Source organism: Nicotiana tabacum, chromosome 13 (genome assembly GCF_000715075.1).
Source record: "Nicotiana tabacum cultivar K326 chromosome 13, ASM71507v2, whole genome shotgun sequence".
In the NCBI taxonomy this organism is placed as follows: Eukaryota; Viridiplantae; Streptophyta; class Magnoliopsida; order Solanales; family Solanaceae; genus Nicotiana; species Nicotiana tabacum.
In genome coordinates this window covers 97,718,855-97,790,943 of record NC_134092.1, presented here as the reverse complement: position 1 = coordinate 97,790,943, position 72,089 = coordinate 97,718,855, and the positions used below count along the sequence as shown (strand labels likewise).

At 38.6% G+C, this 72,089-nt stretch overlaps 2 long non-coding RNA genes across 2 annotated transcripts; one reads left to right on the top strand and one right to left on the bottom strand.

Annotated features, from left to right (window-relative positions):
- The first annotated feature begins 49,417 nt into the window (after positions 1-49,417).
- On the top strand, positions 49,418-56,295 carry LOC107759264 (uncharacterized). Its single transcript, XR_012698113.1, has 3 exons — positions 49,418-50,121; positions 50,631-50,699; positions 56,032-56,295. It is a non-coding gene; the product is annotated as an uncharacterized LOC107759264 (long non-coding RNA).
- LOC142167872 (uncharacterized) lies at positions 49,446-50,624 on the bottom strand. The gene is made up of 2 exons (XR_012698112.1): positions 50,296-50,624; positions 49,446-50,205 (listed from the first exon to the last, which is right to left on the bottom strand). It is a non-coding gene; the product is annotated as an uncharacterized LOC142167872 (long non-coding RNA).
- Positions 56,296-72,089: the final 15,794 nt, after the last annotated feature.

Sequence of the window (72,089 nt, the reverse complement as noted above, 5' to 3'; positions counted from 1 at the left end):
CTGGTACAATGAGCTTATCCTTTTTAGTACTCCGTTATGGATAAATATTACCCCTGATAGAAGATTATCTATATCTGGTACAATAGCAGCTTACACAACATGTTGCAGTAGCAGCTTACGCAACAACTTACACAACAGCTTGCCGTAGCAGCTTGCAGTAGCAGTTTACACAACAACTTCCTTTCTTCTATAAATAGAGGAGTTTTCAGTTCATTATGTGCATCAGTTTGAAGTTGAATAATATATCAGTTTCTCTCTATACTTGTCTTTACTTTACAATCTTTATTTTATAACACATTATCAGCACGAGACTCTGCCATCTCGAGCAAATACTTTGAAAGTATCAGAGAATATGGATAATCCTCAAATTATGTTTGGATCAAAGTCCAATCATGAAGATATTTATGTAATTGATAGTGGAACAACTCATGCCATATTCAAATATCAGAAATACTTTTCTTATTTGCATAAGGAAAAAGCAAATGTTTCAACAATTTCTAGTAATATAAGTTTGATTGAAGGCTCCGGAAGAGCCACTATATTTTTGTCTAAGGGAACAAAACTTATTATAGACAATGCATTGTTCTCCTCCAAGTCCCGAAGAAACTTATTGAGTTTTATACATATCCGTCGAAATGGGTATCATGTTGAGACGATAGATAAAATGAATGTGGAATATCTTTGTATTACAAAGAATGTTTCTGGCCAGAAATGCATTGTAGAAAAGTTACTAACTTTATCTTCTGGCTTATACTATTCAAAGATTAGTACAGTTGAAGTACACTCTATCGTAAACTAAAAGTTTACTGATTCAAATACTTTTGAGATTTGGCATGGCTGTTTAGGCCATCCTGGATCAATAATGATGAGACGAATTACTGAAAATTCGAGTGGGCATCCATTAAAGAACCTAAAGATTCTTATAAATGATGAATTTTCTTGTGATGATATATGTGGACCTATTCACCCACCAAGCGGGTTGTTTAGATATTTTATGGTCCTAATAGATGCATCTTCAAGATAGTCTCATGTGTGCCTACTATCATCTCGCAACCTGGCATTTGCAAAGTTATTAGCCCAAATAATTCTATTAAGGGCACAATTCACAGATTATCCTATAAAGGCTATTCGCCTTGATAATGCTAGAGAATTCTCATCTCAAGCTTTTGATGATTATTGTCTATCAGTTGGGATAAAATTTGAACATCCTGTAGCTTATGTTCATACTCAAAATGACCTTGCAGAGTCATTTATTAAACGACTGCAATGATTGCAAGACCACTACTTATGAAAATAAAATTTCCCACTACTGCTTGGGGTCACGCTATCTTGCATGCAACATCACTTATCCGTCTCAGACCGACACAATATAATAAATATTCTTCGTCACAATTAATTTTTGGTCATGAACCAAATATTGTCCATCTATAAATTTTTGGATGTGCTGTATATGTGCTAGTAGCACCACCACAGCGCAGTAAGATGGGCCAACAGAGAAGGTTAGAAATATATGTTGGGTTTGAATCACCATATATTATTCGCTATCTTGAACCATTGACAGGAGAATTATTTACTTCTCGATTTGCATATTGTCTGTTTGATGAAACAAATTTTCCACAATTATGGGGAGAGAAAAAGGAAATCAAAAAAGAAATTATGTGAAAAGTTTCATCATTATCTCATTTTGATCCACACACCCCTATATGTAATCATGAGGTCCAGAAGATCATCCATTTACAAAATATAGCAATTCAAATTCCAGACGCATTTACTGATTTGAAAAGAAAAACTAAGTCACATATCCCTACAGAGAATGTGCCTATCCGAATTGATGTCCCAGCAGGACCATCTACTAATATGAGAGCTAGTGAACCTAAAGCATGCCTGAAGCATGGTCGGCCTTTGGGTTCTAAGGATCGAGATCCTCGAAAAAAAAATTGACAAATGATCAAAACGATACTATAAAGGGATCTCTTGAAGAGGCCCAAGATCTGATTAGTTTTGAGATTCCCGAAGAAATCAATGAACCCGAGACTCAAGTGAGCGAGAAACTTTTAATAAGTTCTACTAGTGATGGGATTAATTTAAATCGATTTAAAATAGTGGTGGATAATATTTTTGCATATGATATTGCACTTAACATTATGCAAGATAGTGAGGATTTTGAACCTCGATATGTCGAAGAATGTCGACAAAGATCTGATTGGCCAGAGTGGAAATGGGCAATTCAATCAGAATTAAACGCACTTGCTAAAAGAGAGGTCTTTAGACCAGTAGTCCAAACATATGCTGGTATAAAACCAATTGGTCATAAATGGGTTTTTGTGCGAAAAAGGAATGACAATAATAAAGTTGAAAGATACAAGGCTCGCCTTGTCGCATAAGGATTCTCACAACGACCTGGAGTCGATTATAAAGAAATATATTCACCTGTTATGGATGCCATAACATTTCGATATCTCATCAGTTTAGCCTTACGTGAAAGGCTTGAAATATATCTGATGGATGTGGTTACAGCTTATCTGTACGGGTCACTTGATAATGAGATTTACATGAAAATCCCTGAAGCAAAGTCAAAATCTCGAGAAATGTATTCAATCAGATTACAAAGATCGTTGTATGGTTTAAAGCAATCTGGACGTATGTGGTATAATCGCATTAGTGAATATTTGTTGAAAGAGGGTTACATAAATGATGTTATTTATCCATGTATTTTTATAAAGAAATGGCATCAGAATTTATTATAATTGTTATTTATGTTGATGACATAAATCTTGTTGGAGCTCTAGAAGAGCTCCAAAAAACAATTGAATATCTTAAGAAAGAATTTGAGATGAAAGATCTTGGAAAGACAAAACTTTGTCTTGGTCTGCAAATTGAACATTTAGCAGACGGAATCTTTATACATCAATTTGCCTATATAGAAAGGGTCTTAAAACGCTTTTACATGGACAAAGCGCACCCATTGAGTACACCAATGGTTGTTCGATCACTTGAAGTGAATAAGGACCCGTTCCGACCTCCAAAAGAGGATGAGGAACTCCTTGGTCCTGAAATACCCTATCTCAGTGCAATTGGTGCACTTATGTATCTTGCTAATGCTATAAGGCCTGACATAGCATGTTCTGTTAATTTACTAGAAAGATATAGCTCTTCTCCTACACAAAGACATTGGAATGAGATTAAGCATATTTTGCGATATTTAAAGGGAACTATTGATATGGGTTTATTTTATGCTAACAAAGGTAGTGCAAATCTTATTGGTTATACAGATGCAGGTTATTTATCTGATCCCCATAAAGCTCGATCTCAAATCGGGTACGTGTTTACATGTGGAGGTACTGTCGTATCATGGTGCTCCACAAAGCAAACTATTATTGCTACTTCTTCAAATCATGCTGAGATAATAGCTATTCATGAAGCCAGTAGGGAATGCGAATGGTTGAGATTAGTGATTCATTTTATTTAAGAAAAATGTGGTTTGGAATGTGATAAAAGATCCACAATTTTATACGAAGACAATGTTGCATGCATAGCCCAATTAAAGGGAGGATTTATAATAGGAGATAGAACGAAGCACATTTCACCAAAATTATTCTACACATGTTCTTTAGAAAAATGGTGATATTGATGTGCAACAAATCCGTTCAAGTGATAATCTTGCAGATTTATTCACTAAATCTTTGCCAACTTCAACTTTTGAGAAGATGGTATACAAGATTGGAATGCGGAGACTCAAATATTTGAAACAAGATTTTTATTAGGGGGAGTAAAATATGCATTATACTCTTTTTCTCTTATTAAGATTTTTCCCACAAGGTTTTTCTTATAAGGTTTTAATGAGATAACTAGTTATGCGTATCACTAAATATGTGTACTCTTTTTCCTTCACTAGGATTTTTTTCCTTGGGATTTTTCCTAGTAAGGTTTTAACGAGGTACATTATCTTTTAATGAACATCCAAGGAGGAGTGTTATGAATATATTATATTATGGATGTTCATTTAGTACTTCGTTATAAAGAAGCTTTCTGAAGAAATTTATTCATATGAGACTCCGCCGTAAATATGTTTATTTATTTAGTACTCTATTGAAAATAAACCTCCTGAAGAAGCTTATCCTTTCGGTCGTCCGTTATGGATAAATATTACCCTCGGTAAAAGATTATCTATATCTGGTACAATAACAGCTTACAAGCAGCTTACACAGCAGCTTGCAGTAAAGCTTATACATTAGTTTCCTTTCTTCTATAAACAGAGAAGTTTTCAGTTCATTATATACATTAGTTTAAAGTTGAATAATATGTCAGTTTCTCTCTATATTTATTTTTATTTTACGGTCTTTATTTTATAACTTAATTCGCAATTTTCTTTGGTAAAGACTTATAAAGGTCGAGAATTACAAGGATAAAGGACTACAATTGGATTATCAGTTGCATGCCGCGTGTCATGATATCCACCTGCATAATCATTGCTTTTACACTTGTAACTTTCTCCAACTATAAATTGGCCTATTTTAGGAAAATGAATCTTACGCAGTACTCCTGGTGTTTGCCTTTTTTGGAAAACTCGTAACATTTCCCTCCATATAGGGCAAAACCTTACCTTTCTCATAAAAACAAAGCAAACCCTAAAAACATAAGCAGGAAATAAAAAAAGGAAGCACGAAAATATAAGCTTAAACCCATATGGCGGAATCTGTAGACACAAACAATTCTCCAATTAGCAAGAAATCAACAGTAGGGCGTTCAAGAAAAGGGTGTATGAGAGGGAAAGGAGGACCAGAAAATGCGTTGTGTACATTCAGAGGAGTAAGACAAAGGACATGGGGCAAATGTGTTGCTGAAATAAGAGAACCAAATCGCGGAGTGTTGACCTGAGCGGTTTTGATTTTGATGATTGACAAAGAAACACATGCATAAACCAGGTCCATTGACAGTGTACACAGGTGACGGGCAGAATCAAGCAAAAGGCATGCCGAACAACCTTCTAATGAGAATTTCAATTCTGGGGAAAATTGCATAATTGGCAGCGGGAATGGGAATGAAAGTAGTGGTGAGTGTTCTGTACTAGAGGAAGCATCGATATTTAAAGATGGGAATGGGAAGTATTTGGTGTGGGAGAATCCGGCGCCGAGTTTGTTGGATGAACAATTGTCCACTGGTTTCAATTGGAGTACTAATGAAGCAGAAGATAATACTAATTTTAGTTTTGAGGAAAAGGAGTTCTACGATGATTATTTTAGTCCCAAGGATTTTCTTTTCCATGTGTAATGGTGTGTAATAATGCTAGTTCCTAGCTTTTTTCTACTATTTCTTCTTATTCCTCTTTTTTGTTTTTTGTAGAGACGGAAAATTGATGCAGTTTTGTGTATTACTGCCTACTATGGTAGTTAGTAGGTTTGTTAGCTGTTTCTTTCTTTAAAACAGTAAGATTGGTCAACTGGTATTGTATATCGATCTAATGTTTGCAGTGTAAGATGTGACGTTAATTCACGGTTATAGCCTCTGATCTTGTTTTATTGTGTATGGTAATTCGATTTTGGAAATATATAAATAGTGGTATAAAGAAAAAGATTGACTATTCTCTGAACAATAGTGTCTTGGTTTCTTTTAAGTATTACTTTACTTTTTCCTTTCCTCTAACTAATAAAGGAGAGTTTGAGAAGCTTGGGGTCGTCAGGGGTAGTTTTGGAAAAATTATAACTGCTTTAGCCTAACACACGTGGTATCGTTATTTTATCCAGTTTTGACACGTACAGCCGTCAAAAGGAACGCACAGTGTATACGCTGGTTCTTCTTCCAGATTCTCACAATTGCTCAAATCCTCTTCTAGTTTCGCTTGGAAAATGGGCGTTAATTTTGCCTCTGTTTTTTGACCTTATTCTCCAACGATTTCACTTCTCTCCTTGGATCTATACTCTATGCTATGACCAGATAACAGATCTCTTGTTCAACTTTAAAGGTAATACATATTTCTTGCTTACAGTAAAGAAATGATTTTTTTAAAGTGAATTTGTTTGGGTTCTAGGTATTTTTCTGATTGTTGTTGTGCAGAAATTGTTTATATTGGGTAAATTATTAGTCCATCATTCTCCGCACTGCGACAGCTTGTGAACTCTGTTGCTTAACCAAAAGTCCTAAATTGAGGGAAATGCTAACGATACTCTTTTCTCCTGAGAAGAAAGCCGCGTATTGATGAAGATACAAAGGAGAATGGGAAATGTGATTTTCCCAATTGAAGCACATTTACAGAAGTGCAAGTCATACACTCTGTACTAATAGACTTGATTGTTTTCTTTTTTTCCTGTGTAGAAAAGGTTTTAATTTTTATTTTAACTGTAAGAATCCAATTAGTCAGGAATCGAACATCACTCAAAAATGTATTTTATGATCATCTTATCCACACTAAAATACTCAAAAGGTAGATGTGTCAATTAGTAGGATTATCTCAACAACATTTTCAGTCCCATAAAAAATTCTATATCCCCAATTTATAGAATCATGAATTATTTATTAGCTCATTAAATAATTTAAAATTCCAAAATTCCAAGAAATTCTTGATATATTTAATCAGCTATCCTGCCATGTCCTAAAAGATATAAATCCATGATCCGAAGTACAAATGAAATCTGTACTTCATGCTTTGTTGTTGTTCTCTAGCGAGCAGAGTAAGACCGTCCAATGGGACGGGCAGTCCCGGTCCAGTCCCACCCCGTTCGGGCCCACTTAAATCTAAACGGGATGGGCCCATGTTAAACGGTACACGGGATGGGACGGGATGCCCATTTCGTCCCGTTTATCCCGTCTCTGTCCTGTCCCGTCCCGTCTGTCCCGCGTGTTTTTTTAATATTATGGTATATTTGTGGAATTTATATTGTATTTGGTAAGTATGAAACAAATCCAACCTATCAGTAGCATCGGAGAGCGCTTTTAGCGTGATGATTTCAAATTGGAGGTCATATACATTCATTAGTGGAGGATATCCTAGAGATTTTCGTTTTATTCAGAGATTGGATTAATTCAGAAAGAGGAAATCTTGGTTTTGAAATATTAACCACCGGGGAAGAAGAATACAATGAGATACTTAGCACTGGGAGCGATGACGACATGGAACTCATTGAACATCAATCAACATTGCCAATTCCAGAACAATGTTCGAGAGAAATTATAGATAAGTTACAACGAAGCTATATAAGAGCTTACAAATATTAGTATGATAATTTGTAGTTGGCTACTAAGAGGCATAGGTCAAACAGAACCCTTCCTAGAAGGTGGCTACGTATATTAGGTGCTTTTCAAAGAATTATATTTGTATGAGAAATTTGAAAGTTCTATTATTAATAAAAGAAAAGGCTCTAAGCCTTGAATTTTTTATGAATTGTCTTACACTATTACTAAGTTACTTAATGGCTTGACATTATATTAAATAAATTATAACTCTATTATAATTACTAAAATATTTCATTACAAGTCTTTTGTTTTAATATTTTATAATTCTTTACTTAGTTTCCTAATTTCCTTATAATTTATTAAGTTTAAGTTTATTAAATAAGTCAAAAAATTAGTTTTTAAAAATTTTAAAAACTTAATCATTGTCAAAAAATAAGCCGTTGTCAAACTTAATGCTTAAATAATTAATTATTTTAAAAAAAGCGGCCCCCTTAAGGCCCGCAAAATCGTCCCGTCTCGTCCCATCCCATTTGTTAGCGGGATGAGATGAGCCTACCGTTTTGTCCCGTTTAGGCTAGTTCGCCACCGTCCCGGCTAAATGTCATCCCGTCCCGTCCTATCCCATTGGACAGCCTTAGAGCAGAGTATGTTCATAGGTGATGTGTGGCCAAAATGCTATATTTTAAGTACATTACCCGCCTTACTTGTTGTTAGTTTAGTGGTTAATTGTACGACGTTTGAGCTTAATTATGTTGTTTTATGTGTAGGAGTATCGCAAGACAAAGATAAATGAAAGTTGCACAAAAAGAGGACAACAATGCAAGAAAAGAGAGAGCACAAAAGTATCAAGACCCCAAACCGTGCTACAGACCAAGTGAAGCCATCTCTATAGCCATCTTGACTGCTCTATAGACTAGGCTTCACGAGGTCTATAGCCAACTTGACCGCGCTACAGATCAGGTTTCACGAGGTCTATAGCCAGGTTGACCGCGATATAAGACTGGTTTCGCGAGGTTTATAACCCGGTAATTAAAAGTCATGAATTAAAAGACTGGCCCATATTTGGACCCAAGGACTTAAACCCTAGCTTATAAATACTCCCTAAACAGGTTTTTGGAGGAGGAGGACATTTTTAGAGAAAATTCGGCCTAAAGAAGACGCTTTTGGAGAGAGGATTCGACTTAAGGAGGCAAAACACGCTAAGAGCAAGGCGAAGAATTTTTCTACGAGTTTTTCATTTCCTTCTTCCTATTTTCATTATTGGTTATGAATTCTATTATTGTACTTTTGCATACTATTATGAATAGCTAATTTGTTATCTACGGTTTTGATGGAACCTTTTGTAGGATGAATTCTTATTACGTTTTTATATAATTTAGTCGTTGGATTTCTCTACTTGTTCAACTACATGTTTATTGTTGTTTATTGAATGACCATCAATTGACTGTGCCTATTTAGTGTGTATATTGCTCGAGAGAGAGTACACATTTAGGTAGTTGTTGAACAACATCACTCATAACGTATGTGAGAGATCAATAAGGAGGGTTTAAAGGCGAGATTAGAGATCACGAAACCTTGGTGGGATCGTAGTAACATATGTGAGAGATCAATAAGGAGGGTTTAAAGGCGAGATTAGAGATAACGAAACCTTGGTGAGATCGTAGTGAGCGGTGAATTAGTGCTAGCTAGCGTAGTTAGAGAGAATACGTCTAGAAAATTGTGGTTGCTGCTTGAGAGAGCTACGACACCCAAAGTACTCACGATCGGTAGAGAATACTTAGGCGAAATTATAGAAGACGTAGCGAGAAGGATACCGGCAATTGAAAAAATCATAACTCTAGACCTCCTTAATCTTTTCTCCAACCCTTAGTATCTTTAGTTGTTAATTCACTCCTTTAATTTGTTAGTTAATTAGTTTAACATAAGAATCTTTATATTTATAACTTAGTAATTGTTCGAGCTTTTCTTCTTAGTGATAATCAACAGTTGTAGCTAAACCTTATTTCTCTGTGGGATTCGACTACGGACTCTTAGACCGGATTATATTTGCAGCGACCGCTTATCCTTTTTAAGACTAGAATTGGGCGTGATCAAATTTTGGTGTAATTGCCGGGAAACTAATAGTGCAACTGTAGGTGTACATATTTCTAGGTTTCAAGTTTGAACTATATTTTGTTTTGTTTTGTTTTGTTTTTTTTATTTTATTTTATTCTACTTGTTGATTTGAGAAAATGACATCGTGGAATTATGGGAGTTTAGGTGTCGGTAATTCTAGTATTGATCCTCATATATATTGTGAAGGAAATCACCCGTGGTAAAATTATCAAAATATTCCGAAGAGCGAGTTATGTGCACTAACTCAATCTTATGTGTGGAATATATGTGATGCTTGTGGTGGTCAAGATGGTCACTTTTATGATTGTGCTTGTATTTATTATCCTCCCCCAACCCCTTATTATGATGGTTCTACATTTTCAAGTGAAGTTAATAGGAACAAAGAACCTGGGGAAACTGACCTGAAAGAGATCAAAGATAAGTTGAAGTGCCTTGTAGAACAATATGATGAAAAACACTGCAGATACAAAGGCAAGAGGCAACTATTCACAACTTGGAGGCTCAAGAGAATAAATTAATTGAACCTTGTAAAGCGCAACAAGCTTACATTGTGGATAGTAGCCAAGAAGAGCCTGAATTGGCTGCAGAAATTATCATTATAATGGAAGAGTTGAGAGTAGAATATGACAAAACCAACCAACTAGAATTTGATGATGTCGATGTTGAAGATGTGGTACTGGAGTCAACTAAGGACCTAACAGATACAATTTTAATTGATTCTAGTTTGTGGCAAGAAGAGGAGGTCGATAACAAGTTGCATTTTCAGTTTGAGTGCATTTGTGCTCACTCCAATCGTTTTTCGACATTGTGTTCGGAAGGAGTTATGAAAATTGATCTGTATGAGCCAATGCAAGAGTCAAAGGAAGAGGTGGATGAGCCATATATTCTGAAATTTTCAAGGCCGTCTATGCAAGGTGACACTCCTCGGTTGATCCAAAAGTGCATAAAGAATCACTTAATTTTTTGCTCGCAACAATTTGTATTTCCCAAAGAAGATGATCATAGAGCAGAATCAAAACTTGGGGTCCAATTCATAAGTTCGAAGTGGAGGCAAAAAGTGATTCGCATCGTGTCGCGACGTTAAATCAAGCGTTTGTTGGGAGGCAACCCAGCTTTACTTTTTTTAATTTTTTTTTTAATTCTTGTAGTGTTGTTTTTGATTTCTCTAGGAGCATGGGAATCAAGGACATTGGAAGAAAGCAAAAACAAGTGAGATGGTTACAACTAAGTGTGGGGTACCCGCACAAAGAACCAAGTGTGAGAGAAGTCTGAGTACCCCATGAGCTGCTAATGCTTCGGCCTTTGGCCTACCAGGGAGTTTCTTTTACCCTCTTGTATTTATGGGTATGCATTGGAGACAATTCACAATTTGGAGTGTGAGGTGAGGAGATTGTCTGGTAACTTTCTATGCTATTTTAGTTGTGTTAATTTAATTAAATAATATTATTTTTTTAGAAAAATAAAAAAGATTGGAGTTTTCCCGACGATGGATATATTAGATAGTTTTCTTGAAGGTTTAAAGTCTAACAAAAAACACACACACAAAATAAAAAAAATAAACAAATCCAAAATTATTTCTTTTAATTTTGTAGGTAGTAACAATCCCCTGTGATTTTTCTTTGTGCCTCAGTTCTTTTCCATGGGAAGTAATTTAGATCGGGTCATAGTTTTTTATTTTTAGAGTAGAATAAGATTTAGGGAATAAAAGAAGGAAAATGAAATTTCTAGGCGCCCTTTTGACTTGTTTGATAGTAGCATATTTAGGCTCTAGCATGTGTATTATCTTCCCTATGGTTTGAAGTTGCTTATGATGCCTTGTTGAGTTAGATAGCATGTCTATTGACGCATATGTCTCGTTTTCTTAGCTCGTGTTCACTTTGTGATTGATGCTTAATATTTTGTGACTTCGTGAATACTTGCAATTGTTTGAGAATCGGAATGAAACCGTCCTTAGTGAATCATGTACCATGTGTGGTGAGATCTTCTTGTGTAGTCCATGTCATTGTAACTGAGTCTAGAACTTGCCCGACATGTGAGTTGAAGTGAAATCGTGGCCGTACTTGGTTTGAAAAATGATTTTAGGCTTTCTTTGATCTTTTTGAACTTAATGTCTACCATAAATAAAATCTATCCCTAGTAAACCCTTTTGAGCTTATAGACTTTTATTTGACACCCACATTATGAGCCTATACCCTTTTGTTCTTATTTGACATTATTTTGATCCTTTTACCTCTTAAAGAATTTTAATTGTGAAATGAGCGTTAGAAGAAGTAAGAACTAAGTGTGTGGTGGCTTTCAAGTGGAACCAATGAAATAAAAAAGGGTGCACTTGTTTTGTAAAATAATACACCACTAGCGAAAAGTGAAAAAGAAAAAACAATAGTAGAAAAAAAAAGAGAGAAGAAAAGAAAGCAAAGTATAGATGAATAAATTATTGTCTTGTTCTTGCTAGTGGGGTATAAAGTAAAGTAGTGCTTAAAGAAATAGGGAATATGTTTGGGGTGATCTTGTTTGTGAAATTGAAGTGTATTGAAGAATTTGCGATTGAAGTTTATTATGTGATGTGTTAAAGTGCTTGGGAGGATGAGCCACTATTCCAAAATATATCTTACCATTTCCTTGGCCTGCTACTGACGGTTTAATTTCATGGTTATATGTTAGATTTTAGTATTGGTTTGAGACATACTTGTGGATCAGTTATGACTGCAGAGGTTGCGATCGAGGATGACTCGAGCAAGTAAATTCCTGAATACGGGTCACATTACACTTTATGAAAATATGAAAATCATGGAATGATTAAGTTGTTACTTGAAGGATGTAGTGCGCACGTAGTATGGATTTGATTGGTGGTGCTAAAGCAGGGTTACTTCTCTGGGTGTTGTTATGCTAATGGGGCATGTGTCTTTCGGCCCGTTTGGGCGGTGCAATTTAGATTTGAGCAAATGGGTGACTCTCGAGAAGGTTCTAATGGATTCAAAAATATTTAAGTGGCAATTGAAAAATTTTCGAATTAGCATATCGCTAGAATCGGTTATTTACATTGGATGGTGTTGGGACTTGCAGAAATTTTATATGACTATGGATTCTACATTTCAGTATAAAAAAGGAAAGAGGAACAATTTTAAATTCACATAAGGTCTTTTAGAGTTGGTGTCTCGGTTGTGGTACTTATGGGATGTTTAATAAGAATACAATGACTTATGAGCCTTAGGGAGGTGTGGTTTTATGTTAGAGTGTCTTATAGTGAGCTTTGGGTAAGGATCGTAGTGTTCTGACAAGGAGAAGTCTCAACTTGAGGGTAATTCAGAAGAAACTCGGAGAGAAATAGGACAACAATGTAGTAGGCTAGACCGGTTTGGTAATGGTATGCTCGGTTCTTTTGTGTGATTATGATGTGGTGAGGCTCTACAGATATTTTGGTGGCAATACTCTCGGATTTGGCAACTTGTGTGGCTTGGTCGAGTTAGAGGAGTTCAGTTCTAATAGCTTGGTTATGTGAGAATGGATTTCGAGGAGTTCTCGATGGTTTCTATCACGGTTTAAGATGGATATGTCCTACCGGCGTGAGGAACATGTTGTGTATTGTGATTTCCTCCTGTATGGGAATAAATGGAAGGTTTCTAACTAATCGGGTATGTATTTTTGCTGGTGACTCAGAGTGTTAATGAGGATCTCGTGGTTTCATAGGATGGCCTAATCGAGAGGGCGAGTTGAGTGAGATAGGGATTGCATGTGCAAGTATACGATTTTAGATATTTGGCACTAGTGGTATTACCTGAGAAGAGTGTACATTCAAAATGGCACATTGTGTTTTGACTTAAGGATGTTTCGTCGGTATTGTGGTATTCGCCTAGTTGATCGACTGCTGATATTCAGATTTTTCCATGCGACATGGAAGAATTATAGAAGTATTCCCCGTGGGAGGATCGTGTATGAAAGGTGTGTTAGACACTCGGGCGGTAGAGTTGGGATCAAATATGGTGATTCGTGTGTTCTACGGATTTGGAGACCAGGAGTTTTCACGAGCAGATTTTTTCGTGGTTGTGGACTGTGAAGAGGTGGCCAAGCTTTCTAGATGGTAGTATGTGTTAGGGTTCAATCATTGCGGACCTTCAGAGGGTTATGTATCTATATTTGGATGACCAGAGTGGATTTGGGATCTATTGGCAGGCCCAATGAAGATGTGTATTCTACACCGGGTCAGATTGGTATACTCAGTACTGCTATTGTTGGGGGATGTGCCATTTAGTTAGAGTGGATCTTATTCGTGCTCTGATATGATCTATGTATTACTCCTCTATGCTACGAAGGGTTGTGATTTGTTGGTTATAAGCACACATGGTGCGGTTTTGTTTGGGCCTTATAGCATAATTTGAGCGAGAGAGATATTAGGGTGTTGAATGATTGATTGCGCATTTGGTTATATTCTCTCCGGACCGTGGTATATTGTGCTATCTACTTTTTTGTGGTTATGGTCATGCATCTTGGGTACTTGATGTCAAATTGCGTACGGTTGTTGGTTTTGAGCATGGTAGCTGGAGGTATTTCATATGGACCATTGTTTGGATGAGGTCACGCATTGCAGCGAGGATACATCGGGATTTGATCGTTTGTTTTAGATTCGTGTGTTTTGGTTCTACTATGTATAATGAGCTCATAGCATTGCGATTATAGGGGTGCTTGTTGAACTTGTGAAACTGTTCTCTTCTTCGAGACATTTATTATTTCGGGTACACGGATTATGCAGTTTGTGGCTTGAGTTATATCGGCGTGGTATATATGTGGAATAGTTGTGTTTGATAATATAAGGTCATTATCTAATGGATACTATCAGGTTTGATAATAGTATATTTTGGGAGAATAATATCGAAAGTCGGCTTAGAAAGTGATTATAGTTCTGGTTGGGGTGAGAGAGCTCCATGACTTGTTGATCTGATAAGTTGTTATGAGATTCCGCGTGTTTCTTTCATTTTCGGTAGTGTACGAAGATTTTGGAACGAGGTTTTGTTTGATATGGGGTTTAATACTAGTACCATGTTGGTTTTGAATAGTTACTATGATCGAGAATGGTACTGCGAGTATGCGACTTGTGTGGTATATCATGTGATTACATCTTGGGTTATGGCTATGGATTGATACAATTTGTTCAAATTTATACAGGGTGTAAATGTGAGATTTGGGTCTTGAAAAGAAATTCTGAATGTTGGAAGTTGAATTCCAAGGTTCACGGGCCAAGGTTAAATTAATGATCTTCATTTATGTTGTGTGGTCAGACCTATATGGAATAGGGTGACTAGGGATCACTCCCGGGTATGTGCATGGTAGGGTGGAACAGTAATTTAAAGGCATAGGAAAAACTCTTGGCACGTTCGGGGACGAACATATGTTTAAGTGGGGTAGAATGTAATTACCCGGTCGGTTATTGAGTATTACAACCCCATTCCCCCATTCACTGCTTATCATGTGTTCAATTATAATTTTGTGACTCGTCTAAGAGGTTTCAGAATGAATTGGAACACTTAGTTCCAAGATTTAAAACTTAAGTTAAAATAGTTGACTGGATACCGACTTATGTGTAAACGACCCCGGATAGAGTTTTGATGATTCTAATAGCTCTGTATGGTGATTTTGGACTTAGGAGTGATTTCAGAAAATTATTTGGAAGCCCATAGTTAAATTAGGCTTGATATGGCGAAAATATGAAGTTTAAGTTTGGAAGTTTGACCGGGGAGTTGACTTTTTGATATCAGGAATGACTTGTGTGCAAAATTTGAGGTCAATCAGACTTGATTTGATATGTTTCGGCATCGAATGTAGAAGTTGAAATTTCTTAGTTTCATTAAGTTTGAATTGGGGTATGATTCGTGGTTTTAGTGTTGTTTGATGTGATTTGAGGCCTCGACTAAGTTCGTATGATGTTTTAAGACTTGTTGGTATATTTGGTTGACGTCCCGGGGCCTCAGGTGAGTTTTTGATAGTTAACGGACCAAATTTGGACTTACAACAACTGAAACTTCCTGCTGCCTACTGATGGAATCGCACCTGCAGAAATTGGCTCGCAGGTGCGAGCTTGGCATCGCAGAAATGTGAAGTCCGCGGAAGCGAACTATGCCTTGCAGAAGCGCGACCGCAGAAGCGGCACATGCATTGCAGAAACGGAAAGGGGGAAGGGGCAGTCTCGTCGCAGAAGCGAGTCCGCGGAAGCGGACTCCTTGTCCGCAGAAGAGAAGTAAGTCGCAGAAGTGGAAAATTCACCGCAAAAGCGGGGCCGCAAATGCGACTAAAATTTCCGCAAATGCGAAACCTCTGGTTAGTGTACAAAAACAGAGAGGGTCCGAGATTTTCTCATTTTTGGACCTTCCAAACACGGGTTGAGGCTATGTTTCAGAGAGAATTCACAGGAAATCTTGAGATAAGTCACTTATGATCATTGTTAGTCAATAATATTGAATTATCATCGATTATTCCGGCTAGATTACGTGTTTTTGAGGTGTAATTAGAGGATTTGGGCCTAGGTATATTAAAATAAGATTTGAGGATTTGAAGGTCGAGTTGATGTCGGAATTTGATAAATTTGGTATGGTTGGACTTTGTGGTTGAACGGGCGTTCATATTTTGTAACTTTTGTTGTGTTCCGAGACATGGGCCCCACAAGCGATTTTTGAGTGTAATTTTGGATTTTGTGGGAAAATTAGTATTTTCATATGGAATTAATTCTTATAATTTGCGTTGACTCAATCTAATTAATTGCTACTAGATTAGAGTTGTTCGGAAGTTGATACGCGCAAAATATAATTTCTGGAGCATTGTTTAGCTTGCTCGATATTGGACTCGGCTTATTCGAGGTAAGTAACACTTCTAAACTTAGCGTTGAGGGCATGAAACCCCGAATTTCGTGTTATGTGTTTGCTGTTGAGGTGACGCACATGCTAGGTGACGGGCGTTTGGGCGTACACAGTGTGAATTGTAACTCTGTTATTTCTGTGGTGTTGTGTAGTTACCTGAACTTTTTTGTAATCATGAACCATGTAAAGTCTTTAGCTAACTTAGCTAACTGTGTAGTTACACGTTAATATTGCTACAATACCAGAAAAATTCGTAGCAATAAATATTAGTCCTTAGCCACAAACCATGTAAAGTTTGTAGCTAACTTTTAGTTACGCTACTTCTTGCTATGAATGCTACGAAAAAAAAATATTGTAGCTAAAGTGTTTAGCCATAGAAGTTTTCATATTTAGCTACAATATATTTTGTAGTTGTAAATGCATAATGTTGTAGTGGACCCACTGAGGTCATTACTGTTGTTAAGTTATTTGCTTACATTGCAATTTCATACTCAGTCATGTTCATTCATTTCATATCATATCTCAGTCTCTGTTGTTATATATTAACACATCATATTATCATTTTTGGGCTAGTTTCATGACATTGTGGGCCCGAGAGACTGGAGAGATTGATGACTGAGTGAGGTCGTAGGCCTGATTGTAAGGTTATTGATACTATAGAACGTGAGTTGTCCGTGTAGCACGCAAGTTGTCCGTACGGATCCAGATATGGATACTATAGTACGTGAGTTGTCCGTGCGGATCCAGATATTGATACTATAGCACGTGAGTTGTCCGTGCACCAAGTGAGTTGTCAATTTAATATTCTTTTATGTTTCACAACTACTAACTCTTGATATTATGGCACGTGAGTTGTCCGTGCAGCACGTGAGTTGTCCGTGCTTAGCGCTTGGACTTTGGGAGCCCCTCCGGAGTCTGTACACACCCCAGTGAGCGCAGGTACTTATTGAGTGTTGAGTGTTGAGTACTGAGTGCGAGTTTCGAGAGCCGAGTACTGAGTGATGAAGTGACATTGTTGTGAGGATTCATTGCTTTTGTTGTTGCTGCATTTTACCCGTTAATTTCTTTGTAGCATTTATTGAGTTGATGGAATTTACCTGTTTATTTATGTTTATTTTAAAATTATGATAAAGAAATAATTGAATTGTTATACTTAGCTCGTCACTACTACTTAGTTCCTTAGTTATTTCTGTTACTATTGAGTTGGTTGTACTCATACTATACCCTGCACTTTATGTGCAGATCCAGGTGAGTTAGAGCACGGCGATCGTTGAGTTCAGGCCGACTATCGTTGGAGACTGCAAGGTAGCTGCTAGCATCTGCAGGACCTTGTTACTCATTTTATTATTTCTTCGTTTGGACTGTATTGACAGTTAGACAATTTTATTTCTTAGTTCATAGATTTAGATGCTCATGACTTAGTGACAGCCCAATGTTTGGGGCTCGTTTCCGTATTTTCTATGATTATATTTAGAGTTGATTTAGTTTATGAAAAATTCAAATGTTGGAAATGTTTTATTAAATTCTTATAATCGATTTAGTAGTAAAATTTGGGAAATAGGCTTGCCTTGCAACACGATAGGCTCCATCACAACCATGGTTAGATTTTTTGTCGTGACAAGTTGGTATCAGAGCTTAGGTTACATAGGTCTCACGAGTCATGAGCGGGTTTAGTAGAGTCTTGCAGATCGGTATGGAGACGTCTGTACTTATCTTCGAGAGGCTGCAGAACCCTTAGGAAATTTCACATCTTTGGATTCTTATCGTGCGGTATTGATTCAACTTGAGGTGTAACTCTTTGAATTCCTTCCACACATTCGTATGCACACATGAGCGCTCAGTATCATTTGTGCCTCGACGGCTTGTGATTCCCTGGATGAGGTGCGAGATGTGATTTCTGTGTGTTGATATTGGGCCAGTCTGGAGGACTTGAGGCCGGGGTTTGACTATATCTTGAGCACTGAGGTGTTGATTGTGTGTGCGCATGCTTGTGGTACTTTTGGGGATATTTAAGAGAGTATTCAGCGGCTTATGAGCCTTAGGGTGGTGCGGTTTTATGCTTGGGTATCGTGTGGTGAGTCTGGGTTAAGGATTGTGGTATTATGGCGAGGCGAAGTATCAATTTGAAGGTAATTCAGAAGGGACTCGGATAGATAGGACATCTTGGTAGTAGGTTGGATCGGCATGGTAATGGGTATTATTAGTTCTTTGGGTGTGCATGAGGTAATGAGTTCTATAGGTGTTTTGTGGCAATGTCCTTGGATTTTTGGTGGCCTGCGTAGCTTGGCTGAGTTAGAAGGATTCAGTCCTAACGGATTGGTTTTGTGCCATTGGGGTTCAGAGAGAGTTTTTGATGGTTTCTACCACGATTAGAGATGTGTATTTTCTAATGGTGTGAGGAGCATGTGATTTCATCTTGGGTTATGGCTATGACTGGAGATAACTTGTTCAGACTTATACAGTGTGTAGGTTGCATGATTCAGTTTTTATAAGAAATTTCAGATGGGTAAAAAAACAAAATTGATTCCAAGGCTTGTGGGTTTGGTTGAATTGAGAAAATTCACTTATGTTGTGTTATCGGACCTACATTGGATAGGGGTGGCATGGGATCACCCCCGGGTATGTGCAAGGTAAGGTTATGCGGTGGTTTGATGGATTTGAGAACAACTCTTGGCTCGTTCGAGGATGGACCTTTGTTTAAGAGGGGGAGGATGTAACGACCCGGCCTGTCGTTCTGAGAGTTATAGCCCCATTTTCCCCATTTCTGCTTATTTATGTGTTGTTCAGTTGCGTTGAGTTGTTAGGTTTGGGTCCGGAGTAGTTTTGGAGTGAAATGAACACTTAGTCTCTTAGTTAGAAAGTTAAGTTAGAAAAGTCAACCGGAAGTTGACCTATGAGCAAACAAATTTGGATGTGGATTTTTATGATTCGGTTAGCTTCGCTGGGTGATTTTAGACTTAGGAGTTTGTCCGGAATGTAATTTGGAGGTCTGTGGTAGAATTAGGCTTCAATTGGCGAAAGTTAGAAATTTGGCGATTTTGGTCGGCAGTGGGAAATTAGGTATTGGGGTCGGAATGGAATTTCGGAAGTTGGAGTAGGTAGTAGCGTCATGTGTGCAAAATTTAAGGTCATTCGGACGTGGTTTGATAGGTTTCGGCATCGTTGGCGAATTTTGGAAGTTTAGAAGTTCTTAGGCTTGAATCCGATGTTGAATTGTTGTTTTGGTGTTGTTTTGGGCGTTCCGAATGTTTGACTAAGTTCGGGTAGTGGTATATGACTTATTTGAATTATTGGTTGAGGTCCCAAGGGGCTCGGGATAATTTCGTATGGGTATCGGGGAGTTTGAAAGTTTGAAAATGCAGTTGGAGCTGTTGTTCTGGTGTGTCCGCACCTGCGGAATGGGAACCGCAGGTGCGAGCTTTGCAGGTGCGGGCTTGAGGTGCAGGTGCACAGAGGAACCGCAGGTGCAGCTTGGTCTCCACATCTGCAATGACCGCAGATGCGGTAAGGTGACCGCAGAAGCGAAGCCTGGCGAGTTAATGAAAATCCGCAGAAGCGGAAATTATCTGTAGATGCGGAAGCGCAGATGCGCATATGGGATCGCAGGTGTGGAAACCCTGGGCAAAACCTATATATATCACACTTCGCGAATTTTTGCCCTTTTCCTCAATTGTTGAACGGGGTTTTGAGCTAAGGCAGTATTTTTCAAGGGAGAATTACGAGGCATCAGTGAGGTAAGATGCTTGGGTTTATTTATACGCGTTTATGATGTTTTTGCACTGATTAGCCATGAAATTAGTAGGGGTTTAGGGTGAAATTGAGGGAGTTAGGGTTTGAGTTTTGGAGAGTTTTAAGTGAGGTTTTGAGGGACCAAACGAAGTCCGATTTTGACAAATTTTATATGGTTAGACTCGGATGAGGACGAGGTTTGTTATTCTGCCATTTTTGACTGGTTTTGATACGTGGGCCGGGGCCGGGTTTTGGCCGATTTCAGATTTTTGGCTTATTGTGAAATTCGATTCTTTAGCCTACGTTGACAGTATTATTCTAATTTTGGTTAGATTCAGAGCTTTTGGAGATCGAGTCCAGAGACGAGGGCATCCCGGAGTAGGATTTTATGCTGTTAAGGTAAGTAACTGTTTTAATTCTGGCTTTGAGGGTATAAACCTTGAGATTTGACATCACGTGATTCTTTGGAAGTGATACCCACGCTAGGTGACGGGCGTGTGGGTGTACACCGCGCGGGATTGAAACTTTGTCCGTCCCGTGAGGCTGTGAGGCCTAATGGCTATTATCTGTGGTTATGTGTTTATTTGTTGTTGAACTTGTTTGCCTTCATGTCAGAGATCATGCTTAGTCTTTATTCATGCTCACATTATTTGCACTCAGTCAAAGATATTATTGTACATGTTTACCTCAGTCCCTATTATTTTGCTGATATGCTGTGATACTTGACGTGGGCTGTGTTTCCCTTATTTGTTAATGATGGTGAGGCTAGAGAGGTACATGACTGAGTGAGGCCGAGGGCCTGTTGTGAGGTATTTGATTGAGGCACGTGAGTTGTTCGTGCAACATGTGAGTTATCCGTGTGGATCCAGGTATTGATACCATAGCGCGTGAGTTGTCCGTGTAACACGTGAGTTGACCGTGCGGATCCAGGGATTGATATTATGGCACGTGAGTTGTCCGTGCAGCACGTGAGTTGTTTGTGCTTAGCGCTTGGGCTTTGGGAGCCCCTCCGGAGTCTGTACACACCCCCAGTGAGCGCAGGTACTTATTGAGTGTTGGGTGTTGAGTGCGAGTGCCGAGAGCCGAGTGCTGAGTGAAGGATTCATTGCTTTTGTTGTTGCTACATTTTACCCGTTAATTTCTTTGTAGCATTTATTAAGTTAATGAAATTTACATGTTTATTTCTGTTTATTTTAAATTATGATAAAGAAATAATTGAATTGTTCTACTTAGCTCGTCACTACTACTCAGTTCCTTAGTTATTTCTGTTACTACTGAGTTGGTTGTACTCATACTACACCATGCACTTTATGTGCAGATCCAGGTGAGTTAGAGCGCGACGATCGTTGAGTTCAGGCTGGCTATCGTTGGAGACTGCAAGGTAGCTGCTAGCGTCCGCAGGACCTTGTTGATCCTTTTATCATTTCTTCTTTTGGACTGTATTGACAGTTAGACAGTTTTATTTCTTAGTTCATAGATTTAGACGCTCATGACTTAGTGACACCCCGATGTTTGGGGCTCGTTTCCGTATTTTCTATAATTATATTTAGAGTTGATTTAGTTTATGAAAAATTCAAATGTTGAAAATGTTTTATAAAATTTTTAAAATCGATTTAGTAGTAATATTTTAGGAAATAGGCTTGCCTTGTAACACGATAGGCACCATCACGACTATGGTTAGATTTTGGGTCGTGACACCGCAGAACTGATCTGCGATCACATAATGCGCCGCAAACTTTTCTCTACACTTGCCCCACTCCTGATTCACTCTGCGGCCATTATGCGGTCCGCAAAGTGGTTCTGCGACCGCATAGTGGGCCGCAGAAATGACCTTTTTCCGGCAAAAGTTTTTATTTACTCATCGGCGCATTGTTCAATCCAAAACCTTCCTCGGCACCACAAAACTTTAATTTTCATAGCAAAATTTCTCTGGGGTCATTACACATAAGTCAACATCCGATCACCCTTTTTAACTTAAGTTCTAAACCTTGGAACTAAGTGTTCCAAATCATTCCAAAACTCACTGGACCCGAACCAATTACCCATGATAAGTCAAATAACAACCGAAAAGCATAGTAAATGGGGGAACGGGGTTGTAATACTCAAGACGATTGGCCGAGTCGTTACATTCTCCCCCTCTTAAACAAACGTTCGACCTCGAACGGGTTTAGAATTATACCTGGAGTCTCAAATAGGTATGGATATTTATTCCGTAGCTCCCGCTCATTCTCCTAAGTAGCTTCTCCGACTGGCTGGCCTCTCCACTGCACATTCACTGAAGCTATGTTCTTTGATCTCAACTTTCGAACCTGCCGGTCTAAAATGGCAACCGACTCCACATCATAAGTCAAATTACCATCTAACTGCATTGTGCTGAAATCCAAAACATGAGATGGATCCCCAACATACTTTTGGACAATAGATACATGAAACACTGGATGAACACTCGATAGACTAGGCGGCAATGAAAGTGCATAAGCCACCTCTCCAATCTTCTTAAGTATTTCAAAAGCCCCAATATACCGAGGGCTAAACTTGCCCTTCTTTCCGAACCTCAACACACCCTTCATGGGCGAAATCTTGAGCAGATCCTTCTCCCCAATGTTTTGTACTAATTAATCTTCTCCGGTACCACAAAACCTTAATTTTCATAGCAAAATTTCTCCGGGGTCGTTACATATAAGTCAACATCCGGTCACCCTTTTTAACTTAAGTTCTAAACCTTGGAACTAAGTGTTCCAAATCATTCCAAACCTCACCGGACATGAACCAATTAGCCCCGACAAGTCAAATAACAATCGAAAAATACAATTTGAGTAGTAAATTGGGGAACAAGGTTGTAATACTCAAAACGATCGGCCGGATCGTTATAGTTATCCACAGGCTTGACAGAGCTCATCCTCTGAAAGGGACTCTACACCCTCTGCTTTGATCATCTTGTCATCGTTCTTGATCCTGCCAAAAGCAGCAAAGTATTGTTAAGTGGGAGAATTTTTTTGCTTCTACAACACATGCATTACAAAAGCATTAACTCATCTCCAAAATGAAGATGTAACCCCCAAGATCTAATGGAAATCTAACACAAACAAAGCAACAAAAACTTAAGCTTTTATGGATAGAGGATACGAATCGCCTGCACAACACAGGTCTTGTATGCTCTTAATAGATTTGCTTGACTACTCTGACTATGGCCTCCAAGAAAAAGTCAAACAAACATGATTATCTAATATGGCGTGAGGTTGTTGTTACTTGAAAAGATAGGGGCTTTAATCTCTTAACAGAACTTTGTAACATATCAAAGCTACCATATATGAAATGACCATGGCAATGGAAATCGGTTCTTACACAAACTGACCAATTTAGTTTAAAGAGAAAAAAGCACAACTGAAGGAAAGAAAAAAATAAATAAACTATTTAGGCTTGAGTTATCCAAAACATGGAAGGAACATAGGGATCATCTAACTAAATATTTGTAGAAGAAAAAAAACATAATTTGGAGAGAAAATGATATATAAACTATTAGACACAAGTCAACACAAAATGAAAAATTATAATAGTGAAGACTCGTTTATTTTAAGGAAATAAAAGGCACAATTGAAGGAAGAAAACTTAGATGAACTATTTAGGCTCGCGTTATTCAAAATTAAAAATGATAATAGAGATCAGTAGACTAAATATTTGTTGAAGAAGGAAGGTCAAGAGTGTTATGAAAATCAAGGAGTAATTCTTTTTAAAAAGTGCGACAATCGACATTTTCTCTTGGGTAAAGTATTATGATAGAGTAAGGAAAAATTCTTTAAGGTGATCCTTTTTATCTTTTGAGATAGAACATAATATCAGAAACTTAAATATCCATGCATGCTTGAGCTTGGCATCCCAATCCAAGCAGAGAAAATTACATAATTAATTTTGAAAATAGTGTGTACTGGGACAACTTAAAACCTAATGATTAGCTTACTCCTAACATATATAATCAGGTTGGATATTTACTCAAGAAAAATCTTGAGTTGAAGCAGTCCATGCTTTAAGTTACCAAGAAGAGCATATGATTGTATAGCTTTGTCTCAATTTGGCACCATTGTTACATTTTATAAATATTTCCTGTCAATGAGAGCCCTTTTATACTCCTTCTATTAATTCTTTAGCAGAAATAGAGACTTCCCAGTTATTCATTCTTCTTAATTGATTAACTCTAAGTTATTACTTCATTTTCTGGCAATGCTTAGTTGGTAGATCAATCAACTTGTTCTTGCATGTGGTGTCAGTTATTCCCAATATAGTGAGCTTCTCAATAAAAGATTTTTTTTCTTCTAATGAGTGGATTGCTTATGTGGCTTGTAGCCTTCGTTGGTAATGCCTAAAATATAGCAATAGCACATCTTTTCAATGTGTATTTGTTTAACTTTATATTTTTCTATTGACCAATTTCTATTTAAATTAAGCGAGAATAAGCAGGAATCATTACTGCGGAATAAGAGCTCTTAGTCCTTTTGGCACGACATAAAATAAAAGTTGTTCTTGTTATGGGTTTATCAGAACTTGAGAACCTAGCTAGGGCTATTTGAACTAATATGAAAAAGTAGGCATGCTAAGTACAATTTGATGGCATTGAATCGGAAGATAGTGCTTCATGTCTATCTACTCTAGAGTAATTTGTATTTCTGTGCTTGAAAAATATTGTTCCTGCATTCTTAGATGTACCCTTTACTTTAAATGGACGAAAATTTTAGGTGATCTTTTAATTTCTTTTGCATCTCGGGTACTATATAGACTTTCTTCTCGATTTTTCTCGTCATGTTGCTTTCATTTCTTCTTCACTCTGTTGCAGATATTATTATTTTTAACCGTGCTTCAATGGCTATTAAGATCTTCTGATTATATCATCCAAAAAAAGCTCCAAAATTTCAACCACGCATCACAGGTGCAAACTATGATCCAATTGTTATTTACATATATCTGTGGATGAAAACCTTATATAGGTATCTAAAACTACCCATTTTTTTTATTTCTATGTTGATTTTTTTGTGCCTCGTTCTGCATATATATGTGCATATTTGCTTAATGATGACAATATCCACGTTGTATTGGTCGGCTCCTCTTCATTGAATCTAAGAATCCCTCTAAGGATATCCTCCCTGGACTACCAGTTCTTTTCATGTTGCATTTTGAATCGATTCTTTCTGAGTTTAATTTGTTTACTTTCCCCTTTGGTGACCTTAGTTCCGGAAAACAGTTTGTTGTTTAGCTCAAAATAGGAAGTGAAATTAGATATCCAGTGTTGGTGATATTCAAAGTACTACTTCTCTAGCCCATCCCAATATCCAAGATAAAAAGAACGAGGGTAACACTAGAGTGCTCGTGAAGAGAAATCGTGATGAAAAAAATGTAACGAGATTGTAAGCTCTCCTACTACAGCTTCAGTTTCCATTGGATCTTATCTAAATATCTTACTTTGTTAGACATGCTTCACAAGATTAGTGCTGCAAGCATGAAACTAACTTCTTTTTTTCCGGTCCACTTGGATGGAACATCAGGTTGCTCTTGCCCTGTCTCTCAAGGTTCTTCTTATTTTGCATCGAGTTTTGCAGTAAATGAAGTTGCATTGCTCGAATTGTATGTATGAATGTACTTCAGAAGTGAGGTGAAATACTATTCTCCTTTTCTTTCTGCCCATTTGCCTTGTTTTGTTTTCTCTTCTTTTTTGTTTCTTGAAATTTAGTTCGCTACGCTTACTTAGAATGCAATGACATTCATTTGAGAAGGTTACTACTGCTGAAGGTATTTTGTCTTCAGGTTTACCATCTTATTCAACCAATGAAGGTTTTTTTACGGTCCTATTGGATTAATGGATTAAAAATATATTATTCCTCTCATGTCCTTATCATGTTGTAGTTAATGATACGTGCGGAACATGTTATGGTGGAATTCTCCATGCTTGTACTGCTTCCTCTTTTTAGCTTTTATGTTCATGAATGAATAAAGGTATTTTTAGAGCAGTACATAACTATTCAAATTGGACTTTCATTTGGGGCTACAAAATGCTTAATGATACCATAAAAAACATCTATAAGTGAGTTGGGAAGGTAATCTGAAAGAGTAAAAGACCAGAGCCATGTATAAAGTAGCATGTTTTATGTTGGGTGGCAACACATGAAGCCTCTCACTCAAAACAATCTGCAGAAAAGAGGAATGTTGATGTTGAATAGCATTGACTTATGTCAGATGGAGGAGGTGAGAATAACTATCACGTATTTTTGCAGATCCTCTCCATCTAATAACTTTGAGAGTTATTCTTCAGTATATATGGTCAATTGGAATACGCCATAGATGTTAGTCTGCTGGAGCAGTGGCTACTACAAAAGAGGACTGAAGAGCTATGCAGCATAATTCTAGCAGGTATATGTTGGATTCCTTCGAAAGACAAATTCGAAGTGTTTTGAGGGCAAAAAAAGCCTTGTACGAATGGTGAAGTATGAGTTTAGATTGTTAGCATTTTGGTGTAATGAGCGTGATGTAAATGAGAAATATAGTATGATAGATTTTATCAACACTCTACTCAAAGAAATTTTATAGAGTGGACAACCATTACTAGAAAAATCAAGAACTTTAACAACGAATAAGTCTTAAATGATCATGATAAACATGCAATTATTTTAAAAAGAATAAGGACAATGTGACTCAAATTATTCTTTTGGTGATGACCATATAGGTCATCATTAAGTTTAACATTCAATTTTGTGCTCCGAAACCTCGAATAGCACCATTTAGCACTCCTCGACTTGCGTGTGCAGTTCGTATATTTTTCCGAAAAGCTTTTACGTGAAAAATTGATAAAAATGTGAAATAGTGCTTTAAACCTCACTTAAGTAGATTTCGATCAACATTTTGAGCAAACATACCAGGATCGGTGTTTTGACAGCTCCGATAGGTCCGTATCATTATTTGGGATTTGGGCGTATGCCCGAAATTTAATTTGGAGGTCCCTTAACTCTAGTTATCGCCATTTAGTATTTTCATATGAAATTGGTTTCTATAATTCATATTGAGTATATTTAATTGTTTGTGACTAGACTCGAAGCATTCAGACACCAATTCACGAGGCAAAGGTTTATTGGAATCTTGAGCTTGTTGCAAAGCGAGGTAAGTGTCGTGGTTAACCTTGACTTGAGGGAGTAGGACTTGTTTGTCTATTTGCTACGTGATTTGATGTGCGGGTACAACGTATATGTGAGGTGACGAGTACTTATGCATTGTGGTTGAGTCAAAGCATGCAGGTCGAATTTATTCATTCTGAATAATTTCTTATTTAATTAAGATATTCATGCTTAAGTTTATTATTGTTTATTCGATCATTTCTCATGAATTATTGCCAATGTTTTTATTGTTGAACATTTTGGAAGGTGAGGTCGGTATTCTGGTATTGAATTGATTGATAAGTATGGATCCACGCATTTAAATACTCTTCCAAATTTATATTATCACTTAGTAAGGAAGAGTGTAAAAGCACGAAGGGTGACGTCGTGCCATTTATACTATTTATATTATTATTGTCATGGTGAGAAAGAGTGTAAAAGCAAGAAGGGTGATGTCGTGCCATTTTCACATTATTATTTGTTGATTTAAAAAGTGAGGAAGAAAGTCAATCACGAAGGGTGATGTCGTGCCATTTAAATATTTATTCATCATACTGTGGCAAGAAAGAGAGTTAAAGCACGAAGGGTGATGTCGTGCCATTCATATTATTATTTATCATTTCATGGGAAGAATGAGAGTAAAAACACGAAGGGTGGTGCCATGCCATTTTATTATTTCAGTTACCTATTTTGTTGGTGAATTATTTGGCTGCTACATGACACTTCCCTAGCTAAAATATTTTTATACCATTTTCCTTCACATGTTCCCTCCCAAATTTCTAAAATTTGTTAATTAATGTGTTCAATATTACTTCGTATATGTATAAAATTGCACAGGTTGATTACGTACGTGTCTTGTCATAGCTTCTTCACTACTTTGTCGAGGTTAGGCTCGACACTTACGGAGTACATGGGGTCGATTGTACTCATACTACACTCTGCACATTGGTCCCAGCGACGTACCATAGACTTGCTCGGATTCAGCTACCCAGAGGAGACTTGAGGTATAACTGCACATCGTCCACAGTTCTAAAGTCCCCTTCTATTTTATCTTTGATGTCTATTATCTTTCAAACTACTTGAATTTTATTCAGACTTTTATTTGTATTATTCTAGTAGCTCGTGCACTTATGACATGAGATTCTGGAATGTATTTTGATGATTCAGTTATTATGGTCTTCCACACTTTATTTCAGTAATTGACTTCCATTTAATTTGATTTGTAAAAAATAAATGGTTAAGATTATTCTAACGTTGGCTTGCCTAGCAAGTGAAATGTTAGGCGCCATCACGGTCTCGAAGGTGGGAATTGCGGGTCGTGACAAGTTGGTATCAGAGCACTAGGTTACTTAAGTCTCACGAGTTACGAGCAAGCTTAGTAGAGTCTGAAGGATAGGTACGGAGATGTCTCTACTTATCTTCCAGAGTCTATGAAGTTTAGGAACAATATCACTTCTTTCTTATTCTATCGTGCGATTTTATTCTATCATCGATGATTGAACTATTCTATTCTTGTTCTCTCGCCGATGGCGAGAACACGTACTACATCTACCGTCAGACAGGAGTCAGAGCCCCCAGTGGCAACTATGACCAGGGGTATAGGCCGAGGCGGAGATCGCGCCAGAGGCCGAGGTAGAGGCAGAGGTAGAGCTCAGTCTAGAGCTCAAGCAACAACACCTGTTGTAGAACCTCAGGTGAATTTGGAAGAGGAGGTTCCATCTTAGACTGAACCTGTTTGTCATGACCCAAATTTTCTCTCCGTGAATCGTCGTGACGGCACCTAGTCTCTAAGACCAGGTAAGCCTAACGCTTGCGGAAATGAAATGAAAAATATGAAAATTAACAACTAACAGTAATAGATTTGTTTTAATAAGCAATTGAGATGCCACTCGGCATATACAATGATCAACACTCGAAAATATACATAACACTCCCAAGACCCGGAACACCGCAAGTGACAAGCTTCTACAAAGTTCTAGCTGTTCTATACATCAGTGTCTATAGAAATAAAAGAGGAATCAACATAGGGGGATAGAGGGGAACTCCGAGGATCTGCGGACGCGGGCAGATGTACTTTGAAGTCTCCGATAAACAACAATGCAACTAAGGATGAGACTGGTAGGAAGAACCTGGATCTGCACACAAAAAACATGTGCAGGAAAGGGCATGAGTACTCCCCAATGGTACCAGTAAGTGCCAAGCCTAACCTCGGTCGAGTAGTGACGAGTGTTGATACCCAATTTTGCCCTCATATTTTTATAAAATATATATATATATATATATATATACACTTTCAAAATAGCTTTTGTTGCATCATTATTTAGTTTACAAATCTATACAAGCATTTTCTATACTTTTCCATAATTTTTAGAGTTTTTAAATTAATTTTCTTGCATTTAAATTATATAAATATTTAGTAATTATCCCTTTAAATTATTCTGTGATGACTTAGTTACCTAAAATTATTATTTTGCACCTATAATATATGTTTCAAATATTTTTACTTCATTTCATATAATTACATTAGCATTTTTAAGCTATTTATCTAATTTTATAATAATAGCCTATGTTCATATACAAATGCTCCTTATTTATCCTATTTGTGTTAAAATATCATTTTATATTTTTATAATACTAAATAATTATTTTTAATCATTTTAGTGCATAATAATATTTTTTATTTATTTATCAATCATTTTTTATAAATTGTTTTGATAAATTTTGGGTATTTAAATAATAGCCCAATTTTAACCAATATTTTGGACCAAAATGGCCCAGCACCTTAGCCCAATAAACCCCAAGTCCAAACCAGGCGATCCTTGTACCCAACCCGGTCGCGACCCGCTTAATAATCCGCCCCGCTTCCCCGTTTGATCTTGGCCGTTGATCTTAAATGATCAACGACCCATAATTAACCTACTCGTTCCTTTATATTACCCCTTACCCAAAACCCTAGCCCATTTCTACCAACCCGCCACCCCTAAACGCTTAATCTCCCCTTCACTCTTCTGAAGAACCCTAGTCGCCTCCCCGTAATTCCCTCTCCTAATCCCACTGATAATGGGATTCCCCCATTATTTACTTATAATATCAGTGTTTCACCGCTACTGTGTTTCTCCATGGTATTACTTAGTACTTGACTAAATATGGAAAGTACCATCCATCCGATTCTGCCCATTCACTTTAACCATTTGAATCTGGACAATATGTAGTCCATATGCATCAAGACCATGGCTATATGGGTCCGATTAGCCAAGATTTCATGCCAATCTTTGATTTCTGTCAACTAGGGTTTACCTTTCTTTTTTTTCTAATCCAATTTTTATTGATTCTGCATGTTAATACTTCATTATTTATGTTTGATTTTACAGTTTTTCTTGTTTACTTGTTCGATTTCTGTCACTATATAAACCCCTACCCCTCCCCATTCCCCTTTGAAAGGGGACCGAATCGAAAAATCTCACTAAAATTTGAAGCTTTGCTTTGTTAATTCCTTCATTGTCTTGTTCTGTGTTTTGGCCGACTGAAATCCAAGGCCACTGAGAGTCTACTGTTCGAACTTTCTCTTGGTGCGAGCATTGACCGGGGTTCTTTCGAAGCTCTTGGGAACTTTGATGGATTGAGGCTTCTGGGTTCTTGTGGATCTTTTGTTCTTTATTGTTGTCCGTTTACCTGGTAAGCCACTTGACTTTTGTATTTTCATCCCAATGTGTCTTTCATTTAGATGTGTTCTCACCTCTTAAATCCATGACTTAATATGTTTTCTGGATTACTTTTGTGCATGATTCTGTTAATTCTACTTTGTTCTAAGTCTCTTTAGCATTTAACTTCTACATAATGCTGCTAGTTCTGAGATTGCCTAAGTCTAACTTGGATAATCTGACCCTTTTAAGTTCGTTTAGCCAATGTATTGGTGCCTGAATGTTCCCTAAAACATGCTTATTTTCTTTGTCCTTAATCTCTATAATGAATGCTTCACACTTATGCTAGAACTTCCCGTGTTAATTATGACATGTTCCCTTGATATTGTGTCACTCAGCATGATCCCCATACCCCATTAATGATTGATTGTGATCTTAACAGTTACCTCAACTTGTTTTCCCTGCCCTGTTTGAACCATTTTGTTTTATAGCATAACTTAGATCTTCTTTAGTTAATTAATCTATTGTGTCAATCCCAGAATCCCTACATGTGCTATTTCATATGAACTTGCTATCTCACACTTCTCCGAATCTCTGCAATGTTTGTCTTGCATGTACATTGTGTTTCAATTTGTATTAAGACCATTCTCTATGATCTTGCTTCTATGCTAATATGTTCCCCAGCATGTCTATGGTTCATCTGACATCCTGTTCTTTCAGTGATTATTTTGGCTTGTCACAATGTGCATCTCCCATCATGTCTAAATACTGATTAGCATGACACTAGGATGTATATTTAGCATAATCTCTTAGGTTTTAACTTATTTGTATTGTGCATCTGTGACTGCAAACTTGTTTCTCCCCTGACCCTTCCCACATGTGGTTTTGTCATAATGTGAGCTCCCTATCATGTCTCAATGCAGTCCTGTTTCCTGATGAGAATTAATATGTCTATCTTATTGATGCTAAGATGCACACTTAGCTTAATTTGGACCTTTTAGGTCTCGACTGGTTTAGTATCATGCATATGTACATGACAATCTCTATATACCCATGCAAACATGTTTCTTCCCCAACTCTTTCAAAATGTGTCTGTCTATGCGATACTTTGCAATGTATGGAAATCATGCTGAACCTACTAGCCTTCTTGATTAGTTTCTCTGTATGCTCAACTTGGCTATGTCTACTTTAGGTTATAAGTGTACCCCAGTTCTGTTCCTCAACCATTGTCCATTCTCCTCATTTGCTACTTTTGCTATTCTGAATTTCTCATTCTTAGCCGACCGAAAGCCAAGGCTACCTAGGCTTTACTGCTGACCTCCCTAGTGTGAGTACTGCTCGGGGTCCATTTGAGGCCCTTGTGAACTCTGACACACTAGGATTTGGGTCCTTAGTCATTCCTTGAAACTTAAACTACCCCCGTTTAATTCCCAAAAATTTAACTTTCGTCATTTCAAGCCTAATTCAACTACGGACCTCCAAATCACAATTCAGACATGTTTCTATGTCCAAAATCACCTAACGAAGCTAACTGAACAATCAAAATTCAAATCCGAGGTCATTTACACCTAAGTCAATATCCGGTTGACTTTTCCTACTTAAACTTTCCATTACTAAGTGTCTCGATTTATACCAAAATCTCTCTGGACCCGAACCAACTAACCTGATAAGTCATATAACATCTATAAAGAACAAATGGAGCAGTAAATGGGGAAACAGGGCTACAACTCTCAAAACGACCGGCTAGGTCGTTACATCCTCCCTCTCTTAAACAAACGTTCGTCCTCGAACGGGCCTAGAAACATACCTGAAGTCTTAAATAGGCGTGGATATCTGCTCCACATCTCCCGCTCAATCTCCCAAGTAGCCTCCTCCACGGGCTGACCTCTCCACTGTACCTTCACTGAAGTTATATCCTTTGACCTCAACTTCTGAACATGCCGATCCAAAATGACCACCGGCTCCACATCATAAGTCAAATCACCATCCAACTGAACCGTGCTAAAATCCAAAACATGAGACGGATCGTCGATATACTTCTAGAGCACGGAAACATGAAATATTGGATGCACACTCAACAAGCTAGGTGGCAAGGCAAGCTTGTAAGCCACCTCCCATCCTCTGAAGTACCTCAAAAGACCCAATGAACAGAGGGTTCAACTTTTCCTTCTTCCCGAACCTCATAACACCCTTCATGGGTGAAACCTTCAGCAGAACCTTCTCCCCCAGCATGTAAGACACATCACGGACCTTTATGTCGGCATAACTCTTCTGTCTATACTGCGCCGTGCGAAGCCGCTCCTGAATCAAGTTAACCTTGTCCAAAGCATCCTGAACCAAGTCAGTACCCAGTAGTCTAGACTCCCCCGACTCAAACCAACCATCAGACATCTAAACCGTCTCTCATACAAAGCCGCATACGGAGCCATGTGAATGCTCGACTGGTAGCTGTTTTTGTAGGCAAACTCCCCGAGTGGTAGAAACTGATCCCAAGAGCCCCCAAAATCAATGACACAAGCACGTAGCATGTCCTTCAATATCTGAATAGTGCGCTCGAACTGTCCGTCTGTCTGAGGGTGAAATATTGTGCTCAACTCAACCCGAGTTCCCAACTCTCGCTGCTCGGCTCTCCAAAACTGCGATTTAAACTACGTCCTTCTATCTAAAATGATAGAAACTGGTACACCGTGAAGGCAAACAATTGAACTTCCTCGAAGCCCGTGGGAGCCCAACTACAAAATCCATGGTGATCTGTTCCCACTTCCACTCTGGAGTCTCTAACCTATGAAGCAATCCACCCGGTCTATGATGGACACACTTCACCTGTTGACAGTTAAGGCACCGAGCAAAAAACCTCACTATATCTTTCTTCATTCTCCTTCACCAATAGTGTTGCCTCAAATCCTGATACATCTTCGCGACACCCGGATGAATGGAATACCGCGAACTGTGGCCCTCCTCAAGAATCAACTCACGTACCCCATCTACATTGGGCACAGAAATCCGACTATGCATCCTCAATACCCCATCACCCCTAATAGTCACATCTCTGGCATCATCGTGCTGAACCGTGTCCTTAAGGACAAGCAAATGGGGATCATCATACTGGCGCTCTCTTATACGATCATATAAGGAAGACTGAGAAACCACATAAGCTAAAACCCGACTGGGCTCCAAAATATCCAATCTCACGAATCGGTTGGCCAAAGCCTGAACATCAACTGCAAGAGGTCTCTCTCCAACGGGAATGAATACAAGACTACCCATACGCACCGCCTTTCTACTAAAGGCATCAGCCACCACATTGGCCTTCCCCGGATGATACAGAATGGTGATATCATAGTCTTTTAGCAGTTCCAACTATCTCCGCTGCCTCAAATTTAGATACTTTTGTTTGAACAAGTACTGGAGACTCCGATGATCCGTAAACACCTCACAAGACATATCATAGAGAAAAAGCCTCCAAATCTTCAATGCATGAACGATGGAAGCTAACTCCAAATCATGAACATGGTAGTTCTTCTCATGAGGCTTCAACTGGCGCAAAGCATAAGCAATCACTCTACCCTCCTGCATCAACACACACCCAATGTCAATCCGAGAAGCATCACAATACACTGTATAAAAGCCTGAAGTTGATGGTAAAACTAGAACTGGAGTTGTGGTCAAGACAGTATTGAGCTTCTGAAAGCTCTCCTCACACTCATCCGACCACCTGAAAGGAGCACCCTTTTGGGCCAGTTTGGTCAAGGGCGATGCAATAGTCCAGAAACCCTCCACAAAGCGACGATAATAACCGGCCAAGCCAAGAAAGCGCCGAATCTCCATAGCTGAGGACGGCCTGGGACAACTATGAACCGCCTTTATCTTCTTCAGACCCACCTGAATACCCTCACTGGACACCACGTGCTCCATGAATGCCACTGAACTGAGCCAAAACACATAATTGGAGAACTTGGCATAAAGCTTCTCCTCCCTCAACCGTTGCAACACAATCCTCAAATGCTGGGCATGCTCATCCTGGCTACGTGAGTACACCAGGATGTTATCAATGAACACTATGACAAATGAGTCAAGATAAGGCTGAAACACACTGTTCATCAGATGCACGAATGCTGCTGGGACGTTGGTCAGCCCAAAAGACATCACAAGAAACTCATAATGACCATAACAAGTCCTGAATGTTGTCTTTAGAATATCCGAGTCCCGAATCTTCAATTGGTGATACTTAGACCTCAAATCAATCTTGGAGAACACCATCGCTCCCTGAAGCCGGTCAAACAGATCATCAATACGCGGAAAATGATACTTGTTCTAGATTGTAACTTTGTTCAACTGCCTGTAATCAATGCACATTCTTAGAGTAGCATCATTCTTCTTCACAAACAACACCGGTGCACCCCAAGGTGACACACTAGGCCTAATAAAACCCTTATCAAGGAGTTTCTGAAGCTACTCTTTCAATTCCTTCTACTCAGCTGGTGCCATGCGATATGGTTGAATAGAAATGAGCTGAGTTCCCGGCACCAAGTCAATACCGAAGTCAATATGCCTGGTGGGCGGCATGCCCGACAAGTCTGTAGGAAACACATCTGGAAATTCCTGTACCACCGGAACAAAATCAATAGTAGGAGCATAGGCACTAACATCCCTCACAAAGGCCAAATAAGATAAACAACCCTTCCTAACCACCCGCTGGGCCTTCAAATATGAAATCACTCTACTGGGAACATAGTCTAGAGAACCTCTCCACTCAATCCTCGGCAACCCCGGCATCGCCAACGTCACAGTCTTAGCGTGACAATCTAGAACAACATGACATGGAGACAACCAATCCATACCCAAGATCACGTCAAAATCAACCATGCTAAGCAATAAGAGATCAACTCTAGTATCCTGACTCCCAATGGTCAATACACACGACCGATATATACGGCCCACAATAATAGTATCGCCCACCGGCGTAGAGACATGAACGGATGAAACTAAGGGCTCATGAGACATATCCAAATAATGAGCAAAATATGAGGAGACATACTAATAAGTTGAACCAGGGTCAAATAGTACAGAGGCCTCCATGTGGAAAACTAAGATAATACCTATGATCACTGTGTCCGAAGCAATAATATTTGGTCTGGTAAGAATAACATAGAATCGGGACTGACCACCACCGGAGCTGCCTCCCCCTGTAGGGCGACCCCTAATTGACTGAGCTTCACCCCGAGTTGGTCGAACGGGCGGTGAAGTAACGGGAGCTGAAGTCGTAGGCTGACTCCTCTGCTGAGCTGGACCTCCCATAAGGCGGGGACAATACCTCTTGATGTGACCCATATCTCCACACTCAAAACAACCCCTCCCTGCGAATGGCAGTGGGGATTGGAGGGAGCCCAGAGCACCAGAATACCCGCTAGAAGAACCCGGTGCCGATGAGCCCTGAACTGAAGGTGCATGGGACGAACTCTGAGCTGGAAGGGCTCTGAGAGATGACTGGCCCTGATGATAACTATATGAACCATGACTGGATGATGCACCACGGTAAACTGAACGAGTCGTCTGAGCGTGCCTATAAGGACGACCCCTGCCGCAGTAGAATTGACCCCCTGAAGGAACACCGTTGAAATCACCTGGTCCACAGGGCCTTTTGGCCTCCCTCTCAACCCGCTCCTCACTGCGGACCATCTCTATATGCCGAGCAATGTCGACTACCTCATCAAAAGTAGCACCAGATAACCTCTCTCTAGTCATAAGCAATCACAACTGATATGTGAGCACATCGATGAACCTCCGAATCCTCTCCCTATCAGTGGGAACTAGCCAAACTGCATGACGAGCCAACTCAGAAAACCTTATCTCGTACTGTGTCATAGACATGTCATCCTGATGAAGCTGCTCAAACTGTCTGCGGAGCACCTCTCTGCGAGACTGCGGCATGAACTTCTCCAAGAAGAGAACGGAGAACTTCGACCATGTAAGTGGTGTTGCACTGACCGGCCTGCGCCTCTCATAAGCCTCCCACCATCTGAAGGCAGCCCAGAAAATTGAAAAGTAGTGAATGAGACCCCACTGGTCTCCAGAATACCTGATGTCCGTAGCATCCGCTCTCACCTATCCAGAAGCCCTGAGCATCCTCTGACTCAACACCACTAAATGATGGAGGTCGAAGCCTCCTCTGCTCATCGTCTGCCATAACATGGACTATCGGGGCCTGAGCAGCTACAACCGGCTGGGCTGGTAATGCCCCCGGTATCCGAAGTCCCTGCACTACCTGATCTGGAGTACGGGAAACAGGGGTATGAGTACCTCCCCCGGCCTGAGAAGTGGCAGGTGCGGCCTGAGCCGAAACCACCTAAGCTAGGCCAGTGCAAACAGTCAAAATTTAAGCTAAGGCCTCCTGAAGGCCTGAAATCACAATGGGCACGGCTGGTGCCTGAGCTGGTCCCACTGGCTCAACTGTATCGGGTATCTGCTCCTGAGCTGGAGTAAATGGTGGGTCTGTAGGTGCTGCCCTAGCTATTGTACGGGCTGCACCCCTGCCCTCACCGCGGCCTCTACCGCAACCTCGATCTTTACCGCGACCTCGACCTCTCGCGGCCCTAGCTGGTGGTACTGGTGGCTGTCCATCCTGCCAAGTAGTACGTGTCCTGACCATCTGTGAGAGAATAGAATAACATAAGTTTAGTTACCGAAATCAATAATGCGCACGACAAGAATACAAGAATGTGAAATTCCTAAGGGTTCGACAGCCTCTCAAAGATAAGTACAGACGTCTCCACACCGATCCGCAAGACTACTAAACCTGCTCGTAACTCGTGAGACCTATGTAACCTAGCTCTGATACCAACTTGTCACGACCCCAAAGCCAACCGTCATGATGGCGCCTATCGTGGAACTAGGCAAGCCAGCTACTCAACCAGTTTAACCAAGTAAAAACTTTGAAAATAAAACGAAAGCAGTTAATATTTAAGAAAAACCATTTAAAACCAAAATAAAACTACAACTCAATACAAATCTCTCCAAAAAATCGGGGTGTCACCGAGTACATTAGCATCTATACAAGGATACAACCTACTATAATGTCTGAGGAAATAAGAACTGAAATACAGATAAACATAATGAAGGAGAGTCAAGGCTTGTGAGCTCCATGCAGCTACCTCGATAGTCTCCGTGATCTCGACTCCCCACTCAGCAGCCATCGTAACCAGAAGCACTTGGATATGCACACGAGGTGCAGGGTGTAGCGTGAGTACAACCAACTCAGTAAGTAATAAATCCAAATTATGGGCTTAAAGTAGTGACGAACTCAACCGGCACAGTTGAATACAGAAAATAACAGTGCAGAAATATAGACATGCTTTCAAGTTCGATAGATATCTCAAAACAGAAAGATGGATCAAATCTGAATGCTATGAAGAATATAGCTCCTCTACTTCTACAATGCCAATGCACATGTTGTATGTGATGCACCACGCTGACATCCTCATGTGCTCACACTCTCAAATGCTCTATCAGTCGGTATTGTATATGGCCCATACGGCCCAGGGAAGATCCATCCCGGAATATATACATCACTGACCATCCATCACCCAGTATCGAGTAGGGCCAATCCAGCCAGTGGAGAAGATCCATCTCCAGGTGTAAAATGCTTCAGAAAAGATCTATGTCCAGGGAAGATCCATTCATCAATATAATTAACCGCGCTCAGTCGGGGTGTGTGAAGACTCCGGATGGGCAACTTCAGCCCAAGCGCTATCATAAATCAGTATAACCACTGCGGCGTGCAACATGATCCCATAAATATCATTCATAATTAGGCACTCGGCCTCACTCAGCCATCAATCTCTCCAGTCTCTCTCTCACGGGCTCACAATGTCAAGATACTGAGATAAGATATTCAATAAATAACAACAGAGACTGAGATAAGATATGAAATGAATGAATATGACTGAGTACGAAATATCAATGAAATCAGTAAGACAACAACAAGAAACGACCAGTATGGGTCCCAACAGTACCGACATAAAGCCTAAACATGTTATCTAGCATGAGTGACAGCTCAATTACTTTATCACATGATGAAAACACAGATATCAACAACATAGAACCAATATACAGTTCCATGGATTCGACTCGGTCACAATTCTCACGCCCGCACGCCTATCACTTGCCGTGTACGTCACCTCAATACCAATCACATAACACATAAATTCGAGGTTTCGAACCCTAAGAATCAAGTTTGAAAGTGTTACTTACCTCAATCCAACTAAATCCTTACTCCAATATGCCTTTGCCTCGCAAGTCGGTTTCCAAATGACTTGAATCTAGCCACAAGCAGTACATTACAATCAATACGAGCTAAATGAATCAATTCTATAAGAAATTACGAAGTTATAACTCAAAATCCGAAATTGGTTCAAAACCACCCCCGCGCGTCTATGAATCCTACAAAATCACAAAATCCGAAAGCTCATTCACTCACGAGTCTAGTCATACCAAATTCATCAAAATCTGACACCAATTGGTCATTCAAATCCCCAAAACCAACTCTCTAAATCCATAGCCTCAAACCCCCAAATTACACCGCAAAAACACACTATCTAGGTGGAAAATCAGTGAGGAAACATAATTATTGAAGAAAAATGAACACAAGAAACTTATCTTAAGAATCCCCTTGAAAATCCTCTCAAAAACATCCAAAATTCGAGCTCAAAATGTTGAAATGAAGCCAAAATCGCGAAACTCTCGTTTTTAACATTCTGCCTAAACCATTTCGCATCTGCGTCCCTATTTCCGCACCTGCAGAACCACTTGTGCGGAGGAAAATCCGCTTCTACGGAAGTCACTTACCCCCAGCTGCCTCCGCTTCTGCGACACATTACCCGCATCTACGCAAACCGCAGGTGCAGAACAATCATCGCACCTGCACCATTCTCCGCATCTGCGCCCAAGGCTTCGCTTCTGCGCAAGCGCTTCTGCGACCACTGCCCAAAGCCTACCTGGCCGCTTCTGCGGTCCCGTTCTCACTTCTGCGAGCTCGCATATGCAGTCCCCAATACGCAGATGCGATTACACCAGCAGTCCTCAAACTTAAGCAATTCTTCAACTTTAAACTTTGATCCGTTAACCACCCGAAATCAACCCGAGGTCCCCCGGGACCTCAACCAAACATACGCATACGTCTTAAAACATGATACGAACTTAGTCGAATCCTCAAACCACCTCAAACAACAACAAAAACACAAATCGCATATAGATTTTAGCCTAATGGACTTTGAAATTTCTAAATTCTACAAACGACGCCAAAGCCTATCAAATCACGTCCGGTTGACCTCAAATTTTGCACACAAGTCACACATGACACCACAGACCTACTCCAACTTTCGGAATCGGAATTCAACCCCGATATCAAAAAGTTCACTCCCGATCAAACTTCTCAAAAATTCAGCTTTCGTCATTTCAAGCCTAATTCAACTACAGACCTCCAAATCACAATGCGAACACATTCCTAAGTCCAAAATCACCTAACGGAGCTAACAAAACCATCAAAATTCAAATCCGAGGTCGTTTAAACATAAGTCAACATCCGGTCGACTTTTCTAACTTAAGCTTTCCATTATGACACTAAGTGTCGCGATTCATTCCAAAATCTATTCGGACCCGAACTAACTACTCCGATAAGTCATATAACAACTATAAAGCACAAATAAAGCAGTAAATGAAAAAACGAGACTACAATTCTCAAAACGAACGGCCGGATCGTTACAATGATCATGATAAACATGCAATTATTTTAAAAAGAATAAAGACAATGTGACTCGAATTATTCTTTTCTAATTAAATTTAGTAAACTTTTATTTTGAGCCCGGGCCGCCCTCTAACTAGTTTATATTTTCCTACTATTTAGAAGCGGGAGTGAGCAGGACTTCGTCGTCCTGCTTCCCAGGGTAAAAATGGAATTTCATCTATGGGCTATATAATTGGTTGTTTGGTCCGTTGTATATGCTGTATTTTGACATTAATCAACAAAAGATCTTATTCAAGAATGCGCCGCGTGTCCCATGCGTGAAAAGATGGGCACATAATTACCTTTGTGCCCTTTTTGTACAAATCATTGGTTCTTCTTCTTAGGTCAATTTGTCTCTACACTTTCAGCTTTATCTTCAAGTCTTCTCCGACAGCATTCGTCTCATCCAAATTCGGTGGTACAGATTATTAAATTTCCAAAATTCAGTTTGCCTTCCAATGGATTCCCCATTTAATGTTAGAAATTGAATTAAAATTTGGGAGTTCTTTGCTAAGTTTTTTAACTTTCTATCTGGAAATTTAGGAATTAAGTGTTGAAACATGTTGCACCTTATTAATTTACAGTTGCGTGTTTTCAGTAATGTTTCCCTTTTGCAATTCCTTGCGGCATTCAGTTATCTGTTGGCTTCTCTGATTTCGCTACTTTCTCCGTTTTTACTGATAAATGGGCATATTTGTTTTATTATGGTCCGAAGGAAACCAGTGGCGTGATAACGAGTATGGACATGCCGCTAGCATGATAGAACTTGGCCGGACATACAAAGCTGCTTTTCCCATTACGGACACCAATTTGTGAAAGATAAATATCATCTAATGGTATGTACTATCCATGAAATGACTGCAAACTGATCAATTACAAAGTAGTCCAAATTGGTAAAATGGTGTTGTTGGACCATTGTAGTCGGGTTCGACGTAATTTGTTTCCTTTTCCCCAAAGAAAAGTTATCCACTTTGAGTATCTTTTTAGATTTCAGAGGTGTTCATTGTTTTGGGTATCACAGAAGTTAGCAAGAAACTAAGCTAAAATGTACGTAGTATGTCATGTACTTTTGCTTTTTTTCTTATTTTTTTTTAATGGTGATTTATAGTTTTATACTCTCTTTTGGACATAAGATGTAACGACTCGGCCAGTCGTTTTGAGTATTTCAACTTCGTTTTCCCATTCACTGCTCAATTTATGCTTTACGGTTGTTGTATGACTTGCCAAGGTAATTGGTTTGGGTCCGGTGAGGTTTTGAAATGAATTGAGACATTTAACTAGCGTTTGGCCATAGATTCCCAAATTTGTTTTGAAAAATCTGATTTGGGTAAAGTTTGGTTTGAAGATGAAAATGTGTTTGGACATCAATTTTCAAAACATATTTTTCAAATTTATTTTGAAAAAACATGAAACATGACTTATACCCACAAGTTCTAAAAACTATCACAAATACCCAACAGTGCCATTATCAATAACATTCATTATATTATCGCAAATCATAGTCCTGAACATAAATAAATTTGATACAAAATTATCATTTTAATAATGACTACATGATACATTACCAGATGACCGAGAAGACGAAGCAACATTGTTACAAAATAATAAATGGTGGGCTCTTTTATAAAATACAAAAGTTTGGGGCAATTTATAAAAAATGTAATAGTGATATTTTGGCCCAAAACCAGCTATTGAGCTGGTTTGGGATTTGGGATTTGAGATTTGGGATTTTACCAAAATGTCGGCAAAATCTATGGCCATACATGTGTTTGCCAAATAAAACCCAAATTTATTTTGGCAAAATCTATGGCCAAACGGGTCCTTAGTCTTCAAGATGTAAACTTAAGTTGAAAAAATTGATCGAATGTTGACTTATGTGTAAACGATACCGGAATAGAGTTTTGATGATTTCAATAGCTCTGTATGGTGATTTTGGACTTAGGAGCATGTCTGAAAAATTATTTGGAAGTCTGTAGTTAATTTAGGCTTGAATTGGCTAAATTGAAAATGTGAGTTTAGAACCGGGGAGTTGAATTTTTGATATCGGGGTCGGAATCCGATTCTGGAAGTTGGAATACGTCTGTTATATCATTTATGACTTGTGTGCAAAGTTTGAGGTCAATCAGACGTGATTTGATAGGTTCCGGTATCGAATGTGAAAGTTAAAATTTTTTAGTTTCATTAACCTTGAATTGGGGTATGATTCGGGGTTTTAGCGTTGTTTGATGTGATTTAGAGGTTCGACTAAGTTCGTATGATGTTTTAAGACTTGTTGGTGTATTTGGTTGAGGTCTCGAGTGGCTCGAGTGAGTTTCGGACGAGGTTCAGAGCATTTTGGAAGTTTTGGCTAAGGCTGGTTCAGGTGTGATTGCACCTGCGGCTGGGTTTGCGCTTGTGCGATGGTCGCAGAAGCGACAGAGGAGTCGCAGGAGCGAGGTGTGAGCTGGTGAGGAAGACCACAAAAGCGGAAGTTAGGGCGCATATGCGCGTCCGCAAAACCGGCGTGTGGCGCAGAAGCGTGAGTTGGTTGGCGCATTTGCACGTGCGCAGAGGCGGAAAATGTCCGCAGGTGTGGAAGGGCCGGTCTCCATGGGTTGTGCAGAGGAAAATTTTTTCCGTAGAAGCGGAGGTCGCAAATGCGACATTTTTACCGCAAATGCGGAATCGCTGAGTAGAATACCTTATATTCGAGGGTTCAATATTTATTTTTATCCATTTTCGGATTTTGGAACTCGGTTTGGGCGACCTTGGAGAGGAATATTTCCACACAACTTGGAGTAAGTGTTCTTGACTTCCTTGTAATTATATTTTATGAATTAATCTTCATTTTTGGTGTATGGTTATTGAATCTTCAAGAGAAATTGAAGGAAATTTTTATAATTTAATAAAACGAATTTTCGAGTTTTGAATACTGATTCGGAGTCGGATTTGAGTGAAATTAGTATGGTTGAACTCGTAATTGGATGGGTTATCAGATTTTGTGAGTTTCGTCGGATTACGAGACGTGGGACCCACTGGTAATTTTGAGTGTAATTTCGGATTTTTGTAGGAAAATTAGTATTTTGATATGGAATTAATTCCTATAATTTGTGTGGACTGAATCAAACTAATTGTGACTAGATTCGAGCCGTTCATAAGTTGATACGCGTAGAATGAAATTTCTTGAGCATTGTTTAGTTTGCTCGACATTGGATTCGTCTTGTTCGAGGTAAGTAACTCTTCTAATCTTGGAGCTGAGGGTATGAACCCTGACTATACGTGTTATATGTTTGGAGTTGAGGTGACACACATGCTAGGTGACGGGCGTGTGGGCGTGCACCGTGTGAACTGTGACTCCGTTATTTTTGTGGTACTGTGTAGTTACCTGAACTTATCTGTAATCATAAAATCTCTACGTACTAGAGTTATTGAGCTATGATTCATGTTAGAAGCCATGTCTAGGCTATATGCTTATTCTGTTGGGACTCATTGAGGTCATTACTGTTGTTGAGTTATTTGTTTACTTTGCAATGTCATACTTAGTTATATTCATTCATTACATATCATATCTCAGTCTCTGTTGTTATTTATCGATACATCATATCATTTTTGGGCTAGTTCATGACATTGTGAGCCCGTGAGAGAGAGACTGGGGAGATTGATGACTGAGTGAGGTTGGGGGATTAATTGTCAGGATATTGATACTATAGCACGTGAGTTGTCCGTGCGGATTCTGATATTGATACTATGACACATGAGTTGTCCGTGCGGATTATGGCGCTTGGGCTGAAGGAGTCCCTCCGGAGTCTGCACACACCCCCAGTGAGCGCGGTTGATTTATATTGAGACATGGATCTTGTTTGAAACATTTATACTTAGGGATGGATCTTCCCCACGGACTGGATTGGCCCTACCCAGTACTGAGTGACTGATGATCAGTTGATGTGTATATTACTGGGTGGATCTTCCCTGGGCCGGATTTGCCATATACTATACCGAGTGATTGAGTATGATGAGTGGAATGTGTGAGATAGTGAGATTGAGTACTCTGAGAGTGTGAGTACATGAGTTCATCTCTGAGATATATTGCATTGACATGCACACATGACATACAAGCATAGAGATGTATTTTTCTCATGTTGTATGGTATCACGTCATTCATGACTTCTCACACACGTTGACTTATGGGCATAGTGATGCATTTGTTTTACACTGGCTATCTGGAAAGAAAATGAAACGTCTTATTTATTGTTGAAAGGATTTTTGGAGAAATTACTGTTTTCAAACTTACTCATATTTTTGGCAACTCCGGTAAACGATTTGAGTTATCACTGATGTACTTGAAAGGCAGAACTATTTTTCAGAATCATGATTTTGTTGAGCATTTTATCTCTAAGTTACTTCTTTTATTACTTGCTTTACGTTGTTATGGACTGTTGTTGGCTATTGATGTTTGACCCGACCTTTGTTCCAGCTCGTCACTACTTTCAACCTAAGGTTAGGTTTGTTACTAATTGAGTACATGAGGTCAGTTATACTCATACTATAATTTTGCACCTTGTGTGGAGATATTGGATGTTGAAGTTGCTGTGATCGACGGGAGCTGGATTTGAAGATGTATCTGTGTTTCGGTCGTAGCTGTCTCTTGTTTGTGGTAGCCTTAGATTTATAAAAATCTATTTATGTACATTTCGAACAGATGATGTATTTATTTCATACCAGCTTTTTAAATTCTAATCTTAGAAGCTCATGATTTGTACTACAAATCCTTGAGAAATGTATAAGATTTAGATATTTTATTTTTGTTTAATTGTCTTGTTAAATTACATTGGAATTGGATAGTTGATAATTGGCTTACCTAGCGGGTTGAGTTAGGTGCTATCACGATTAGTTGGATTTTGGGTCGTGACATAAGATGGCAGTTATGCCATTTATTTTTTGCTGCATTTTGCATTTTGCCTCACTGTGCTGCAATGTTTTCATTAACCTGTTAATAGGAATGTCATTCTCCAATTATTTTTTAGGTAAAAGACTTTTAAGGTGAAAAATGAGCCTTCGTCTAATTGTGGTTGCGTTGTAATATTTTTGCTCGCTCTCGACATCCAATTCTCCATTTAACTTGTGTACTTGAATAATAATCTGATGTAGCATAGTGACAAAATTTGCTTTCTCGGATTTACTATCCAAGAGATGAATTTGTGCACGTTTGTTTGCTTTTAACCTGAAATGTGTCAAATTCTTGGACAATAGAATTGTTGACCGTTACTCTCCAAAAGGTTTTATTCAAGTAGACTGTAAGCACGTTGTAGATCTTTTAAAGCTTTAGATTATTGTAAATCCTCTCTTTAAGAATTCCAAATTCTGGTTTGTGAGTAATCATAGATATCCTAATTCACTTCCCTGAAGAATATGCGTGTTTGACTAGGATATTGATCTGATCGCTAAACATATCAAGCTGAGAAGAAAATAAGAAGCTTCACCATTTCCGTGTTGGGACTGGATAAAACTCAAACATCAATATCCTGTCCAAATTAATTTGCCAGCAGTGTGAGCTGTGTGAAAAATTGCTTTGAATCTTGAGAATAAGAATGTCGAAAGTATTGTATTTTAAAGTGATACCTGCTTCATCGAGATCTTATTTGAGTGGATCTCACTCAATCCTTTTACATGTGGTTTTAGAGAAGAATGTTGTTTAGTTCTGTCTGTGTAAATGAACTGCAATATTTTTTACTGCAAGCTACACATCTTGAGACCAATTTGATAGTAATCATTTTAATCATAAAAAAAGTACTAGCAAAATGGGAATGAAAAAAGAACTTATAAAGATGTAAATGTTTATTCTCCAAAGCGTCACTCTGATAAAGCAGATAGATCAATTTCTAATGAGTCAAAAATGGTGGTGGGGATTGGTTTTGGGCAATCACAAGATATCCATAAATTATTGCAGTTTGCTCCTTCATTAGAAGTGAACATGTAGTGGTCAAATAAGATGATAACCTTCTCATTAACTACCCCTAATTATTTTAGCTTTATTTTATCTTTCAAAACATGATTATGAAATCTAATATGTTACACACAATAATATAAATCTTTCCCTGTTTACACAACTCAAAGGCCGCAGTGACTTTTGTTACCTTTCTTAAGAAAATGCCAAGGCAGTGTGACTTTTAAGCAAAAAAGCAATTTTGACAAGAGTGGATTGCGTGGTGAGCACCCTCCACTTCCAACCAAGAGGCTGTGAGTTCGAGTCACCCCAAGAGCAAGGTGGAAAGTCTTGGAGGGAGGGAGCCGAGGGTCTATCGGAAACAGCCTCTCTACCCCAAGGTAGGGGTAAGGTCTGCGTACACACTACCCTCCTCATACTCCACTAGTGGGATTATACTGGATTGTTGTTGTTGTTGTTGTTGTTGCTTCGAGACAAGAGTGAGTTCCTCTAGTGGTAAGAACCCTCTACTTCCCACCAAGAGGTTGTGAGTTCGAGTCACCCCAAGAGCAAGGTGGGGAGTTCTTGGAGGGAGGGAGCCGAATGTCTATCGGAAACAGCCTCTCTACTCTAGGGTAGGGGTAAGGTCTGCGTACACACTACCCTTCCCAGACCTCACTAATGAGATTATACTGGGTTGTTTTTCTTGCTTCCAGCAAGAAGGGATTAACTAGGTTTTTCATTATCAGAAAGGGTAAGCTACTCAATACATAATCTTTAAGTGCAACTTTCCTCATAACAGGGAATCGATACGTCATGCTGCATAGAAAAATGAGAAATCAATTTATCAAGCTAAAACCAAGTACCTATATTAACCATTTACATTGAAGAACAATCTAGCCTGAAGAGTAACTATAAATTCTGCATAAAATAAATCAGCTTTGGAGTGAATAGAATAAAACATTCAAGGATTGACAGAAGCAATTGAAAGAGCCAAAAGATTATCATCCACTTCTGTGATACTTTTGAATATTTTTCAGAAACGAAAAGGTTATATTGCCAGTTGCTCTCTCCTCCTCCGTACTTTCATCACACTGCTAATATTTTGTTGTAGTTTTTACATGTATGTTAGAATCTTTTTCTTCCTGCCAGCTTTACTCAAAGAAGAAGGCACTGATGAGGAGATGACACAGATGCAGTGGCGGAGCCCGAATTTTCGTTAAAGGGTGTCAAAATATATAAAAGTAAACATACCAGAAAATTAAGGGGAGTCAATACATAGTATATATACATATAATTTATTGTTTTACCTAGCTACATAGTGTATTTTTCCCTTTCGCGTTGTCATTTGACACCCCTTCCTATATAAGGTGGCTCCGCCACTACATAGATGATAACCTATGAAATTCAATCAATGATAAAAATGAATCAAAGAGCTAGAGGAGAAGTTTAAGGTTATTAAAATTCTACCTCTAACCATACTTAGTTTTCTTGTTTTGGTAGTTATATTGTTCTTCTATTTGTTATCTTCTAAGCCATTTTTTATGGTGATAATTTGAATGGTAGGCATTTCCGCTTCTAAGAGATCCGCTCGATTCAAGAAATATAATCTTGAACATATATAGTGGTAACTTCGGCTCTGCATCTTAGTTTCAGACTCGTCAACTGTGAATAATAATTAATGATATGTTGGCTTCATGAGATTTGTGATACGACCAAAACTAGCTTGGGGTTGGAGAGACTTTCTGAACACAAGTTAAAGTTACAGGTTTTTTCGTGATTGAGTTCTAGATAATTAGTAGCGTTAAGTATTGAAATTAAAGGGTTAAATGATATATGAAATACTTGTGGGGCATACATTGTTAGTTCTAAATTTGTTCGCTCCTAATTATTGAGTTAATCTATGTTTTCTCAAAAAGCTTTGCTTTTGGTACATGAGCTCAATTTCTTTTGCTCTTAGTCAGTGTGAGTGACTCAATAAACATTAGAATCTAGGACTGTCCTGTTGTATATGTTGCATGAAATATTGGAAAAGCGTCAATTGTGTTTTATACTTCTATTAGATGTCAAAATTTAACGCAAGAGTGCTTTTAGAAGTGGTGGAAGTTTTTATAAGCTTGTTAGAGTGTTCTTCCCCAAATGTTAAGAGTATGTTTATGAACAATTGGCTGGAAAAAGTGACAACTTTTTATTTCATGTAAAGAACCTTCATTTAAATGCTCAAGATGAGCACCACTAATAGAAAAACAAAAACAATTGAGTGATCAAGTAAGGTTTGTAGCAAACAATAAACCAATATAGACTAGGTGTGCTTGACGAAGGGAGGCTATGAAGCTCAGGCCCTAGGATGAATTCTTCTTGTCTCATTATTGAATTCAAGACCAGCATATTAATTTAGACCGACAGTGGAGGAAACCATCCATGAATCGCCTCTATTTGGTTACAAACTCAAAAGTAGATAGACTATAGTAGGTTCATCACTGTATTAATTAGGCTGCTGCCAAAGGTTCTTATGATTTGCTTGAAGGCAATTATTCTTACTGTTAATCGGTCGCGCTGATAGGTTCTATTATAGTCTGTAATTGCCCTTTTATTTCGTGACTAGGGGGAGGAAGAAGATATCCATTACTGGGGTTGATTATCTTTTTTTGTTGAGATTCTTGCTGCCACTCTGAGTTTGCTTCGTGTTGCTCCGAAAAAAAGAAAATTGAAGATGATATCTTTTACTTTGATCTTCCCTTCCCTTCTCAATTATGCTTTGTCAGTTCATCTTAGCACATAATGTAAGGACTTCTGGATGGTACAAGACATGGACAAACTTGTTTGTGAAGCTTAAATATGCTTTGTTGGTACTGTGGCAGGAGAGACTCAAATTTTTGTTTATACTTGGGCCTAGGTAAATTGCACCATCGATACAAGGGAGGTGTAAATCTTAGATGTGTCAGGAGTATAGAGATATGCAAAAAGGTTTGAAATGTATCTATCGCTGTATTATTTAATGCAATATACATGTTAGGAAAGAAAATTTCATTAGTGAATGGGAGATGAAAACTCCACATTTTCTACTATTCAAGACATATTTATTAAGCATGATTCATGTATAATATTAGTTTATAAGGTAGAAAATTGTCAGCTGGAAAAAAATTATCATTTCAAATATGCAGCTAACTCTAACATATTGGAATTTGGATATACGTGAACCATTTTCTACAAATGATCCAGTACTTCCTCTTTCGACATTCCGTCATATATAAGTCAATTACAACATAGTCAAATGTCATTTCCACAAGCATCTATGTTTATCAACTACATACATAATTGGATATCAAACTATTTTTTTGATTCTCAGAGCTTGGGCTTGTGCATAGCATGATCATCAGAATGAGTACCTGTAACTCATGTATCTCATTTCAACTCCACAAACTAATCAGAGTACACTATGAAAAGTTTATCCACTCCTTCCATAAAATTACTAACTTATCAGGTTTGGGCTCGGGTTCAGCACTGGCCATTCCACACTAGTTTTTTTTATTAATAAGGGACAGTTTTAGGAGCTTGGGGTCGTCAGGGACCTTTTGGGAAGGCTGAAAAAGTTTTAGGGTTATTTTGGGAAAACTGGCCTAACAGACGTGGTATCCCCAGTTCTGACGCATATCCTTCAAAAAAACCGGCGCCGCACTGGTTAGCCTAACACACGGTTCATAATCTCCTTCTAATCTATTGGTTTATCGTAAGTTGTACCGTCTTTGAACACTTTTCTCTCCAGGTCGTCTGCTCTTTTCTTGCACTTCGATGGATTATTGTGGTAATTATCCTTCTTTCTTATCTGCAACTTCTTGTACCATGGCTTCCATATTTCATGGGATACATACTAGGATCTAATATTCTACTGCGGAAACCAATTAAACCAACACTTAATGGAGTAATAAAATCAAACACATCAGAAAATCAATGAGTGAAATATTAATTGGGAACTGACCTCACTGCCTTTTCTATTCTCTGTATCAAAATTGATTGTAAAACCTAGCTCTGTAGCAAGAGGAAACACAAGTTGCTCTCCGTCAACGTGTGTGCTAACATGTAATAGGTGACGCAATTGATTATTGCACCATTCTCTTGGACTTTTGGGTAACTATTTGATATTGTCGCTGAAGCTTGAGTTTTTTTTTTGCGTGAAGAAGAATTGGGTAAAAGTTCTTAGGCAAAACTACTGTGCTATAGGTGTTTGATAAATTTCTTAAAAGAAACTAAGTTTTCATTAAACTTGTAGATTTCTTTTCTGATCTTGAGTTCTGTTTGATCATGGCTATATAGTTTACCGGCTCAAGACAGAAAAGCAATTTATCCTTGCGGTCCCTCCATCTCAAGGAGTACGCTGATTTGGTAAGATAATTTTTTTCCCAACTGACCGACATTCATGTTTGGTAAATTACTTGCTATGTGTGTCTATCTGTGTTTTAACCATTTTGACCAATAATACGGACGGATGTGATTTGCTTAACTAATATATATTTATATATAATAAGAGGGAATAACAGGCACCTCTTGGTCAACATTGCTTGGCATTTAGAGGGTATTCTGGTCATTTCAATTACAATGGAGTAATATGATTGGTCAAAAAAGAACCTTACTGTAGATACTGTATAAACTTTTGAGTGATTTACCTAAACTGCCTTTTGCTTATGTCATTGCTCATCACCCTTAAGATATGCATAGCTTGGAAAATGTTGGCTCATCTGACCATTTATTCTACATACCATGCGTTTATACTTTATAGTAGCATCTGAAATTGCCACTTCCTATCACGTGGACACCTCTTCTATGTTTCAAAGTTCAAACTTTCAACACACCTTATATTTACGAAATTGCCATTTCCTAGAGTATCAAATGGCTTATGTCATGTTAAATATATATTACTACATAACAGCCTTTTTTTCCAGCTATATTCTAACCCAAGGTACATCAATTTTCATTTTCCTTCCAAAACAAATTGTTATTATTCTGTGTGCACATTTTTGTATTACTTGTAGTCATTTTGCAAAACTTTTGTGGATGAAAATGTTGAATTAGTATTTTGATGTCCAAACCTATTACTCTTATCAGATTTTAATTCTAGGAGTAAAAAATTATTTCTTACAATAGATTGTAGAAAATTTATCAAAAATGAAACAAGATAGAAACCTAATACAATGGAAGTGATACATGGCATTTATTGGAGTAAAGAAAATTACTTTTGTAAAACTAAATTATAGAAAATTTATCAAAAAAAAAAAAACATACAAACCTAATACTCTAGACGTAATATAAGACTATTCCAAATGAAGTGAATATTTTTATTCAATAATTTATAATAGAAGAAATATGAATTATGCACACAATAGCGATATGAAAAAAAAATCTAAAATGATTGATTAGCAGGCAAAATCCATTAGTTTAGTATTATCAAGCGGCGTGATTAACTTGGTGCAAATTTAGTGTAACATTGGTGGAGATATCAGTTTCTTTACGATGATATTAAAGATAAATTTCCTAATCAAATAGAAGAAGAAAATTTATTATGCTAATAAATTTTATAAAAATTAAGCAAAAACCTAAAAAAATTACAGAAGAATTAAGAGAGAGAAAGGGATTTAATTGGGATCCAAGGGTATTGATATATCTACAAAAATAAAAAACATAAACAATAAAAATATTAAACTATATGCCTTAACTTGGGAAAAAGATGTTTTCATTTCAAAAGGTTGAAACACAAAAACAAATAATCACCTTGCTTGTAAAAATGATAAGAAAATGTTTATACTATCCATGTATATAAATTAAAAAATATTTTTTACTCTTGCTAATTATCTCAATTTAAACGTAGTGTTATTGGGCCATGCGCAACATGGGCTACCCTTACTATATATCTTATACAAGGGAAAATCAGCTAGCACGAGATCAACATTCTAGCTTGGCAACCGGATGCCAGTCCGGAGATATTACAAAGTTTAGTAGTTAAAGTGTCATCCATTGTGCAGTAAGTATGGGACTTTCTTGATCAGATAACAGCTGCATTCGGTTCATCGTATTCCTGAGAATACTTTTCGGCGCTGGACTATATGGGGATTCAGCTGATTTCGCAAACCAACACGTCAGAGACGTTCCAATGAATTAGACTAATGTCTATACGTTACTGCCACATATTGCTAACATGCACTGCTTGAAAACTGTCAAATTTCGACCACCAATATTAAAGGAAAAATAATCGATTTCCGACCGCTTTTAATTAGTCGGAAGAATAATGATCGCTAAAGCGTTGCGACCGAAAGATTTCGATCGGTTAATTCAATCGTTGGTTAACCGCTTTAACTGACAAAAATAATTATACCGACCGAAATTGGTCGGAATTATTTAAATTTTTATTTATTTATTTTTCAAAATATCGACCAACTTAGGTCGGAATTAGAAATATGTAATAATTTTAATTTTAACATACCGACCGAAGTCGGTCGGAAACATAAAATAATAAATAAATAAAAATATTTATTTTCGACTGGCGTCGGTTGGAAATTTCAATTTCTGCATATTTCAAATTGAAATTTCCGACCGACGTCGGTCGGTAAATATGGATTTTCTCGGTTTTTTGTATGAGAATTCCGACCGAAATTGGTCGATTTTCTAGGTAAAAACCAGGCAGAATATGCCTGTTTTTAAGCTACACCACCTGCCAATTACAACCAATATCCATCATATAATGGCAGCATTACATTGCTGTCATTCAACCACATTTAACTAATAACAACAATTAACCAACAACAGCCACAACAACAACAACGCCAACCACAACAAGAATTATACAAATGTTCAATGACAAAATAATATCAACAATACAATCAACATTCAAAACTATTCCCAATTAAATATTCACAAGTTCAAAACTGTGTTTAGCAATACACACCATTCAATGAGTGTTTTGTATTGCATCATGTCCATCTTCACTATGATGACCCAAAATGTCATCTTTAAATTTAATAAGTAATTCTGTATTCTAAGACCTCGAAAAGCACCATGTATCATTCCTCGACTTGCGTGCGTAAACCGTACAATTTTCCGGAAAGTTTTTATGTGAAAAATAGATTAAATTGTGAAATAGAGCTTTAAAACTCAACTGAGTTGACTTTGGTCAATATTTTGAGCAAACGGACCCGGATTAGTATTTTGACAATTTCGGTAGGTCCGTACCGTAATTTGGGACTTGGGCGTATGCCTGGAATCGAATTCCGAGGTCCCTAGCCTGAGATATGGAATTTTGATGACAAATTAAAAGTTTAAAAACTTAATAATTTTTAAGAAATTACTGATATTGGATTTATTAACCTCGGGTTCGTATTTTGGTTCCGGAGCCCGGTATAGGTCCACTATAATATTTATGACTTGTCTGCCAAATTTGGTGAGAATCGGAGTTGATTTGACGTGATTCGGACGTCCGGTTGTAAAAATATAAGTTTTAAAGTTTTCTTAAAAACTTCCTTTGATTTGGTGTCCGATTCGTAGTTCTTGGTGTTATTTTGGTGATTTGATCGCGCGAGCAAGTTCGTATAATGTTTTAGGACTTGGGTGCATGTTTGGAGCCTCGAGGGCTCGGGTTGGTTTCGGTTGGTTAACGGAATGATTTTGAACTTAGAAAATCTGGTTTTTCTATAACTTGAGACTTTTGGTATTTCCTTAATCGCGTTCGCGAATGTACTCTCGCGAACACGAAGAGCAAACTGGGATGGCTGAATTTTCCTTCTTCGCGAACGCGAAGATTGGGTCGCGAACGCGAAGCTATGGGGACTTCACCCTTCGCGAACGCGACCAACTCAACGCGAAGCTTTAGAGGCCTGGGGGAGGGGTATGTTGTCCTTCTACGCGAACGCGAAGGCCAGGGGGAAAAAAGCCTTCGCGAACGCGAAAGCCACGGGCTTCTATTCATCGCGAACGCGACAGGACCTTCGCGAACGCGAAGAAGGCCTGACGTATGTGACTTAAAACAGAACCAGAATGGGATTTTTTCCATTTTTCACAAACCCTCAATTAGAACTCGGTTTAGGGGCGATATCAAAGGAGTTTTTCACGATTTCGAACTGGGTAAGTGTTCTTTATCATATAGTGATTGTATTTCATAAATCTAAGTCTATATTCATCGTTTATTTCGGATTTAGATGAAAGAAATTGAAAGTTTTGTAAAACTTTTCAAAAACGAAATATTTAGATTTGAAGGTCCATTTGACATCGGAATTGGATAATTTTTGTATGGGTGGACTCGTCTCGGAATGGGTGTTCGGATTTCATAAGTTTTTCCAAGATTTGAGACGTGGGTCCCACTGCCGAATATTTTAATGAATTTCAGATTTTTATCCGAAAAATTTGTAAATTCATATGGAATTAATTCCTATGATTCGTATTGAGTATATCGAATTGTTTGTGAATAGATTTGAAGCTTTTGGAGACAAATTTAAAAGGAAAAGCTGTGGTCGAGTAATTGATTGAAATTTGCAAAGCGAGGTAAGTGTCGTGGTTAACCTTGACATGAGGGAATAAAACCCTTAAATTATTTGTTATGAGTATTGCATGTGAATGACGTATAGGCGAGGTGACGAGTGTCTATACGTCGGCAAATTAATTGTTTGCCTGCTTACTCGAAAAATCATAAATTGTTTTAAATGATGAATTAATTATTATAATAATTGTTTCTCTCCTATTCTTTGTCAAATATTAATTCTTGAATTCCTGCATTAATTGTTACATGCTATTTGAATTATGTGCCTTAATTGTTATTTGTCATTTGTCATTTAGCATATTAAATATTAAACTGCATATTTTCTCTCTGATTTTCATAATAATTTGCTATTTTTCTTTGTTTGTTTTATAATTAAATCATAATTATTGTATGCTTGTTGTCTTATAATTTTATATTAATTGTTGCATTTATTAGGGAAATTTCTTCTATAAGAATTGGTAAATAGATATATTGGAGGATCGGGTTGCACGCCGTAACAGAATTAATTATAATGAATATATTGGAGGATCGGGTTGCACGCCGCAACAGACTTATTAAAAAGTTCATATTGGAGGATCGGGTTGCACGCCACAATAGACGTATTAAATGTCCATATTGGAGGATCGGGTTGCACGCCGCAACAGACTTATTAAAAGTCCATATTGGAGGATCGAATTGCACGCCACAACAAACTTATTTAAAAGCCGACATACATATATATATATTGGAGGATCTATATATATATATATATATATATATATATATATATATATATATATATATATATATATATATATATATATATATATATATATATATATATAGGGTTGCACGCCGCAACAGACTTGATTAAAATGAATATATTGGAGGACCGGGTTGCACGCCGCAACAGAACCGAATGTGAATATATTATGAGAGCGGGTTGCACGCTGCAACAGAATTGAATGTGAAGCGGGTTGCATGCTGAAACAGAATTGATGGAAATGATAATTGGTTATGACTGCTGAGTTGGCTTCAATTATTATAAATGAGTTACCTGATTTATTTCTATTATTGTTGTTGTTACTAATATTACGTACAGGTAATGTAAGTGACCCGCCTTAGCCTTGTCACTACTTCGTCGAGGTTAGGCTCAGCACTTACCAGTACATGGGGTCGGTTGTACTGATACTACACTCTGAACTTCTTGTGCAGATTTTGGAGTTGGTCCCAGCGGCGTACCATAGACTTGCTCGAATTTTAGCTACTCATAGGAGACTTGAGGTATAACTGCACGGCGTTCGCAGTTCTGAAGTCCCCGTCTACTTTGCTTTAGCTATTTTTTTTTTCAGACAGCTTTATTTTATTCAGACCTTTATTTGTATTTATTCTAGAAGCTCGTGCACTTGTGACACCAATTCTGGGATAGTATTTAGACACCGTTATTTTTATGGATTAATCAATATATTTCAGACCTTACTTCCGCGTTAATATCATTCTAACGTTGGCTTGCCTAGCAAGTGAAATGTTAGGCGCCATCATGGTCCGAAGGTGAGAATTTCGTGTCGTGACAGTTGGTATCAGAGCCCTAGGTTACATAGGTCTCACGAGTCACGAACAAGTTTAGTAGAGTCTGAAGGATCGGTACGGAGACGTATGTACTTATCTCTAAGAGGCTATGAAGTTTAGGAACAATATCACTTCTTTCTTATTCTGTCGTGCGGTTTTATTCTGTCATCGATGATTGAACCATTCTACTCTTATTCTCTCACAGATGGTGAGAACACGTAATACGTTTACCGATGGACAGGGACCAGAACCCCCGGTGGCAACTATGGCCAGGGGTAGAGGTCGAGGCCAAGGTCATGCTAGAGGCCGAGGTAGAGCTCAGTCCGGAGCTCGAACAGCTGCACCTGTTGTAGAACCTCAGGTGGACCTTTAGGAGGAGGTTCCAGTTCAGAATGTACCAGCTGGACCAGTTCAGGTCCCGGAAGGATTCATAGCTACTCCAGTGCTTCAGGACGCTCTAGTCCGTTTGGTGAGTCTTATGGAGGGCGTGGCCCAGAATGGTACATTTCCAATGGCACCAGTCGTTTCACAGGCTGGGGGAGGAGCACAAACTCCCACTACTCCCGCTCCGGAGCAGATGGCTCCCCAGAATCAGGTTCCAGCAGCCCCGCCAGTTGGGGTAGTTCAACCAGTTGTTGCGGCACAGACCGATGATAGGCCCGTCATCTCTTTTGAGGCCTTATTGAGACTGGATAAGTTTACTAAGCTCTTTCCAGTTCACTTCAGTGGTACACCTTCTGAGGACCCACATGATTATCTTGAACGCTGCCACGAAGTGCTGCGGAACATGGGTATAGTTAAGACCAATGTGGTTGATTTTGCTGTATTTCAGATGACAGGTTCCGCCAAGAGGTGGTGGAGAGATTATACATTGACCCGACCAGTCGGATCGCCCGCACTTACATGGGAGCAGTTCTCTCAGCTATTTCTGGAAAAGTTCCTCCCTATCACACTGAGAGAGGAATTCTGCAAGCAATTTGAGCGTCTACAGCAGGGCAGTATGACTGTTACTCAGTATGAGTCCCGTTTTGTGGATTTGGCCAGTCATGCTATCCTTTTACTACCTACGGAGGGAGATAGAGTGATGTGGTTTATTGAGGGACTCACTCACCCTATCAGACTTCAAATGGCCTAGGAGACCGGAAGTGAGATTTCTTTTCAGGCGGCTGCTAATGTCGCAAGGAGGATCGCGATGGTTCTTACACAGGAGAGAGGGAAGAGGTTCGATAAGAGGCCTCGTCAGTTCGGTGGATTCAGTGGTGCCTCGTCTGGAGGTAGAGGTAATTTTGGTAGGGGTCATCCTCCCAGACCATTTCATTCAACACTTCATGTATCTCCTGGTGCTTCAGGGAGTCACAGTCCTATTATGCCTTACTCTGGGCAGCCAGGATTCAGTGCACATTCAGCTCCTATCAGTGCATCACCACTCCAGAGTTACTATAGCGGTTATCCGGCCCATTTGGGTCAGCTTCAGCTTCAGCAGCCACGGCATCAGGATGGGTGTTATGAGTGTGGGAACATTGGTCACATCAAGAGGTATTGCCCTAGATTGGCGAGTAACAGATCTCGACAAGATTCTCGTGCCATCATACCGGCACCGGTTGCTTCACCGCCTGCTCAGCCAGGTAGAGGTAGGGGTCAGGCAGCTAGAGGTGGAGGTCAGGCCATTAAAGGTGGAGGTCAGACTGTTAGAGATGGAGGCCAGTCAGTTAGAGGCTATCCCAGGGACGCAGTTCAGAGTGGTGGGGCCCAGCCCCGATTTTATGCTTTTCCAGTTAGGCCTGAGGCCGAGTCATCTGATGCTGTGATCACAGGTATTATTCCAGTTTGCCATAGAGATGCTTCAGTTCTATTTGATCCAGGATCTACATATTCCTATGTGTCATCCTATTTTGCTTCATATTGGTTGTGCCTTGTGATTCTCTGAGTGCTTCTGTGTGTGTATCTACACCGGTGGGAGATTCTGTTGTAGTAGATCATGTCTATCGTTTGTGGGTGGTCACTATTGGTAATCTTGAGACTAGTGTGGATCTTCTACTTCTTGTTATGGTATATTTTGATGTTATCTTGGGTATGGATTGACTGTCCCCTTATCATGCTATATTGGATTGTCATGCCAAGACAGTGACCTTAGCTATGCCGGGGTTACCTCGGTTAGAGTAGAAATGAACTCCTGGCCATTCTGCCAGCAGGGTTATTTCTTATTTAAAAGTTCGGCGTATGGTAGAGAAAAGGTGTCTAGCCTATTTGGCTTATATTCGCGATCCCAGTGCGGATGTCCCTTCTATGGACTCAGTACCAGCTGTTTGTGAATTTCCAGAAGTATTTCCTGCAGATTTGCCGGGGATACCACCCGACAGAGATATTGATTTCTGTATTGATTTGGCTCCGGGCACTCAGCCCATTTCTTTTCCACCATACCGTATGGCCCCGCTGGAGTTAAAAGAATTGAAAGAGCAGTTACAAGACTTGCTTGATCAGGGATTCATTAGACCCAGTGTCTCGCCCTGGGGTGCACCAGTATTATTTGTAAAGAAGAAAGATGGCTCTATGCGGATGTGTATAGATTATCGGCAGTTGAACAAGGCCGCTATCAAAAACAAATATCCACTGCCAAGAATTGATGACTTATTTGATCAGCTTCAGGGTGCCAAAGTATTTTCAAAGATCGATTTGAGGTCTGGTTTCCATCAGTTGAAGATTAGGGCATCTGATGTCCCTAAAACAACTTTTCGGACTCGGTATGGGCATTACCAATTCCTAGTGATGTCATTTGGGTTGACAAATGCCCCAGCAACATTTATGGATTTGATGAATCGGGTGTTCAAGCCTTATTTGGATGCTTTTGTGGTTGTATTCATTGATGATATCTTGATTTACTCCAGCAGTCGAAAGGAGCATAAGCAGCATCTTTGAAGTGTGCTTCACACCTTGAAGAATAATCAGTTATATGCCAAGTTTTCAAAATGTGAGTTTTGGTTAGACTCAGTTACCTTTTTGGGGTATGTTGTATCGGAAGAAGGCATAAAGGTGGATCCTAAGAAGATTGAGGCTGTTTAGAATTGGCCTAGACCTACTTCAGTTACAGAGATCCGAAGTTTCCTGGGTTTAACATGTTATTATCGTCGGTTCGTGGAAGGGTTTTCATCTATAGCAAGCCCATTGACCAGATTGTCCCAGAAAGGTGTCCCATTCAGATGGTCAGATTAGTGTGAGTTGAGATTTCAGAAGCTCAAGACCGCTTTGACTACGGCGCCAGTGTTGGTATTACCCACAGGTTCAGGATCGTATACGGTATATTGTGACGCATCTCATATTGGGCTTGGTGCAGTATTAATGCAAGATGGCAAGGTAATTGCATATGCGTCGCGGCAGTTGAAAGTTCACGAGAAGAATTATCCTGTTCATGACTTAGAATTGGCAGCCATTGTTCATGCGCTGAAGATTTGAAGGCATTACCTCTACGGTGTCTCGTGTGAGGTATTTACCGATCATCATAGCCTTCAGTATCTGTTCAAACAAAAGGATCTTAATTTGAGGCAGAGAAGATGGTTGGAGTTGTTGAAAGACTATGATAGCACCATTTTGTATCACCCCGGAAAGGCCAATGTGGTGGCCGATGCTTTAAGTAGAAAGGTTGTGAGTAAGTGCATTCTTGCGTATATTCCGGTTGGTGAGAGGCCATTAGCTGCAGATATTCAGACTTTGGCTAATTAGTTCGTGAGGTTAGATGTTTCAGAACCCAGTCGGGTTCTAGCTTGCACAGTCGCTCGGTCTTCTTTATATGAGCGCATCAGAGAGAGGTAGTATAATGATCCTCATTTACTTGTCCTTAAGGACACGGTGCGGCACGGTGATGCCAAACAGGTTGCTGTGGGGGAAGATGAGGTTCTGCGAATGCAGGGTCGTATTTGCGTGCGTAATGTGGATGGGCTTCGTGAATTAATTCTTGAAGAAGCACACAGTTCCAGGTATTCTATTCATCCAGGTACTGCCAAAATGTATCAAAATTTGCGGCAACATTATTGGTGGAGGAGAATGAAAAAGGATATAGTTGCATATGTATCTCGATGTCTGAATTGTCAGCAAGTTAAGTACGAGCATCAGAGACCTGGTGGTTTACTTCAGAAGTTAGAAATTCCTGAGTGGAAGTGGGAGCGTATCACTATGGATTTTGTTGTTGGGCTCCCACGGACTCAGAGAAAATTTGATGCAGTTTGGGTCATTGTGGACAGGTTGACCAAGTCAGCACATTTCATTCCAGTGGCAGTTACCTATTCTTCAAAGAGGTTAGCTGAAATTTACATTCGTGAGATTGTCCGTCTTCACGGTGTGCCCGTGTTTATTATTTCAAATCGAGGTACGCAGTTTACCTCACATTTCTGGAGGGCTGTACAGCGTGAGTTAGGCACGGGGGTGGAGTTGAGTACAACATTTCATCCACAGACAGACGGACAGTCAGAGCTCACTATTCAGGTACTGGAAGATATGCTCCGCGCTTGTGTTATAGACTTTGGAGGTTCTTGGGATCATTTCTTGCCACTTGCGGAGTTTGCTTATAATAATAGCTACCAGTCGAGCATTCAGATGGCTCCATATGAGGCATTATACGGAAGGCGATGCCGCTCGCCAGTTGGCTGATTTGAACCGGGAGAGGCTCGGTTGTTGGGTACCGATTTGGTACAGGATGCCTTGGATAAGGTCAAGATTATTCAGGATAGACTTTGCACAGCTCAGTCTAGGCAAACGAGTTATGCCGACCGTAAAGTTCGTGATATTGCATTCATGGTTGGAGAAAGAATATTGCTCCTGGTGTCACCTATGAAAGGTGTAATGAGGTTCGGAAAGAAGGGCAAGTTGAGCCCTAGGTATATCGGACCCTTTAAAATTCTTGAAAGGGTGGATGAAGTAGCCTACATGTTTGCATTACCACCTAGTTTATCAGTGGTTCATTCGGTGTTTCATGTGTCTATGCTCCGGAAATATCATGGTGATCCGTTCCATATGTTAGATTTCAGCTCAGTACAATTGGACAAAGATTTGACTTACGAGAAGGAGCTGGTGGCTATTCTAGCCCGGCAGGTCCGACAGTTGAGGTCTAGAGTTATCCTTCAGTTCAGGTGTAATGGAGAGGTCAGCCAGTAGAGGCATCTACCTGGGAGTCCGAGTCGGACATGCGGAGTAAATATCCACACCTTTTCTCCAGCTTAGGTACTTTTTCTAACTACGTTCAAGGACGAACGTTTGTTTTAGAGGTGGAGAATATGATGACCCAAAATATTATCTTTAAATTTAATAAGTAATTATGTGTTCTAAGACCTCGAAAAGCACCATGTATCATTCCTCGACTTGCGTGCACAGTTCGTACAATGTTCCGAAAAGTTTTTATGTGAAAAATAGATTAAAATGTGAAATAGAGCTTTGAAACTCAATTGAGTTGACTTTGGTCAACATTTTGAGCAAACGGACCCTGATCAGTGTTTTGACAATTCCGGTAGGTTCGTATCGTGATTTGGGACTTGGGCGTATGCCCGGAATCAAATTCCGAGGTCCCTAGCACGAGATATGGAATTTTGATGAAAAATTAAAAGCTGGAAACTTAATAATTTTTAAGAAATTACTGATGTTGAATTTATTGACCTCGGGTCCTTATTTTGGTTCCGGAGCCCGGTATAGGTCCACTATAATATTTATGACTTGTCTGCCGAATCTGGTGAGAATCGAAGTTGATTTGACGTGATTCGGACGTCGGTTGTAAAAATATAAGTTTTAAAGTTTTTGTAAAAACTTCCTTTGATTTGGTATCCGATTCGTTGTTCTAGGTGTTATTTGGCGATTTGATCACGCGAGCAAGTTCGTCTAAGATTTTTGGACTTGTGTGCATGTTTGGTTTGGAGCCCAGAGGGCTCGGGTGAGTTTCGGGTAGGCAACGGGATGATTTTGAGCTTAGAAAATTTGGTTTTTCTGCATCTTCAGGCTTCTGGTATTTTCTTCATCGCGTTACTCTCGCGAACGCGAAAAGCAAACTGGGTTGGCTGAATTTTCCTTCTTCGCGAACGCGAAGATTGGATCGCGAACGCGAAGCTATGGTGACTTCACCCTTCGCGAACAACTCAACGCGAACGCGAAGCTTTAGAGGCCTGGGGGAGGGGTCTGTTGTCCTTCTACGCAAACACGAGCACTGGCACGCGAATGCGAAGGCCAGGGGGAAAAAAGCCTTCACGAACGCGAAAACCACCTGCTGCTATTCATCGCGAACGCGACAGGCCCTTCGCGAATACGAAGAAGGTCTGACGCCTGTGACTTAAAACAGAACCAGAATGAGATTTTTCCCATTTTTCACAAACCTTCAATTAGAACTCGGTTTAGGGGCGATGTCAAAGGCGATTTTCACGATTTCGAACTGGATAAGTGTTCTTTATCATATAGTGATTGTATTTCATAAATCTAAGTCTATACTCATCGTTTATTTCGGATTTAGATGAAAGAAATGGGATTTTTTGTAAAACTTTTCAAAAACGAAAAATTTAGATTTGAAGGTCCATTTGACATCGGAATTGGATAATTTTTGTATGGGTGGACTCGTCTCAGAATGGGTGTTCGTATTTCGTATGTTTTTTCGAGATTTAAGACATGGGTCCCACTGCCGAATATTTTAATGAATTTTGAATGTTTATCCGAAAAATTTATAAATTCATATGGAATTAATTCCTATGATTCGTATTGAGTATATCGAATTGTTTGTGAATAGATTTGAAGCTTTTGGAGACAAATTTAAAAGGGAAAGTTGTGGTCGAGTAATTGATTGGAATTTGCAAAGCGAGGTAAGTGTCGTGGTTAACCTTGACTTGAGGGAATAAAACCCTTAAATCAATTGTTATTTGAATTGCATGTGAACGACGTATAGGCGAGGTGACGAGTGTCTATACATCGTCATATTAATTTTTTGCCTGCTTACTTGAAAAATCATAAATTATTTTAAATCATGAATTAATTATTATAATAATTGCTTCTCTCCTATTCTTTGTCAAATATTAATTCTTGAATTCCTGCATTAATTGTTACATGCTATTTGAATTATGTGCCTTAATTGTTATTTGACATTTAGCATATTAAATATTAAACTGCATATTTTCTCTCTGATTTCCATAATAATTTGCTATTTACCTTTGTTTATTTCATAATTAAATCATAATTATTGTACGCTTGTTGTCTTATAATTTTATATTAATTGTTGCATTTATTGGGGAAATTGCTTCTATAAGAATTGGTTATAATGAATATATTGGAGGATCGGGTTGCACGGCGTAACAAAATTAATTTTAATGAATATATTGGAGGATCGGGTTGCACCCCGCAACAGACTTATTAAAAAGTCCATATTGGAGGACCGGGTTGCACGCCGCAACAGACTTATTTACATACATACATACATATATATATATATATATATATATATATATATATATATATATATATATATATATATATATATTGGGGGATCGGGTTGCACGCCGCAACAGACTTGATTAAAATGAATATATTGGAGGATCGGGTTGCACGCCGCAACAGAACCGAATGTGAATATATTGTGAGAGGGGGTTGCACGCTGCAACAGAATTGTATATGAATATATTGTGAGAGCGGGTTGCACGCTGCAACAGAATTGATGGAAATGATAATTGGTTATGACTGCTGAGTTGGCTTCAATTATTATAAACGAGTTGCCTTATTTATTTCTATTATTTTTGTTGTTACTAATATTGCGTACAGGTAATGTAAGTGACCCGCCTTAGCCTTGTCACTACTTCGGCGAGGTTAGGCTCAGCGCTTACCAGTACATGGGGTCGGTTGTACTGATACTATACTTTGCACTTCTTGTGCAGATTTTGGTGTTGGTCCCAGCGGCGTACCATAGACTTGCTCGGATTTCAGCTACACAGAGGAGACTTGAGGTATAACTGCACGGCGTTCGCAGTTCTGAAGTCCCCGTCTATTTTACTTTAGTTGTGTGTTTGTTTTCAGACAGCTTTATTTTATTCAGACCTTTATTTGTATTTATTCTAGAAGCTCGTGCACTTGTGATACCAATTCTGAGATGGTATTTAGACACTGTTATTTTTATGGATTAATCACTATATTTCAGACCTTACTTTCGCGTTTATTTATTTGTTATTAATAAATTTAAATTTTGTTTAAAAATTGGTTAATATCATTCTAACATTGGCCTGCCTAGCAAGTGAAATGTTAGGCACCATCACGGTCCGAAGGTGAAAATTTCGGGTCATGACATTCACTACTTGAAGCTTCATCGTCGGCATGGTTCGAAAGATCACGACAAAAAGGATTAGCATCTAGGGAAGGTTCACGAGACCGGGGAATGGGGAAAGCACCACTTGCAAGAAGATTGACCAGCTGACCTTGAAGGAGATTAAATTGTTGATCCCTCTTTTCTGGCTGAACTTGAAGGGTATCAAATTGTTCATCTCTCTTTTGTTCTCTAGCCTTTGTCTCTTCAAACTCTGCTGTCAGCTTGCGATCTTCTTCTCCATAGACGAGAGAGTCGACCTATCAATTGTCTTGCCTAGGGAGAAAGTCGCTACACCTTGCAATCCATTCCTACAACGCCGAAATGATCTCTCTGAAAGGCCGTATACTATCCCCTTTTCGGGATCACTGACAACATCCAACCATATCTTCTGCGGTTCTTTGTCGTAAACGGGTGGTCGCTCGCCTTGCTCATTCGGTGGCAAGTTCTGAGTGTACTCCTCCACATTAATCTTGTAGCAACCTTTTATTTAGAAGATAGAAAATTATTAGCTATATAATATTATAAATATTAGTTTCAAGTTATAGTAGTTATGAAACTTACATATGTAGTCTTCACCCGATCCTCGACCCATCTACTTGGTTCTGTCGGTACCTTCTTCCTCCGAATGTGAGTCTCCATAAAGTACTCATCATGAGTCATTTTCCTCCCATATGTATGTATATAAATATATATTCAATTTAGGTAATCGCACACGCACCCCACACACACACACACACACACACACACACACACACACACACACACACATATATATATATATATATATATATGTGTGTGTGTGTGTGTGTGTGTGTGTGTGTGTGTGTGTGTGTGTGTGTGTGTGTGTTTGACCATTTTGACCAATACCGACTGATTTCGGTTGGTAACTTATTTAAAAACAAAATGTGATTTGCCTAAATAATATATATAATAAGAGGGAATAACAAGCTCCTCTTGGTCAACATGCTTGCTTGGCATTTAGAGGGTATTCTGGTCATTTCAAATACAATAAAGTAATATGATTGGTCAAAAAAGAACTTTTGAGTATACTGTATAAACTTTTGAGTGATTTACCTAAACTGCCTTTTGCTTATGTCATTGCTCATCACCCTTAAGATATGTATCGCTTTGGAAATGTGGGCCCATCTAACCATTTATTCTACATGCCATGCGTTTATACTTTATAGTAGCATCTGAAATTGCCACTTCCTATCACGTGGACCCCTCGTTCATAGCGATAATTTATAGGCCAAATACATACATAGCCCCCTAAACTTGTCCCATTTTTTCATTTAGACACTTAAACTTGAGCTTGTGACCTATTGGACATTCAATCTCTATTTAGATTGTGCCAATTAGACACGACAAGTTGGAACAATTGAGAAAACAAGATGCGTGTAGCTCACTCTCAGGTGATGTGGTAACAAGCCAATGAAAATTGAACATTTGGCTCTTTTTAACTTTTGAGCATTAAAATAGAAAAATAATATACTCCACACATACACCTTCTTCTTCCACAGAAAATTATCTCCATTAATTTATGGCTTTCTTCTGTTAGTTTACAGTAGCTTTTTTTTTTTCTCTTTGTTGGTCTTCTTCCCCACACGAGCTCTTTTCTTTTTTAAGACCCTCCTCTATTAGACCGGATCGGAGGTCATCTTCGCCGATCTCATTCCTCTGTTATGGCCAAGTTCTATAGATTTCTGGACAAAATCTCATTTTTTACTCGATGAACAACATTGAATCTGTTATGGAATATCTAACAGCTAATTAAGAAAAAAGCTTCTGGATCTATTATAATGAAAATAAGAGTTATATTTTGGAATAAACCAACGATCTCACCTCCTAGCCCCAAAGAGAATAACAAAACATTATTCAATAATTATAAAAGTAAAATGAAAATTAAAATAGTGCGATGAGCTGAAAATTCTTCTTCTAGAAGCTGGGTATGCATTTTTCTTTTTCTTCTTCCTGAAGCTGGGTATGCATTTGTCTTTCTTTATTGTTGGGTGTTCGTAAAGTTCTCTATAAAACTTTGTGATGGTTTCTATGGAGTATTTGTTTTGGTGAATGAAAGGAGCTTAAGCAAGTTTAATGTGTGTTTGGCTGAAGAAGAAGACCATTTTAGCTTTATCTTTTTAATGTACACGCGCTCAAAATAGGTGAGATTCACCTTTTGTGCCATGTCAACTTCTTGTGTCTAATTGGCACAATCTAAATAGAGATTGAGTGCTTAATAGGTCATGGGGTGAGTTTAAGTGTCTAGGTGGAAAAAAGGGACAAGTTTAGAGGTCTGTCTATGTATTCAGCCTTCAAAGTTCAAACTTTCAACAAACCTTACATTTACGAAATTGCCATTTCCTAGAGTATCAAATGGCTTATGTCATGTTAAATATATATTACATATCAGCCTTTTTTCTAGCTATATTCTAAGCCAAAAGTACATCAATTTTCATTTTCCTTCCAAAAACATTTGTTATTATTCTGTGTGCACATTTTTTTATTACTTGTAGTCATTTTGCAAAACTTTTGTGGATGAAAATGTTGAATTAGTATTTTGATGTCCAAATCCTATTACTCCTATCAGAGTTTAATTTTAGTTTTGGTTGGAGTAAAAAATTATTTCTTGCAATAGATTGTAGAAAATTTATCAAAAATGAAACAAGATAAAAACCTAATACAATGGAAGTGATACATGGTATTTATTGGAGTAAAGAAAATTACTTTTGTAAAACTAAATTATAGAAAATTTATCAAAAATAAAGCAACATACAAACCTAATACTCTAGACGTAATATAAGACTATTCCAAATGAAGTGAACATTTTTATTCAATAATTTATAATATAAGAAATATGACTTATGCACACAATAGCGATATGAAGAAAAAAAATCTAAAATGATTGATTAGCAGGCAAAATCCATTAGTTTAGTATTATCAAGTGGCGTGATTAACTTGGTGCAAATTTAGTGTAACATTGCCGAAGGTATTAGTTTCTTTACAATGATATTAAAGATAAATTTCCTAATCAAATAGAAGAAGAAAATTTATTATGCTAATAACTTTTATAAAAATTAAGCAAAAACCTAAAAAAATTACAGAAGAATTAAGAGAGAAAAAGGGATTTAATTGGGATCCAAGGGTATTGATATATCTACAAAAATAAAAAACATAAACAATAAAAATATTAAACTATATGCCTTAACTTGGGAAAAAGATGTTTTCATTTCAAAAGGTTGAAACACAAAAACAAATAATCACCTTGCTTGTAAAAATGATAAGTAAATCTTTATACTATCAATATATATAAATTAAAAAATATTTTTTACTCTTGCTAATTATCTCAATTTAAACGTAGTGTTATTGGGCCATGCGCAACATGGGCTACCCTTACTATATATCTTATATAAGGGAAAATCAGCTAGCACGAGATCAACATTCTAGCTTGGCAACCGGATGCCAGTCCGGAGATATTACAAAGTTTAGTAGTGAAAGTGTCATACATTGTGCAGTACGTATGTTTCACGACCCGAAATTCTCACCTTCAGGACCGTGATGACACCTAACATTTTATTGCTAGGCAAGCCAACATTAAAATGATCTTAATCATTTTTAAGCAAATTAAATTAAATAGAAGTCAATTACTGAAATAAAGTGCGGAAGACCATAACTAACGAATCATCAAAATACATCCCCGAATGTGGTGTCACAAGCTACTAGAATAATACAAATAAAGGTGTGAATAAAATTCAAGCTGTTTGAAAGATAATACACAGCTAAGATGAGATAGAAGGGGACTTCAGAACTGCGAACGCTGTGCAGTTATACCTCAAGTCTCCTCGGAGTAGCTGAATTCGAGCACGTCTATGGTACGGCGCTGGGACCAATTTCAAAATCTGCACAAGAAGTGCAGAGTGTAGTATGAGTACAACCGACCCCATGTACTCCGTAAGTGTGGAGCCTAACCTCGACAAAGTAGTGACGAGGCTATGACAAGACACATACGTAAATAACCTGTACAAGTATATACAAATACGAAGTAACAATACCACAATAAATAATAATTTATAAATTTGGGAGGGAACATGCGAAGGGGAATGATATAGAAATTTCAGTAGGAGGAGTGTCACGTAACAACCAATTAATTCATCAACAATAAAATGAGAAACTGATAATATGAAAATGGCACGGCACCACCCTTCGTTCTTTTACTCTCATTCCTCCCATAAACTGATAAATAAATAATAATTGGCACGGCATCATCCTTCGTGCTTTAACTCTCTTTTGGCACGGCATCACCATTCGTTCTTTAACTCTCTTTTGAAAATGACACGGCAACACCCTTCGTGCTTTTACACTCTTTCTCACCATGACAATGATAGTATAAATAATAAAAATGACACGGCATCACCCTTCGTGCTTTTACACTCTTCCTTACCATGAAAATAATAATATAAATTCGGAAGAGTATTTAAATGCGGGGATATACACTAATCAATCAATTCAGTACTAGAATACCGACTTCACCTTCCAAACTATTCAACAATAATTAAATGAATAATAATTTCATGAATAATGATAACATAATCAATAATAAACTCAAGCAGGAATATCTTAATTAAATAGGCAATTATTCTCGATAAACAAATTTCACCTGCATGCTTTGACTCAACCATAACGCATAAGTACTCGTCACCTCACATATACGCTGTACCCGCATATTAAGTCACGTAGCAAATAGAAAAATAAGTCCTACTATCTCAAGTCAAGGTTAACCACAACACTTACCTCGTTTTGCAACCAAATTCAAAAATTCAATAAACCTTTGCCTCGCGAATTCGTGTCCAAAATACTCAAATCTAGTTATAAACAATTCAATATACTCAATACAAATCATAGGAATTAATTCCATATAAATTTATTAATTTTCCGGATTAAAAGTCAAAATTCATCTAAAAACTCGTTAGTGGGGCCCACGTCTCGATTCTCGAAAAAACTTACGAAATCCGAATACTCGTTCCGAGACGAGTCCAACCATACAAAAATTATCAAATTCCGATGTCAAATGAATCTTCAAATCTTAAATTTTCGCTTTTGAAAAGTTTTATAAAAATTCCAATCTCTTCCATCTAAATCCGAAATAAAGGATGAATATAAATATGGATTTATGAAATATAATCACTTTTGGTTATAGAATACTTACCCAATTCAAAGTCGTGAAAACTCCCTTTGGAATCGCCTAAATTCGAGACTCAAAACACAAAAATGAGTGAAAATGGCTAAAACCCGATTTTATGTGTTTTGCCCAGCATTTTCGCACCTCCGGCCTCGCATTTGAGAGACTAAGATCGCATTTGCGGAACAGTGCAGATTATCCAGTGGCCGCATTTGTGCCCAGAAATGTCGCACCTGCGACATCGCAGAAGCGTTCCAGTGACCGCAGAAGCGGTTTGCCTCGCAGAAGCGGCTCTTCCATCGCGGATGCAGTTGCTCACCTGCACTCATTTCTCCGCAGAAGCAGATCTCGGCAGGGCTTTCCAATGTCACAGAAGTGACTGGAATTCCGCAGGAGCGACCACGCACCTGCGCACAGAATGTCGCAGGTGTGACACACCAGAACCAGTAGTGGGAAACATGTTCCAATTGCTTTGTGGCTCGTCCGAAACTCATCCGAGCCACTCAGAACTTCGTCCGAATATTCCAACAAGTCCAGAAATATAATACGGACTTACTCGGGGTTTCAAATCACATCAAACAACATCGAAATTACAATTCACACCTCGATTCGAACTTTTGAGTTTCAAACTTTTCAATTTGCAAAACTCGTGCCAAAACATATTAAGCGAATTTGGAATGATTTCAAATTTGGCACACAAGTCATAAATGGCATAACAGAGCTATTCCATTTTCCAGAATCGGATTCCGACTCCGATATCAAAAAGTCAAATCCGTGGTCAAACCTTTGGAAATCTTTAGCCTTTAAATTACTAGTTTACATTAAATGGTCATAACTTGAGCTAGGGAACTCCAAATTAAATTTTGGGTATACACCCAAGTCCCAAAACACGATACAGACCTACCAGAACTGTCAAAACATTGATCCGGGTCTGTTTACTAAAAATGTTGACCAAAGTCAACTTAATTGAGTTTTAAGGCTCTATTTCATATTTTAATCCATTTTTCATATAAAAACTTTTCGAAAATTATACGGACTACGCACGTAAGTCGATGAATGATGAATAGGGCTATTTGAGGTCTCAGAACACAAATAATTAATAAATTTAAAGATGACCTTTTGGGTCATCACATTCTCTATATCTAAAACAAACGTTCGTCCTCGAATGAAATTAGAAAAGTACCTGAGCTGGTAAAAAGGTGTGGATATTTACTCTGCATGTCTGACTCGGACTCCCAAGTAGTCTCAATTGATTGTCCTCTCCATTATACATGAACTGAAGGATAACTCTTAGACCTCAATTGTCGGACCTATCGGGCTAGAATAGCTACGGGCTTCTCTTCGTATGTCAAATCCTTGTCCAATTGGACTAAGCTGAAATCTAACACATGGGACAGATCACCATGATATTTCCGGAGCATAGACACATGGAACACCGGATGAACCGTTGATAAACTAGGTGGTAATGCAAGCTTGTAGGCTACTTCGCCCACCCTTTCAAGAATTTTGAAGGATCCTATGTACCTAGGGCTCAACTTGCCCTTCTTTCCAAATCTTATTACACCTTTCATAGGTGAAATCCGGAGCAATACTCTGTAACGACCCGGCCGGTTGTTTTGAGTATTATAACCCCATTTCTCCATTTACTGCTCAATTTATGCTTTACATTTGTTATGTGATTTGCCGGGGGTAATTGGTTCGGGTCCGGTGAGGTTTTTGAATGATTTGGAGCACCTAGTTCCAAGGTTTCGAAATTTAGTTGAAAAGGTTGACCAGATGTTGACTTATGTGTAACGACTCCGGAGAAATTTTGCTAAGGAAATTAAAGTTTGGTGGTGCCGAGGTAGATTAATTAGTACAAAGATTATAGAATGTACCGATGTGTAAAGGAAACTTTTGTCGGAAAAAAGGTCATTTCTGCGACCACTATGCAGTCGCAGAATCACTCTACGGACTGCATACTAGTCGCAAAGTTGATCAGGAGAGGGGCAAGATTTGAGGAAAATCTGCGGTGCACTATGCGACCGCACACCTATTTTGCGGTGCATTATGCGACCGCAGAACAAATATGCGGTTCGCATAATGACTGCGGACCGGATCAGTAACGCCCAGCTTTGGAGGCCAAATTATGCGGCCAGTATGCGGACCGCATACCTGTTATGCTATCGCATAACTGCGTCGGAGCTTCCATTCTTTCTAAATTTTGACCCGACCCAA